At 40.4% G+C, this 72,089-nt stretch overlaps 1 protein-coding gene across 2 annotated transcripts; it reads left to right on the top strand.

Moving 5' to 3' along the window:
* The first annotated feature begins 12,219 nt into the window (after positions 1-12,219).
* On the top strand, positions 12,220-71,850 carry cplx2b (complexin 2b). Of its 2 annotated transcripts, none has more exons than XM_084952966.1 (4): positions 12,220-12,380; positions 50,580-50,736; positions 65,972-66,147; positions 66,836-71,850. In XM_084952966.1, exons 2-4 carry the CDS (start codon positions 50,706-50,708, stop codon positions 67,031-67,033), a joined length of 405 nt encoding a protein of 134 aa, XP_084809092.1. In that variant the 5' UTR covers positions 12,220-12,380; positions 50,580-50,705; the 3' UTR covers positions 67,034-71,850. The 2 variants fall into 2 exon arrangements, with proteins under 2 accessions (XP_084809092.1, XP_084809083.1); XM_084952957.1 differs by having other exon boundaries at positions 50,577-50,736.
* The last annotated feature ends 239 nt before the right edge of the window (positions 71,851-72,089 follow it).

Raw genomic sequence — 72,089 nt, 5'->3', positions numbered from 1 at the left:
ATATATATATATATATATATATATATATATATATATATATATATATATATATATATATATATATATATATATATATATATATTGCTCGGTGCACTTCGTTGGCTTTTTTCCCCTAACAGCTTCTCAGATAATTGAGAATTTAAGCCTATGAAGCTCAAACTAGATCTGAGCAGCCTCATTGTCAATCCACACAGGCTTTGTTCAGTAGCTAGTGCTCAAACATTTAATTGTTGTGTCCAGATTAAAGTTATCGATTCATTTGAGTTGGGATCTGTAGGAGATTACAGACATGTAGAAAGGCTTAATTTTAATTTGAGGTTCGATTTATCAGGAGGGTTTTTTGTCTTTTTTCAATGTCTTTCTTTTATTTCTAATCACATATTTGGATGAAAGCGAGCGGTGACGTTTGAAGATCAGATAGCCCAAACCCAGATGATCATGTTAACATGACTTATTTGTGCTTCCACAAAGTAGAGGGCAGGGCGAATGTGCCCCTCGTGTTTGAATGCACATCAGAATGAGCAGTATTCCTTATTCTCAGAAATATGTTTTAAGGATGTGAAAGTTTCCACCTGACAGACACAAAGCTTTATAATTTTTTCAGAATATGTGGTTCTTACAGAGCTCTATGAAGAATGTGAGGTAGAAGTGCTCTTATATATTGTGTGTGTCCTTGAATGAGGCTCTGGACACAAGCAGCAGGTCTGGCTCTGGTGAGCTGGGATGAATCTGGAGAGACTTCATGAATATAAACAAAGATGTGTATTTCTACATTATAGCTTCTAGCTCGGCCCACATAGTTTGCATTTTATACGAAAGGTGCTGAACCGCGTGGAGGGGGATGCCAAGCAATCACTGTATTTATTTTTTATGAAAAGCGGCAGGTGTGTTCAGCAAGCCCTGCTTGGACAAATAAAGGCTGAGTCTATCACAGACGACAATACGAGACATTTGGGTGTCTAATTTGTGATTTCAACCTCAGGGGACAAGGCGAGAATGACACAGATTACTGCTTTAACTGCATGTGCAGGAGTCAGGACTTTTCTTTCTGGGAAGGCAGTGAACTGCTGACAGCGGCAACCCTCGGCTGACTGAAGCAAATGCTCTGCGTAAAGACGAGAAGCACTGAGACACACAAGCACTCACCTCAGCAGAATTCATCCTAAAGAAAGTCATCTTTTTTTACATTTTATTTTTTCAATGCAGCTTTATTTGTTCTACAAAATGTTTGCACACCTGAATTTGAACGACGCATCAGGGGAAAAAACCTGAAGATAAATAATATTTCAGTCTGTCTGAAGGTCCTCATATATATCAGTTGCATGTTCTGTTTAAATCATTTCCAATAAAGAGCTCATTTACATATTTTTTTCACCTTCTGTTGTCGAAATAATGACTAAATAATGACAGGAGTGCAGACTGTTAAGACGAATGTCGTTTTAGACTTAATGTTGATTAACTGATTATCATAATTGTTGTAGTGCGACATTCTAGCACATGTAGTTAATGACCAAACTCTGTAGTTGATAAATATAAACTTCAGTATAAAAAATTTATGAGCTCGGTCATAAACAAGTGAATGCAGAAAAAAACTTGACGCTTATGTGAGGATTTGGACCTTAGCTGTAGCTGCACAGAGGTGAACTGTCAATGAACTCTTGGTTCTTGATTCGAGATGTTTCGAATAACTCTACCAGTCATCTTCTGCTGTGTATCCCCAAGTCTCTTCCTGGGTCTGTGCCGTGGTAAAGGGTGTTGTGCAACGTCAAGACATCTGCATCATCATTATCGCCATGCTGGATTATAATTCTGAGAAGGATTTGCTCTTCCATCAGTTTCCAGGTGGACTGCAGATTCAAGACTTTCAAGGTTTTCCCTGTGGATGTGGGCTTTATCAAGGAGTCCTGCCCTCTGGATTACTTCCATGAACACAAAGCACTGAGGTGGAACACATCTGTTCTGGGAGTCTCACCACCAACATCTCTCCCCTCAAAGATAAGAACAAAATCTGCATTAGCTCAGAGTGGGTTCATTTAATAAGTATAACTGATGTAATTTGATTATTGTTTTTATTTTTGCTTTTGCTTCACTACTGCCAAGCTGCTTTCATAAAACCCAATTGAAGTCTAAATTGTGGACATTCACTTGTTAACCCTGAAACAATAAAGGCATAAATCTGTGTATTAATCTATATTAGTCCAAATAGATCTAATAGGTTGCTCTAGCCTTCCAAGTAATACCTTCCCCTGGGGCGACCCAGGCTTCTAAGACCAACCCAGATTAACAAGTGCCACGATCAAGAGGGGAGCTGCCATGACAAGTCTGACTGATAAGATTTAACCTGCGAGGTTACTTGGGTTTCTTTGTATCAGGGCAACCAGTAGATGTCAAAGCAGTCGCGTTGGGCGAGTCCCCCCCCCCTCCCCAACCACATCGGCTCTAGAACCTTACTGCACCCTCTACTGCATAGGATCCAGCTCATACAAGCTGAACCAGACTTTTTCTAATGTGCTTTTGTGGGCCTACCGATTGGCAAAGCTTCACCAGTCCATTTACCATCTTTACCATGCACCTGTGCAATAGCTTTGGCCAGTGCAAATGAGACCACAAATACAAGCCCAGCTCCAAAGAAACTGGGATGCTGTGTAAAGTATTTTATTCATAGGAAACTCTTCCACTGCTGGCATAGATGCAGTATACGGTTCAGCATCATCCTACTGAACCACGAAGGACTTCGCAGAAAAAGACATCTGGATGGGCAGATATGTTGCTCTAACACCTGTATGGAACTTTCCACATGTGCCAGCTGCCAGTTCCAGTTGCTGCTAAGGGCCTGAAAATCACAGGCATCAAACACTGATTTTCAGCCTTGTCCTGTGCACACAGAGATTTCTCTGTATCTCTAAATACTGCAGATGATGAGATATTCAGTCTTCACAATGTTTTACTGAGTAAGTTTTGGCTCCAGACACGCTCAGTTGTTGATCAGTTTTGTTCTGTCATAAGCAATCCTTCCTCTTGGCTGATAACTGTCATGTTTCCTTTCATAAACAGCCTGATTTACAAACTGTTTACTGCAACCTTTATAGCAGTTGTGATGAAAGATGCAGCAGCAATTCATCTCATGTTTTCTTCTTTGAAGTATTTCCAACAATCGAGGCAAGTGATGGATCGTTTCCCGAAGCAGGAGCGATGGCTTGTTGGCTGATGATAAACTGAGCTCCCCTTGTGACTAATGGACTAATCAGTGCGGTAACGCCGCACAACAAAGGAAGAGGAGGAGGTAACCATCCAAAAACAGGGAAAACAAATATAGAAGCTGTTCCACTGAAGAAAGTTAAGCCGATACCAAGGTTTTACCATGCTCCGGTGACTCCACCGTCTTCACTTTCTTGTGAATTACTTCATTTCTTTTGCATTTTCTCCTCCTACATTACCCAGAATGCTGGTGAAAAAACACAAACGGCTTTTTAAGCTGAACAGGGTTGGCGAAATATGAATCACAATCTGGTGTGAAGCTCATGGAGTAAGATTCAGTCCACTGCTGTGTTTTCGCTTCAGTTTAAATGCTTTATGAAAGATTTTACTGCAGCAGGAGGAAGAACAAAGACCGGATTAATGAGGAGGAAAGGAGATAAAGGAGGGAGAGCGGGTGGGGAAGAGAGAATAGAGGAGGATGAATAAAGGAAGCTTAAATGTGGTCTGAAGAAAGGAAGCAGAGACAGCGCTATGGAAGGGGACAAGACTCAGGAGAAAGTTTATAGGCCATTTATAAACACAACACCACTTCCTCCCACTGTGAGTGAAGCCAGGTATGGTATATATGGCCCTTGTGCTAATGATGTCATTTGACCACTTATTTTTTACAGACATTATTTCATACTTTAAACATTTCTTTTCCTTTGTATTTTGCTTTTGGATGCTTCCGCACCTCCACATTCAAACTGTCTTGAGCCAAAAGCAATCTGGAGCAAAATATGTCGACCTTTGATCAGATTAAAGGAGGCAAACAGCTCCTGAACTGTGCTGATCATACAGCAGGCAGAAAAGCAGCTGGTCTTTTCTGGGATTGCACATTTATTTTGTAATGATTAAAGATTTGTGGTTGGATTTGTTTCTTGAGTTTCAGGGTGACGTCATCATATCACCTGTTTGTGAAGTAAGTGTAGAAAATTAGGAAATGAAAAAGAAAGCATCAAAGTAAATCCAGCTCCTTTTCCTACAGTGACCTTTTCACATCACTGGTATACGACTCTGATACACACACACACACACACATTTCTTCATTCAGTCCAGTCTCATTTCACGGCGTATATACAGAGGCGCATATTGCCTGTTCAGGAGATGGTGGATAATCACATTAACAATAAGAATCAAGGGAAATGTGTTCTTATTGAACAAAACCACTCTGAGGATAATTTTGAACACATTTATCAAACTTCTCTAAGCCTCTAAATGTACATTAGAGGCTCAGTTCACCTTTTGTATTCTCACTTTACACTAATGACTGTACTACCTCCCAGCCAAATCAATATGTTGTGAAATTTTCTGGTGACACTGTGATACTACAAACCCACAGCTGTGTAGTGGAGGAATGCTCATCAACTAGATATTAATACAAATAAGACAGTGGAGATGCTGGTGGATCCCAGGTCAGTTGGAGATCACCTTCCAGTGGCTGTAAACGGCCGAAACATCCAGCAAGTTAACTCCATCAAATACCTGGGAATTCATATTGTTGGCGATCTAAGCTTGGTTTGTCCTCAGATCCATCAGTGTTGACACTTTCTCCGTAGACTCGGGTTGTTTGGTGTTTGCAGGGATATAATGATGATTTTCTTTTATAGAGCAACAATTGAGTCAGTTTTAAGGTATGGTGTTGCTAATGGTTTGGTAATCTAACTGTCAAATCAAAAGCTTATATTTGAACTTTGATTACGACTGCAGGGAAAATCGTGGGCACAACAGCTCCTGTAAACCCTCAAGAATTACTAGAACTGACCATCCTCAGGCAGGCAGATGGCATCATAACATGTTCTCTCATTTTCTGCATTCTGAGTATGTTTTATTATACTCAAGGCAAAGGTACAGAGCTTTTCTATGTAAGCATAACTGGTACAAGCACTCATTCCTTCCCTTCCATCATTTAAGATGATTAATGAACACAGACCATGAGAGGAACAGGTCCAGAATAATAATTAAAAAAAAAACCCAGATAACTAATTTGGTTCTTTAATCACTTTTATCTCGTGGTTACAGATATATGTGGGTTTTGGGGGGAGGTTGGGGACTAGTGTATTTTTAATTGATTTATTTACTTATTTTAATAATAATTTCAGTAATCTTCTAATGTTTTCATTAATCTATGTCGAGTGCACTGGGTCTGTGCGATGTGACCCGTCTGCCCAAAGGGAGACAAATAAGGAGACTTTGACATTCAGCAGCCTACACCGTACACACCACAGTACTGCTTCTTCCACATCACAATTGTGTTTTTTCAGTCAAATCTGATTCTGTCGTTCACTACTAGATGCAAAGATTTTAGTAGTCATTTGATTTCTTCTCCTTTTTTATACAAGGGCGCTTTGTTGAAGGCAGCACATGTTTATCTGTGACTGCATTTTATAAAAGCTGTAAAGACACAAACTCGTGAAACTCGGATCAGTCATTTCTTCATTCGAAACATCTCAGCTGATGCCTTGAAGCGGGGGGAGCGGGGCGCTTCGTGTTAGCACTGCAATCGCAGCAGCATGACTAATCTGATGCCAGTGACTTCCCCCAGCGCCGTTTTGATGGACAGATTTTTAAAAGACCTTGTTGCGTTGTAGGAATGTTCCTGGACTTTAAAACAGCAGGTCAACTCTGAAAGTGTTGATTCTGTGAACCACTGTTGGATTTAAGCACTGATGGCTCTGCAGCATGAACACATGATAAAGTGTCTTGTGAGCTGTAAACAGATGGAGCATGATTCCAGAGCATATACAGTGTTTTCTTCATATGAATTATTCACTAATGGCTGAACCTTGTGTGTTTTAAAGTGACATCTGGTTAATGAAAATGCTGCTGCTGTTCTGTAGGAGGACTTTCATTTATGGCAAACACCGGCTGCAATTAAACAAGATTATTTTTATTTAATTTTTCTTATGTTCTGAATATTTTGAGGATCTACTCAGTTCCTAAAATAAGTTTACAAGGAAAACGAATAAAACTATAGGGATGTCCTGTGGAGACGGATTTAAGCCCCAGCACAAGATTATCAAACCTCTACAGACAAGCAGGCCTATTGTTTACTGCTGTAGTTTTTAACTGAAGCAATAAAAATAATTATATCTGCTAAACATGAAGGCTTTATATGCTTTTAAATAAAAAATATATATGCATCCACAAATATAACCACTCATTCTTACTTCATTTAGCTGTTAGCTCAAAGGGCTTTACATCGTGAGGTAAGAACCCTGTCACCTAAAGCTTCTGTTGTATACAGCACAGGTACAGATACTCTACAATATTATATATATTTTCTTAAAAACAACAAGGTCATTAAGGTAAGATGTGACTTGATTATTCAAGACCTTGTATGTGAGGAGCAGGATTTGGGATCAACTGATTTTAAAGGAGCTTTTATCACATTAATGTCATGGTCCCGAGTCTTGTGACTCAGTATTTATGGTTTTTAAGTATTTATATTCTTTATTTCTGTTTATTTCTGGTTATACTTTAGTGGTTTTGTACTGTGCCTCCTGTGTGCTGTCAGTGTATTCTGCTTTGTTTCCTGTGTCTCGTTATGTCAGATTAACTCCGGCTGTGCTTCCCTCCTGTTTTCCATCCCCTCGTTACTCCTGGTGTATTTAAGCCCTGTGTTTTCCTCTGTCCATTGTCATGTTGTACCCTTGTTGTGCTGTTCCTCCCTTTGTGGGCCTGAATTCAGTCCTTGGTTTGTTTTCCTAGTTTGTGTTTCTTATTTTCTGGTGTCCAGTTTAGTTTCTAGTTTTCATGGTTTTGATTTGTTTTTTTGTGAAGTTTATTTTTAATGGAAAGTCTTCCCAACAATAAGTTTCCGTGTACGAGTCCTGTGTTTGGGTCCTCCATCCTGCCTGCCACAACACACACCCTGACAATTAAACTTATAATAATGAATTATAACAGTCCCGCCTCATAAACAAGATGCAGTTAAATAATGTTTTTCATCACTACTTGGACTGTATTCTAGTATCAGTATTATGAACAGTAAAAATGGCAAAGCCAACTGGAGTTGGTTTGGTTTGTATTTGTTTATAGAGAAACCAGATAGCAACAAAGTCCATTTGGCTATAGTTTTATTTCACTTCACCATGTATTATTTAAATACATTAACTTTATTTTCCCAAAGACTCATTGCTGCAGCTTCTCTGTTTTTAAGTCCCACATGTGACGTATTTTTCCTCGGTTGGAGGCTAGCCTGCAGACGGTGTGGATGCAGAGCACATTAATTAGCTTTATTTTCTTCTGCTAGGACAGTGGTGTTTTAAAGGCATGGTGGGTTAATTCAATTACATGCTCATGTCTGTTTTTTCCACAGAGCTGTCTCAGGCCACAAATACACAGCACAAGGTTCACGTCACTCTTCTCTGAAGTGTTGTCTCAGCCAGCTGTTTGTGAGCAGGAATAAATCCTTAAATTCTTCAGACTATGATGACAATAAAAATCATATTTTATATATTATTTACTCTACTCTTTTCTAACAATGCAATTCTTTTATATACTACAGACATAAATGTGTTTGAACCTCAGAAAATGAAGTCACTGAAGAAGTGCCAAAACCGGCAGTTCCTCTAACGTCCAGCAGAGGCTCCAACAGGGAGTCAATCCCCACATGTTCACAGCCTGACACAAAAACTGTTTTGGAGCATTTTAATAACATTATGTGACCAATAAAATGGCTGCGGAGAGATTATACTAACAGAGCTCCAGTTTGAGCAAGCGAAATTGTAAACTGATTTTGTTTTGGATGTTAGCACTAATTGGCACAAATCTGTCTGTTGCAACCTGATAGTCTGTGCTTGTTCAAATATGGTCCTTCTTCCAATAAATGACAACCAAAAGTCAAAGTGTTATATCCAGTCTATCCGGTGATGATTCTTAAGAAGATAAGAAGAACAAAGTCTCATATATGCTGTTGTGTTTGAAGAAGTTGTACTCGTAGCTAATTTATTTGGAAAACTAAATTTAACATCCAGAACATTTCATCGTCGAGCCAAATTTTTGCCTTCTCTGTAGCAGCTGTGGTGTGATCGCCTTCCCGCCCCTGACAGTGTCATTTAATATGGAGCTAATCTAGCACTGCATTTATATTACAGATTCCATTTTCTGAAAATGTGCTGAGTTCATTCTCAGCAGCTTGGAAACTCATTTCATTTACACTCAGTTGTACTTAGTCCTGTTTTACAGCCTAAACTTCATTAAAGTAAATGGGAAGTGTTGAGTATTCAAGGGTGATGTGCAGAGTCGTCACTACAGGGGGATAAAACTGATGAGCCATACCACGAAGATATGAGAAAGAGTTCTCAAAGCTAGGCTAAGATGAGAGGAGATGATCAGTGAGTGGCAGTGTGGCTTCCTGCTGAGAAAGAGCTCCACAGATGTGATGTTTGCTTTGACAGCGCTGATGGAGAAGTTTAGAGAAGGTCAGAGGAGATTCACTGATGATAGGGTGCCAAAAGAGGAAGTGTGGTGAGGGTAGGAGTGACAGATGGGTTGAAGGTGGGGGGTGGGATTACATCAGGGTTCTGCTCTGAGCCCCTTTTTGTTTGCAGTGTTGATGGACAGACTGACAGATGAGATCAGGGAGGGGTCTCTGTGGACGCTGATGTTTGCAGACGACACTGTGGTCTGTAGTGAGAATAAAGAGGAGGTGGAGGAGAGGCTGGAGAGGTGGAGGCATGAGCTGGAAAGAAGAGGAATGACAGTCAGAAGAAGCAAGACAGAACACGTGTGGGAATGAGAAGGAGACAGGTGGACATGCAAGGAGCAGAGCTTTGGAGGAGAGAGAATGGATATATTAGACAAAGGATGTTGAAGATGGAGCTGCCAGTCAGGAGGAAAAGAGGAAAACCATACAGGAGGTTCATGGATGTACTAAAGGAGGACATGCAGTCGGTGTCCTCAGTCATGACAGAGGAAGATGCTGGGAAACAGAAGCAGATGATCCACCGTGGCAACGAAAGTTTAGTCTCCAAAAAAGATCCAAATTGTCCATTCGTTGTATTTTGTGTAGTGAGTAATCTCATGTAGACCAATAGTGTTTACACTGACAGGAGATGTGCTGTTTAACAGAAATGTGGTTATGTAATCGCAGCCCGGTCTTGTAACAAAATGTGTGATGGCATACTGTTTCACAGTTAAGAGTTTTTATGGAATATCAGTGGGGTGGGACTCTTGGTGCTGGAAACTGGAACTGTGTAAAATGCTGTACGTGTCTCTGCAGAATATAGAATGTAAAATAAACTACCCGTAATAGCTTGTCAATGTCTTTTAAAGTCAGGAATGAGGCAGGGGATCAGTTCTTGCTTGACCTGATTCATTTGCCTTCTCTTCGTGGGGCTTTAGTCTGCCTGGAAAACCCTTAAAGCCTTGTAGTACTGCAGACAACTCAAGCTGACATCTCCTTTGATGCACAATTTAAAACACACAGCCTGACATGATATGGGCCTTGATGGAAAGTCAGTTAATCATCAAATTGATGTTTGACTTTTTTTTCTCATGCTCACAGACATCTGTATGAAATTTCATAGAAATAAAATTTAAATATGTATGTGATACAAAGAGAGAAAGACGAAGAAAAGAGTAAATTATCAACGCAGTCTAAAGTTTCATGATCACATTTGTACACTGATGTTGTGCAACATGACAGAGTCTTCTTATCCAACCAATAATCACCTGCCAACATTTTTTTTTTAATCATTGATTTCTCCAGGGGAAGTGGGTGTGTAATGCTGTGTAAGCAGCCTTAGCAGCGCCAGCAGGATGTAGTGGCAGTAAATATGGGCAAATGTCACTAATGGCAGCATCCACGATTGGAGTTCCACATCATAACACGAGCACCACTGACTTTGCAGACTCAACTAAATCTTAATAGCTGATGACTGAATCCTCTGTTTTCAGAATCCTAGGGATGGTTTTGTTTGCTTGTGTCTAAGCCACTTATTTGTTCATTAACAAAAAAATGAGTGAAATGCGACCTTGCAAAAGTGGGAACCAGGAATCTTGACCATGCAAAGACAAACATCCGGTGACATTAACCCCGACAAGCAGCCTTTAAATGATTTTAAATTAGAGGATTAGTCAAAAATACACCTCTAACACATTAACCAGCTAGAACATCCAAAGATGGGATCTGCTTTGGAAAAAGAAAAAGGTCTAAATAAATGCGCACATGGTGCACACAGGAGTAACCTCCCCCTGAACCCACACGATAGATGTTTTGGAGAGGTGATGTGATTGCCATAACTAAGATTAGTATCCTCAGACGGCATAAAAGCCTGCAGACGTGGGGAAATGACTGCCTCTGGGCAAGAGCCTTCATTCTTTTGACATATTTAAGGTTGTTTTGCAGAAGGATTTTTTTTAAGTAAAAATATAGACATTTCATTATTTAACCCCAACACAAAATCTCTGCATAACTAAGTACAAATCATCTTTCAGTGTTCATGATGTAATTGTAGAGATTCAAACATATTCTTCATACGATTTTATATACATGAGAAAATGTATGTTTTTGGTTGTGTAATTAAAGGAAATGATATGAAAACTGATAACAGTGATTCACTTTAAATTTAGAAGGTTAATAAAGTGAAAATGTTTCTGAGTGAATCTCAGAAAGTTGATTTCCTTACCTGGATTATTGAACATGGAACAAGACAAACAAAAAACAAAAACTTTTTTGGGTCATTCACTGCTGCAGTATTTAATCTCTGCATTTCTTATGCTTGCTAATCCCTGACAGTACACCTAATGTTGTCACTTTCTGTAAGAAGTGTTTGAAGTGTAGAATAAAGACGCCAGTACAGCATCTGCGCTCATGATGCCCACATGCAAAGATGGGGTTTGATCTCAAAACGCATATTAATAAATAAACCTAAACTAACGCCTGGTGGTGCTTAATTGTGAGGACTGCGAGTTTGTTTCATTCGGCTGATTCAGCCGTGATGTTAGCGTGACACGCAGGAGGCAGCACCTGTCCTATCTGTTTGCACAGGATCTGTGTACATGCGTGTGTGTTTGCTCAGCGATAAAGGAGCTCGGTAATGACACGTTAACAATGAGTGCATTAGCGTTAGGCATCACGAGGCTTCGGATTGACGGCCTCCGGCTACGCAGGCTGCTCTGAGAGCTGCTGGCCCCGAATGCATCAGCGGCACCATTGTTTTGATTCATAAAGAAATAAAAGCCAGTATGTGGCCTTTGCATCTGTTCTCGGTCACATTGTGGGCATTTATTAAGTTATAAACTACCTACAGCTGCATGACAATAAAATCTGAACATCCTGTTATTTCATGTCACTGTTTCAACTCCCATGAGGGCTTGATGACTCAGGACCAGCTGTTTGACGACTCTAGGCTATTTTAAACTTCCAAACTTTCCCTTGAAGCCTGCATTGTTCAAAATTAAAGTGACACATGCAAGTCCCCCTGTCTGGTGCTTTCTTTCACTTCTACGTGTACAGCAGGCTAACTTTGAATTTACAAACAGCTGCTGCAGCTGGCTTCCTGTCGTGCGCCCACCTGGTCCACATGTATATTTCTATGAATGCTATTTTTTAAATGGCAGTGTCAGGCCTCTATGTGAAAGATGTAGCATTCGGTTATCAAAGTGTCCTCTGATCACATCTGACAAAATAAAATAGATGGCATACTGTAAACTGGAATATTCACGCCCGCAATAAAAATAAATGAATTCACCGACACCCCATTAAAACCTCTGAGGGTAAAATCCTATTTTGTGTTCTGGCCTCTTTTTAATTGTGCACCTTTGTCAGCTTAAACACTGTTCTCTTTGAATGAACTTTATGTGTATCCTAACAGGCTCACTTGTTGGTGGTCGCGTGCGCACTTTGGAGAATTTAAACAAAGCACAAAGCAGCGTCTCTACTTTTACACGGATTCGCGCTCCTGTTGAGAATCTGTCGCCATATGCTCTCTCTCTCTCTCTCTCTCTCTCTCTCGTCTTGGAGGAACAGAGTGGAGGCTGTGAGGTAATAGTGCGCAAGAGGGGGTGGTGGAGAGAAAGAGAGCGCGCGCGTGTGTGTGTGTGAGAGAGACTGGATATAGGACAGGCATCAAACGAAAGCTCTCCTGCAGACTGGTCGGGATCCCTTCGGCCCCTCGGTCCTTCAGACGCATCAGGTTAGTGAAAGCAAACGCAGCGCATGTTAGACGATGAGAGAGCCCGCGCTTCCGGGACGCCGCGGGGACCCCCGGTGCTCCGTGCTTGTTTGTGCATTAGTGCTGCAGCTCGGATGGATGGAGGGGGAGCTGGCACTCTCGGTGAGGCAGACGGTTTTAGGCGTGAGGCTGTTTTGGTCTCGGTGTGTTTGTGCACGCGGGCGGGCTGCAGGTACGCGCTTCACCTGCTGGCGCGATGTCTGTGCACAATCCGCGCGGCTGTGGGCTGAAAGAGCCACTTCTGGCACCGGGGCGCGGAACACAAAGGCATGCTGCGGATATCTCCCCCTCCCTCCTGCTCCTCCTCTCCCCTCTCGCCCTGTGCCTTCCGTTTTCTTCCAGGTAAAGGCGGATCTCCTCAATCCTCCGCCGCCATCACTCGCATTCAAAGGTGTGCGTTTTGTGACAGAGACGGGAGAGGAGGACGAGGCTGTAGGGGAGTCAGCCGAGGGAGGAGGAGGGCCTGGCTGGCTCCGGTTCTCCGCAGTGTTGGTGTCGGCGGGGCCGGCCGGCGGAGAGCCGGAATTATTTATAGCAGCCAGCGCGCTGATTAGCTTTATGAGCAGAGGGTGCCGTCACAGAGGAAGTCTCCGTTTGTGTTTGGCATCGTGAAAATCAAGTGTGTGTGCCTCCGTGCATGCGCACGCGCTTTTGATTAGCGTTTGATAGGCGGTGTGTGTGGAAATGAGTGAGGCACCCAGCCAATCACCTGTAGATACGTAAGAGCAGCGGATCATTTACTCAAGTTTCCACCGCATGGTTCTCACAGACACAGTTACTGCAACTCTCACAGCTCTGAGCACGATGTTTATTTCAGATAAAGATTTCACTGACAGTGTCAGAGCCTTCATTGGTGCCTGATCCTGGATGGGTTAGTTTACGATGTGTGCCACAGACAAACAGCTCAGCAGTAAAATGTCTCTCAGACGTTCCTGCATTAACTAAATGTTTGTATTGTTATGTTTTTATATTCCCTGTCACAGGGAAAGAAAGTAAATGTGTAAAAACGTAACTGTCTTTCAGCTCAACATAAAACTAATCTACATGACACATACATATCAGCTACCATCATAGATCAGTCTGAAATGAAAATGAACTTTGATATGCAGACTGGAGCAGCCAGTCGTAGATGACTTCCTGTGTATCCACCTTTTCTCAAGCAGCCAAACACTTGACCACATTTTGTAGTGTAGAATTTAGTATAATTGTAATTTTATACTCTCACTGTAAGTGTCATTAAAGTGTGAGATTGCATGCATATCTGAATTCTTATGGTCAGCCCACCTGAGATAAAGGTGGCAGTCATGTCTCACCCAGCGCTCCCACAGACTGCTGTGACTCCAGACACGTGTGTGGTTGTTCTGATTGTGGTTGTGTTGACTGCAATGCTGAGATGACACTTGGGTCTCTGCTACTGTATGTAACGCTGTTGAGTAATAGCACATATTATGATAAAAGCTTTGCCATTTGAAATCCCATGTGGTTTCATATCATATCAGACATATTCATATCAGTCCAGATTCAAACACAACCGTAGATGGAGCAGTAATCTCTGCTGCCACAGTGCCACCTTCACATCCGAGTAACTGACAGCAAATTTATTTACATGTTAAGCATCACATCATCTCGCCTTTCTGCTGTATCTGCAAAGAGCTTCCCTAAACCCATATAGTTCCTGGACAAAAAAAAATCCCACAACCACCTTTGGAGAGAACATTTAATCTGAGTTAAATCCAGATGTATTGTTCAAAAACAATGTTTCCACCTTAATCCTTCAGGAGCTGCAATAATTAACTTATCAGACAAGAGTCAGGCTTGTTATTCACCAACACGAACAGCCTTTTTTATACACCCTCCAGTATTTCTGGCACCTCATTTTGATGTTTTTATTCCTATTTTTTCATCCATTCACATAAACTGTATGATTGAATAGCAGTGGGGATTACTCTTGTTTTAAAAGTTTAGCTGCTGCTAACCAGAGCACCCCAGCGCTTCCTGTCTCATGTGTCGGTGTTCTAGTCAGTGTGGCAGTTATCATTATCATTCAGCTTCTTCTCCAGCTGCACAGAGCAGACCTTATACTTATGCTTATACTTCCAGAGAACACCTTGTATCTCATTTATTTATTTTAAAAGTATTTATTGAAGTTAGAGTCACATTTTTACAGAAAAATACATATATTGCATGCGTGCATGCAATATATGTATGCACTCATGCAATATATGGGGGGTGGAAGTGCCCTTGTTTTCAGTATCTTGATAGTTTTTTGCTATCAGGAAAAAACTTGTGCCACTAGACAGATCCCGTGAAACAGAGAGACGCTGGCATCGGAAAACTACTTTTTACAGGATTTACTTTTGAAATAATATCTTTACACGTGTCCTGTATCATTATGCATTTCATGTAACCCCCGAGAGCCTGTAACTGTTCATGCGAGCCATTTGCTCAGTTGGAAAGCTGATTTCTGATAACCTGTAATTTTATTCATATATTGGATATAATGTGGATACTTAGGTTTGTATGATTTAACTTAACTTACTACTTATCTTAATTTACTTTAACTGATTCTTGAAAATTCAGTTTTCTTATTATATGTAAATACCAAAAATCTTACATGCTAAAGGACTTAAAAGTTACAGCCCCTCCAGTAAACGGTATGCTAGCAGTAACATTTATTTTTCCTACTTTAATCATTTATTTTTTTACTTAAAAACACAACAAAGAGTAAAAATGTATTTCATTGTATTTTCGGGATTGATGAGATACATGAACTACCTGATCTATCTGAACCAATGCAAAGGAGGCTGGAGGTCAAGTTATGGCCTTGGCTTGCACTGGTGCCTCTACAGCTCGCTCTCTTTTATTGACGATGATCACTCGGCAGTCCCGGAGTCAGAACGCAATCTTAAAAACACACATCACAGACAGTCAAGGTGAGGAGAATGATCTGCTGTCTATTCTGCATTGATCCCGTAAGTGTGCGTAGAAAAGAATGCATTTCCATGATCAGCACTGCATTGTTTTTCTGTTCTCACAAAAGAAAATCAGCCAGTGTTCAACAGTTGAATAAAACCGAGCATCGCTGGCTTTGTGCTCCTGAGCTGTGAGACGTTTGAGTGACAGCTGCACAGAAAAAATTTGCCCGGCGTGTTGGCATTCTCGCTCTGTCTGTCACCCCACTGTTGCCACAAACAGACCTCTATCACTGCGCTGATAGGCCATTATCTTGTGTTAGTCACTCTGGATGCATGATCACTATAAAAGCTGTTTGTGTGAATTTTGTTCAGTTTTTCGACAAATAAAATGTTACTGAAAATAATGTAAAGGACATCACACTTTATGTCACTTGTTTTACATGTCTGCATTCCTCTGTAATCACACTTTCAGTGCTCTTTGGCAGTGATGTTACTATGCTGCCCTGTTAAGGATCTCATGTAGTTCAGATATTTGGATTTTAAAGGTTTAACAAATCAGTTAAGATGAAATAAATATAACACGAAAAAGAACGACTGAGCTCTGAAAATAGGAAGATGGCAGCTGCCTGCACCGGCAAAACACCGCCCTGCTGTGCTAACATTAGCATTATCAGGGATCCTTTCTTCCTGAAACACTATCTTCATGGTCACAGGGTGGGTGGGGATATGTCAGCTGAGGCACGGTGCACACTGGACAGGCTGCCAGTCCACCACATGAGGCAGCCAGAGTCAGTCACAGCCCATTAAATATGATGTTTCATGTCATGGCAGAAATCTGTGCACAAATAAAAATATTGCATTTATATTTATTAGCATGTTTACCCAACATGTTGCATGATAGACAATCTCTGTTATTGAGGTCTGTGTTGAGGCTGTGATTGCTAGAGTGAGGTAAATCACATTTACACAAGGTTCATCAGCTGAAGATCGTCTAAATTCTTCAAAATGACTTATTATTGTCTAAAATCCAGTATGACTAACAGAAGTTCTAACAACTAACAAAAATATTTGGCATATGCACTCTACATTTCACCAAAAGTCAAAATAATTATGGTCGTGGTTAATCACTACTGGTAGAAACCTTCATCTGTGACGCCCTGATTATTTGTATAAAGAACAATTCAGTTTGTGTGTGAGAGAGTGTGTGTGTGTGCTTTTTGTTGTGCTGTCACTCTACAGGAGCTTCTCTGCAGGAGTGACTGCATGCCCAAGAGTCTTCATAAAAGATGCAATATTTGTAGCCAGCTGTGCACTGCAATACCTTCACTCAGAGTTCTTTATTTAGAGAGAATCTCACAGATTTCACGCCGTGAGATCTCTCACTTTTCCTTCGCTCTCTAGTACAAATAAGTGACTACTCAAAAAGTTTAAGTGCTGAAAACATTGTGTCTGTGTTTGTGGCTCAATTTACCACTGTATTCATTCATTGCCTTTTTGCCTTATGTGTGGATGGCAGCATACGAAAAATAACACCAGGACACCAGCTGTGATGAAGGGAACACTGGAAGAGAATAGGACAGAATCTGAGAGTAAGTCATATATGTAAATAAATTCAGTCGATCAATTAATGGTCACCACATCTGAGAGTATTATTATTGCACTGCCAAGAATCTAAATTAACATTTTCATCAGAATAGCTGATAGCATGATGCTGCCGCCGCCGTGCTTCACCGTATATTTCTCCTGATGAGTTTTTCTTTTCTTCATGTCTCGACAAACAGCTGTCTGATCTGACTGCACTGCTGAGAAGTGCAGTTTCACCATAAAGGGTGCTAAATGTGTTTTCTATAATGCTTTCACACAGCATGTTTGTAGTGAAGTCCACAATCATCATCAGAGGGTGATGACAGCAGCATGTTATGGGTGTTTATAGGCCAGAGTTTGATAGCGTTTGCTTTATAGTGTAAGTAAAGTCTTCACTGCCAGTAGATTTCCATGCACACAGCATGCAGTATTCCCACTTTGTTTTTGTAAGTTGTTTGGACCAGTAAACTCAAAAGCTGAAGGCTATAATCAGCGATTTTTAAACAGGAATGTCAGAATTATCAAAGTGATATTCAGGACAGTGAACTGTTTTTGTCTATCCTGCATCCCATGATTAAGCAGGTTTAATAAGTACTTTTATACCTTTTGAAACATTTATCCTTGGGTGGGGCAGAGGTGCAGTGGTTGGCAATGTGACCTCATAACAAGAATGTTCTGTGGTCCAGTCTCTCTGGGGCCTTTCTGCATGTGTTTGCACAGGTTTTCTCTGACAGTCTAAAAGACTGAGGAGTGACCAGCAGAAAAGGATTAGCTTCTTTGTAGTGACCAGAGAACATGGAATATATGTGACATTCAGCAGCTTGTAGTGACAACAGAAACAGAAACTTTAGTGGATCAAAGTTAAACTTCTCTCAGCTCTGAGGTGAGGAGCTGTGAGGACTGGGGATTTGAAATTGGCCGTAGGTGTGAGAATGATAAAGCACTAAAAGTACTAATAAACATGTGCACAAACATGTCTCACTGAGACTAGGAAAGTGCTGTTTTTCATTTCCATTGCCTCAGATCTTCACATTTTTGATGAAATTCCAGTTTCCTTCACTGTGTGTCAGCAAAAGGACTCTTGGGCAATGTTCCCTCTAATTTTTCATGTGTCTGAGCGAACACACAAACTCCCTGAGCGGTCCCTTGGACCACTGTGAGCGACATTAGACATGTGCGCTGTGGTAACGCCAGCATTGAATCCATCCAAGTTACATGGTTTATTAGAATAATTAAATTACAGCATTTACATTTGTGTTAGACTACTTTTAATTAACTGCTTTAGCCCACTTACAATGAAAATTAAAAAAAAATCTTGTTCATGACCTGTGTAGTATGTTAACACTATTGGAAGTAAAAATAACTTGAAGTCCAATTTTGAAAAAACAACTTCTTTTTTTTTTTTTATAAAGCTCTGACTTGTATTATGAGTATGAGTCTGTGGTCTGGGAGAGAGTCCTGTAACTCTGTGTCTGCAAAATACAGTATATAAAGACCAATGTTGGGCAATTATATAGTACTTCTTCAAAAAAGTAACTGAGTTATGCAAACAACAACGTTTTTTTGCAGCTGTTTACCTAAAAATGCAGCCAAGGCGTTTTTTTTAAATAAACATTTCAAACTATTTACAGAACAATCAGGTGTTCTGCATCAAATTTGATGCCACACAAATTATTTGTGCCACTCCAAAAAATAATTTCTGTCCACTATGAGATAAAGGAGAACAACAGCCTGATACCTGCAGGTCTGACAACAGGAGATGTATCACTCCTGTAACACCTGTAACATTCAGCAGTCGCCTCATTGTTCTGACACACACAACAAAACTATTGACTATTGACTCTGGTTTTAAGGTGGCCTATCAACACAATTTAAAAACAGGTATAAAGTCCACACTTCTGCTATTGTGTCCCGTCAATTGTTCCGTCTGTCTTGCTCACATCTCCAATGGTTGTACACGTTGTCATTAACGTGGCTTCACTCCACATCAGCCACGCCACTTTGCTAGCTAAAACACTGTTGTCGACACATAAGGACGCTGTCATAGCCTGTCAACGACGTTGATTAGCTGCGTATATACGAATGTGAATCGCATCATTGGCTGGACTATGGGATAAGGTGGCATCGTTCTAATCCCATATGGGAGCAGCCAGTCACTTACTGACTAACACTGCAAAACAGAATTGTTAAAGTATTAATTTTAATTTCAATTCAGGTTAGATTTTTTTTGTGCGCAACGCAGATTTTCTGTGCGCAGAGACCGTGCCAGCAGTGCGCAGTTGCGCACGCGCGCAGCTTAGAGGGAACATTGCTCTTGGGTTATTTTGATTGTAAGCTAGAAAAATACGCCTTTTGAAGCAGCTAAGCTGTGATCATATCTGTGGACATGATTTACTGTGGTAATTAGGAAAATAATTAATGAAAACTAATGCTTTGTAGCAGGAGTAACCCTGCTGAGATCAGGCATGCAAAAGCTGTCCAAGTTTGTGAGAAAGGACACTCGGAGGCCTTCCTCGTGCCAACACTGGCTGCGCCAAAGCTTCAGATATGCTGAAAATTCAGCTCAGTGGTATGAAAGTAACTTTATTTAATTTAAAGTGAATTTCACACACACAGCATACTCTGACGTGGACACTTAATCCATCTGTTTTCAGGGGCTGATAGTGGCTGGATGGAGTGTTTTTAATCTTTCTGAAATGTTATGCAGATAACTGATGCTTCATGCTGAGCTCTGATGAGGCTCAGTCTGCGCCTGGCTCGACTGAGCCTGAACTACTGCGAGAGGGTTGGATACTAGTTTAACACCACCCGGGGGACAGTTAGGGATGCTGTCACATGGAAATAATAAGCATAGATACGAGTGCCAGGGTAGACGTTCAGCTCACAATTGACCTTGTTGTTCTCCTGTGATGATTTTCAGGGTAGTCAACTTTTTGCCGTTTCATTTGGCTTCATTCATGTCTCAGTGGTCTGAAACCAGGTGACCTTTTCAGAGGCAGCACCGTGGCATTAATGGAACATAAGTTTGGAGCTTGTTTCTGCTTTCTGTCCCGATCCAGTCTGTCTTCACATTTTTGCAGTTTTTTAAATTATGTACGATTTTGTTAGCTTGTTTGGCATAAGGTTTCATTTAGCCTCAAAATGTTCTTTTCTTCTATATATCATGCTGGCTGGACATGATGGAGCATTATAGAAACTTAAAAAAATAAAAACAAGTCCTTGAAATAAAAATTTTAGAACAAGTAGCCCTATTCAACTAACGTACCTTTATCAGCGGGACTGTTTTTGTTTAGTCAATATAAATTTGTTTTGATTTGATGAGATGAAGAAAGGATAGGTGTGCAAACCTAAAACACTTTATTTGACATTTTGCCCCTTTTTTCATAGTTTTATTGATGTTTTTGGGGGTCACTACCCAAAAGAGTTGGCAGTTCAAATTGTTTTGCTTGAACAGTATAAAGTTTCGAACGAGCACATACTACTACTACTACTGTCAGCTGCTTCTTTGTCACAAGGGGGCACCACAGCAGGCAGCTCCACACGTTTGATTTGGCATTTTTAGTTTCAGTGACACATCTTCCTTTTCTTTTTCTAATTCTGATGTTTTTAACAAATGTACAGCCCATTGTGGATGTTTCTTATTTATAGTCACACTGTAAATGTGTTTCTTGCTCTTGATGGCCTTAGCCAGAATCTGAGTGCTAAATGTAGTTTCACATCGAGTGAATTCATGTGCTGAAATTACAATAAAACCCCTGAATCCTTACAAATGTAGAGCACGCAAACACCCGAGACCTTACAAACAGCAGGCACAGTCAGACACGAGAGGCTCGCTCCTACATTGTGGAGACAACGGCCTCAAAACTCTTGGTTACTGTTTACTGAGTGACTGAACACCTTATTCAGACTAGAGGCCCCACACACATACACACACAAGCCCGTTCAGCCATCTTAGTGAGGACCTTCATTAACATAATGGTTTCCCTAGCCCCTTACCCTAACCATAACCATTGAAAATGAATGCCTAACCCTAGGACTGGGCGATATGACCCAAAATTCATATCTCGATATTTTTTAGCTGGATGACGATATACGATATCTTGATATATATATTTTTTAAAGCCATAAGGTAAGAACAAAAAGAGAGTTCTTAGTCAAAGCTGTGTCCCAGATGTCACACAGGCACTTTTATTAACATACAGCGTAGATGTACATGAAGAAATTACTCAAAAAAATAATATCATCATTTATTAAATAATAATTCGCCATAAATAAAAGAAAACAATGTTGTTTTTGTGCATAACAAAAAGCTCACAACTGTGCAGTCAAAATGTAAACTAACAGACGCTGAGCATAATAACAAAGACAGATTTCCAGCTGCTATATTCCCAAATTCTACTGCGTGACTGACAGCCTTGAGTTTGAAATCTGCTTCGTAACCACGTCTCTTACAGGTGCCATTTATGGTCCTTATACACACACAATACAGTAATATTACGTTGATGCACTGTACGTATTACTCCGTGAGGTGATTACTCCGTATTACTAAGCGTATTACTCCGCGACTACGGTAGCTGTAGTCTGAAGCCATCAAGCGGTGCAGCTGCAAAGTTGTACTAAAACATTTTTGACAGATTGCGGAGCACCGTGTACCACATAAAATCGGTTCGCGGTCAGTAAGCACAACCAGAATTCATATATAAGGCGCGCTGTCAAATTTTGAGAAAATGAAAGGGTTTTAGGCCATGCAGCCCATGGCCTAAAATCCCCACAGGGGCTGCATATTGTTAGCTCGTTAGCGCAATTAGCTCGCTAACACGTTGACGCCGTCCAGCCCCACGCACGGGGCAATCCGCGGTAACTCGTTAGCGGAGATTTGCCGTGTCCATCTTGTCGTTGCCTGCAGGTGAAGCGATGGGGGAGGGGGAGTTGTGTTCAGTGAAGGAGAGGCGAGGCCGAGTAATGTTGCGTAGAGACAAAAGTGGACGAAAGAGAGGCAAACTTGCGGCTCCACAAGTATAATTATAACGTAACATTATATCGATTATATCGATTAACATTATAAATTGGACTTCAATACTATATCGATATAAACGATATTGTCACACCTTTATATCTCGTATAAAAATATATCGATAATTTAAAAAAACTCGATATATCGTCCAGTCCTACCTAACCCTTACCCTAAACCTAACCATAACCTAATTGTAACCCTGACACTAAAACCACATTTTGAGCCTCAAACAGGCCTTCAAACTTGTGAGGACCGGTGAGTATGTCCTCACAAGTGACTGTTGGTTCTCACAAGTATAGTAGAATGCAGATTTCGGTCCTCACAAAGATAGCTAGACAGGAACACACACACACACACACACACAGAGTTACACTTATGGTTGTTGTGGATGAAGCTCCAGTGTAATGACAGAAGGTTTGCCCATCGAAGACTTTCAACATATTTAGTAGAAGACCGTCAGCATGTGGTAAAGTTGGTTATTTCTGTCCATCATATTGATAGAGGTTAATTTCTGCTTCATCTGAGCACTGCTATCTCCACTCTGCTATTGTGTCTCACTGCAGTTTGTGTCAGGGTCTGGCTGTGTGGCAAGCAGAGGCTGGACCCAAATGCAGGACTCCAAAGATGAAACATGAACTTAATCAGCTTTATTGCTGAGAACTACAAACTCAAAGCACAAAACAATAAACTCCTGGCGTGGTAACTAGGCTGCAAAACATGAAGCACACAGCAGGAGGACATGAAGACTGCTGACGTGACGAGGAACAGTGATAAACTAGAGACTTAAATACACGGGATAACAAGAGGATGGGACACAAGTGGAAACACAGCAGAAACAAATCTGACTGATGGAACAGGGGAAGCAAAACTGAACATACACCTGAGACAAGGTAGCTTCAAAATAAATCTTATCAATAGGAGAGACAGAGGAGGAGAGAGAGAGACGTTAAGGAGTGTGCTAAAGACAGAACACAGAGACGAAGACTATAATGGACAGGACATGACAACAAGACTGGCAAGCACAGGAAACACTGCAGACAAAACCAGAACCACTAGGGATAAACAACAAGAAAAACTAAACTAGGAAATATGAGTGACTCTAGAAACACCATAATGATTAGTCCATAAACACACAGCACTGGATCAGCAACCCAGGACCATGACAGTCTGTATCTTCATTTTGGATCTGACTAGTCCTCAGAAGTTTACCAACATCCCTTTATGGCTTCACTGACTTTCTTAAGGCACTTTCCTCACACTGTCTTTGTGCTCATCGCGTAATATATTTCGACAATTAGTAATAAATTGTGCTTTTGTATGTTGGCGTTCAGTTAAATCCAATAACTAAACTTTTATCAGATTTTTTTAAACCGCTCTTGCACACATTAGTCTCAAGGAAATCTAGACGACAGAATAATAAGACATTTTGCTTCACATCAGCATTTCTGGGTGCTTTGTTTGAGTTTCTTTTTTTTTTTTGGCAACGTGCTCCTTAAACAGTCATCATTTTCCCATCTGGCTGTACTTGATCCCTTGTTCCCTGTCAATACCTAATTATCTGTATATCAGTGTGACTGCCTGTCAGCTGCTTCGGCTGATATTCATTCAACGTATCAGTTTGCTAAGCGACACATCGTCTGGTCCGTTTGTCCCTCGACACATCTGCCTGCTTTTCTGATTATCCCAGTCTACCTGCCTGTCTCTTTGTACCCAGACAGATGCGCTGTGCAGCGGCTCTAAATTGATGACTCATTCTAAAACCTGTATGAGTCATCGATGCCTCCCTGGCTCATTACGAGTCTCACACCTGTGATAGATTTCACTTTGTTTCCCATTAGGTGACTCACTGTAAAACATTTTCACATTTATTGCTTTTTAATGACCACTCAGACATTTAATGGACTTGTAGTGGGCTCGGGGTCAGTGTGATGTGACGTCACTTTGACCCCCTTACTTTCTGCTTAAAAATGCAAACTCATAGTTTTGATTATCTAACAGCAGTTTTATTATGCTTTTCCTCATTTGCTTTAATATACTGTTACAGTTATGCTAAACACGGCCAAGGTTTTCAATAATGCAAGTAATCCTTGTGCTAAACACACAAACTTCTGGCTGACCTTGATAATTTAGGTTCAGATACTTTTTCCATATTTAAAAAAAAAAAAAAAAAAAAAAAAAAAAAATATATATATATATATATATATATATATATATATATATATATATATATATATATATATATATGTATATATATATATATATATATATATATATATATATATATATATGTATATGTATATATATATGTATATGTATATATATATGTATATGTATATATATATATATATATATGTATATGTATATATATATATATGTATATGTATATATATATATGTATATATATATATATATGTATATATATATATGTATATGTATATATATATATATATATATATATATATGTGTATATATATATATATATATATATGTGTGTGTGTGTAAATTCCCCACTCGGCCCTGTGGGCGGTCAATCCTTCAAGCTCGGGTCCTCTACCAGAGGCCTGGGAGCTTGAGGGTCCTGCGCAGTATCTTAGCTGTTCCTAGGACTGCGTTCTTCTGGACAGAGATCTCCGCTGTTGTTCCCGGGATCTGCTGGAGCCACTCGCCTAGCTTGGGAGTCACTGCACCTAGTGCTCCGATTACCACTGGGACCACCGTCAACTTCACCCTCCACATCCTCTCGAGCTCTTCTCTGAGTCCTTGGTATTTCTCGAGCTTCTCGTGTTCCTTCTTCCTGATGTTGCTGTCATTCGGAACCGCTACATCGATCACTACGGCCGTCTTCTTGTGTTTCTCTACCACCACTACAGGGAGTGCAGAATTATTAGGCAAATGAGTATTTTGTCCACACCATCCTCTGCATGCATGTTGTCTTACTCCAAGCTGTATAGGCTCGAAAGCCTACTACCAATTAAGCATATTAGGTGATGTGCATCTCTGTAATGAGAAGGGGTGTGGTCTAATGACATCAACACCGTATATCAGGTGTGCATAATTATTAGGCAACGTCCTTTCCTTTGGCAAAATGGGTCAAAAGAAGGACTTGACAGGCTCAGAAAAGTCAAAAATAGTGAGATATCTTGCAGAGGGATGCAGCAATCTCAAAATTGCAAAGCTTCTGAAGCGTGATCATCAAACAATCAAGCGTTTCATTCAAAATAGTCAACAGGGTCGCAAGAAGCGTGTGGAAAAACCAAGGCGCAAAATAACTGCCCATGAACTGAGAAAAGTCAAGCGTGCAGCTGCCAAGATGCCACTTGCCACCAGTTTGGCCATATTTCAGAGCTGCAACATCACTGGAGTGCCCAAAAGCACAAGGTGTGCAATACTCAGAGACATGGCCAAGGTAAGAAAGGCTGAAAGACGACCACCACTGAACAAGACACACAAGCTGAAACGTCAAGACTGGGCCAAGAAATATCTCAAGACTGATTTTTCTAAGGTTTTATGGACTGATGAAATGAGAGTGAGTCTTGATGGGCCAGATGGATGGGCCCGTGGCTGGATTGGTAAAGGGCAGAGAGCTCCAGTCCGACTCAGACGCCAGCAAGGTGGAGGTGGAGTACTGGTTTGGGCTGGTATCATCAAAGATGAGCTTGTGGGGCCTTTTCGGGTTGAGGATGGAGTCAAGCTCAACTCCCAGTCCTACTGCCAGTTTCTGGAAGACACCTTCTTCAAGCAGTGGTACAGGAAGAAGTCTGCATCCTTCAAGAAAAACATGATTTTCATGCAGGACAATGCTCCATCACACGCGTCCAAGTACTCCACAGCGTGGCTGGCAAGAAAGGGTATAAAAGAAGAAAAACTAATGACATGGCCTCCTTGTTCACCTGATCTGAACCCCATTGAGAACCTGTGGTCCATCATCAAATGTGAGATTTACAAGGAGGGAAAACAGTACACCTCTCTGAACAGTGTCTGGGAGGATGTGGTTACTGCTGCACGCAATGTTGATGGTGAACAGATCAAAACACTGACAGAATCCATGGATGGCAGGCTTTTGAGTGTCCTTGCAAAGAAAGGTGGCTATATTGGTCGCTGATTTGTTTTTGTTTTGTTTTTGAATGTCAGAAATGTATATTTGTGAATGTGGAGATGTTATATTTGTTTCATAGGTAAAAATAAATCATTGAAATGGGTATATATTTGTTTTTTGTTAAGTTGCCTAATAATTATGCACAGTAATAGTCACCTGCACACACAGATATCCCCCTAAAATAGCTAAAACTAAAAACAAACTAAAAACTACTTCCAAAAACATTCAGCTTTGATATTAATGAGTTTTGTGGGTTCATTGAGAACATGGTTGTTGTTCAATAATAAAATTATTCCTCAAAAATACAACTTGCCTAATAATTCTGCACTCCCTGTATGTCCGGTTGGTTAGCCACTGCCATTTTGTCCGTCTGTATCTGGAAGTCCCACAGGATCTTAGCTCGGTCATTCTCCATCACCCTTGGGGGCGTCTCCCATTTTGACCTCGGAACTTCCAGGTTTATACTCGGCACAGATGTTCCTGTATACTATGCCGGCCACTTGGTTATGGCGTTCCATGTATGCCTTGCCTGCTAGCATCTTACACCCTGCTGTTATGTGCTGGATTGTCTCTGGAGCATCTTTACACAGCCGGTACCTGGGGTCTTGCCTGGTGTGATAGACCCCAGCCTCAATGGATCTTGTGCTTAGTGCTTGTTCCTGTGCTGCCATGATTAGTGCTTCCGTGCTGTCTTTCAGTCCAGCTTTGTCCAGCCACAGGTAGGATTTCTGGATATCAGCCACCTTCTCTATCTGCCGGTGGTACATACCGTGCAGGGGCCTGTCCTTCCATGATGGTTCCTCGCATTCCTCCACTTTCTTGGGTTTCTGCTGCCTGAGGTATTCACTGAGCACGCTGTCAGTTGGGGCCATCTTCATGATGTATTTGTGGATGTTCCTTGTCTCATCCTGGACTGTGGTGCTGACACTCACCAGTCCCCGGCCCCCTTCCTTCCGCTTAGCGTACAGCCTCAGGGTGCTGGACTTGGGGTGAAACCCTACATGCTTTCTTGTCTTGATGTCAGTGGCTTCTATCTCCTTTGGCCAGCCTATTACCCCAGCAGGGTATCTGATCATGGGCAGGGTGTAGGTGTTGATAGCCCGGATCTTGTTCTTACCGTTCAGCTGACTCCTCAGGACTTGCCTGACCCTCTGCAGGTACTTGGTGGTTGCAGCTTTCCTAGCGGCCTCTTCATGGTTCCCATTCGCCTGCGGGATCCCCAGGTACTTGTAACTGTCCTCTATGTCTGCAATATTGCCTTCTGGTAGTTTGAGCCCCTCAGTTCTGACTACCTTCCCTCTCTTTGTTACCATCCGACTACACTTCTCCAGCCCGCACGACATTCCGATGTCATTGCTGTATATCCTGGTGGTGTGGATCAGTGAATCGATGTCTCGTTCACTCTTGGCATACAGCTTGATATCATCCATGTACAGGAGGTGGCTGACAACTGCTCCATTCCGTAGTCGGTATCCGTAGCCAGTCTTGTCAATTATCTCACTGAGGGGGTTAAGGCCTATGCAGAACAGCAGTGGGGACAGAGCATCTCCTTGGTAGATCCCGCACTTGATGGTGACTTGTGCTATGGGCTTGAGGTTGGCCTCCGTGGGGATATATATATATATATATATATGGGGATATCTATCTATCTATCTATCTATCTATCTATCTATCTATCTATCTATCTATCTATCTAAGAAGTTTTTGTTTCTACTTTGGGCTGATTATGATGTAAAGAGTGAATATCCTTATATGATCATCACAGATCATCACACAAGCCCTAACAGCCGGCTGTTCAAGCCTTCTGTTTATGAGGGGCAGCCAGTCAGTATGGCACCACAGCTCAGTGTAAGATAAATAAGGATTGTTGTGACCCATGTGAAGCCACACTTACAGTGTAGAAGAATCAAAATATGACACTGGAAATGAGCACTTCTCCTCTATACATATTAGGATCAAATGAAATGACATTCACATGTCAGGGCTGTGGTGGACGGTGGAGCTGTCACATAAATGTTATGTAGCCCTGCATGCATCAGCTAATCACATTCGTCCTGGTGTTGTCTGAGGCCCACAAGTGGCAGCAGATGCAGTTTGCTTCTTAAACTTAGCCTGCATGTCTTCCTTCCTTTAACGCTTATCTACTGGCTGATGCAAATTGCCTCTGTTGCCCTGGCAACGACCCTTTGGCACCTGTTGCCGTGGTTCACCGTGTCAGCGTTTGCCAATGGGCGACAGTTCTGGCTGACTTGGGAGAAAAAGCAGCTTGTGCACCAGGAGGGAGGGTGAAGAGACGGAGCGCTCTCAGTGCATTTTACTGCTTCACTCTGACGTGGTGTCTTCACCTTGATGTCTTCTTTGCTGCTGTGGTGGAGTCAAAGGCTGAAAATCATCTGGATGACTTTCTTTTATTATTATCCATTTTAATCTGTAAGACTGGGTCTTAAAGGGAAAAAAATGTTGACTGTGTGTATAGGTGTTGAATTCAGTTGTATTTTAAAAAAAAAACTACATTATTTGACTCAGTGCATGTTTTCTCCTGTGTTTTTGCATGTATTGTATTATCAAATGACAGAAATGGACAAACATGAGAATGTGCATGGCATGATTGCAATCTGCTCCACACACAGAAGAAACCTTCAAAACCAAAGACTTACAGGAAAATTAAATCCTGCAGAGAGGTCGGGACTTGTCAGAAAGGTTGAGCTTTATATGAAACGGAATCAGCTGGTTTGTGTGGCTGACTTGAAGTAGTATGAATGGTAGAAGACAAGTTCAGAATTCAGATTTTTAATGTAGTTTAAAATGAGTGGGATATGACTAGAATTAAAATGGTCCAATGAACTGAAAAGACATTTTCATGTAAAAATGACAAAATTTCTTTCTAATTCACAAATTCCTATTTTTTCTTTTCTCTTACAAAACTGGCTCAATAAAGAAACGGCAGGGAAAAGTAATTTTTCAACTCATTATTTTTGTTTTTTCTCAGAACCACATCAGTTTTAGGGTTTCTCCGTCTCTTTGGTCTCCGCTCTTAGACCTCGGCTTCACAGAGCCCCTCATCTCACCCCTCAGAAAACACGGCGATTTATTGTTCAATCAGCCATGTAATGAATCACTGTCCACAATCCCAACTTAATTAACTGCACTCGCATCACTCAGTCCACACTGTGTCCACGCCAAAGCAAAGCCATTTTGCTCAATTCCAGCTGACCGCCTTCAGTATATTCAGACCAAAGTCCTGCTGAAACGGTATGCTGGGTTTTTCAGTTGCACGTTTCATTGTCCTCTCTTTGTGTTTTGCACAGGAAGTCTTCATGTATGTGGGCATTAGCCTGCTCTGGTGAGCTGCCGCTGCTCTGAGGCCTCTAAAGTCGTGTTTAACACACAGCTGTCACTGTGCTTATCATGGTGCTCTTCACACTGCAAGTCTGTAACAGGAAATGGGGCAAAACTTGGCCCCGCTACACTGTTCAGCACAATGTTGGCAGCGTGACTGTAGTGTCTCGTTTCACCGTACGAGGCCTAGAACAGAAATAGGTCATGAATTAGAATTAGATCTCTGTACATGGACTGGACAATGGAGTGGATGCATATGGAGAACACTGGAGACGCTCTTGTTGTTTTTATTGATACATAATCGAGAAGATTTGAAAAACTTTTTCAAGTCTTAAAACAGTTTCAGGATGCTCTAATTGCACCTCCCGTCCACAGCAGCTCTTAAATGATCTGATTAATCTCTGCACCTGCGAGAAAAACAAAAAAAAATGAACATGCAGGTGTTTGTGTTGAGATGCCATGAGTTGTCCCAGATGGAGTATCTGCTTTCATCAATTATGAACCAACTCAACGTGATGCTCTACAGTTGAGGCTGGTGTAGACTTCACCTCCAGTCATGATGAGAAGTGTGCCAGTTAATATCTGGACAAACTGAAGCCACTTGTACGCACTGCTATCCATTTCACCATCTTTCTAAACTCTGCTGCTGTAGTTTTCTCTCCATGAATAATTTATTTGGGGTCAAATCTCCTGCATCTCACTGTACTGTGGTCTCTGTGGACTTTTAGCGTTCTTCCTTCTGACGGCTTTTAGATATATGCAGCACATCTGGGCGTGAAAAGAATGTTACGGTATTTGGGCTCAGCACAAACCACATACACACTGCACTGACCACGCACCCTGGAGCCCTGTGTAGCCCTCTGTATAAGACTGTACCTCATTCACCTCATTCAAAGATCAACAACGATTACACACAAAGAGAGTTTCTTTGTGATGTTGTTGTCACTGCCAACATCTCTGGACAGCTCTGTCTGTCCATCTGTGGTCAGAATCCTCCAGGGCTAATGAAGTCTGATAGAGAAAGACCAGCAATATCATAACATATTTGGGGTCTAAAGGTAAAAGTGGAAGGTTCTGACATGTAAAAGGAAGATATATTCCAGGTTAAGCTGTTGGTAGGTCAGCTGTGTTACCTCGTTTTTGTTGAGCACTGGTGTTTCTAATAGGTGCAAATAAATTGTATGAAGCCAGCCTCGATGTCTGTCTCAACGCTTTAATCACTGATTTTAATTGAAATGCATAAAGTATCGTTCTAGACTTCAGTTTATAACTATGTTGCAGTTGACCAGTATTGGCACGCATGCACATTTAAACAAAATGCTTCAGTGTTGGATTCAATACAGTTTCCCAAGACTTCCTGCTGTGTGCAGTAAGCTCTGCAATTATCTGATATACACTCTAAAAACAATGCGACTGTATGCGGGGCCTCTGTCAGACCGCAGCCTTTGCTCTTTGTGTTTTTAAGCTCTGTGTTTAATGCTAATCACCCGCTGGAAGAGCTAACAGGGCGTAACTTGATTACACCCCTCCCACACAAAGCAAAATGTATTAATCAATAAGGCCGCTGTCAGTAAATCATGGATGATCATGATTTCAGGTTAATTTTTTATCCCAAATTGCTAAATAACAAATATCAGCAACAAAATATTTGAAGATGATGCCGCAAAGAAAATGTGATTCCACAGGAAAAACTGGAAAACAGTAAAAATATAGTTGAAATCCTCCTGACAGTAAAGTAAATGTAAGCGTCCAGTATTTTTTTAATTTCCTTTTTCCAGCACAGCTCTCCCTCTCTCAGCAGCATTCATCACTCGAGCAGTTGGCAGGCGTAACAAACCTCCCACCCACACAGCATCGCCACCCACCCTCCCAGCATGCTGCCGGCCACTTACCACAGCCCTCTTAACCCCAATGGAGTGAAACGGGAGGGAGGAGGATAGAGTGAACGCTCTGACAGGAAAAATAGCTGAAGGAAGAAACAAACAGCATTTATATTCAGCAGTAATCTGTCACACGTTCATACCAACGAACGCATCTCATTATCTCTTACATTCTGGTCATATACTCGTTTGGAATCCAACATGAGAAAACAGCCATGGCTGGCTTTATTTCCTGCATTTCTAACAGGGTTTCATAACCAATGGAGAGGAGTTTGGTTCTTTGACAGAACATTTTGTGTGCATGTGTAATCAGTGGAGGATGGTGTGTAAAAGTTGAAATAAATGGAACAAGAAAGAAAATGAAACCCAAAAAAGGAAAAGAGTCATTTCAACTCTGAGAGATGTGAAAGATGTGGAGCGGTTTGCCAAATATAGACTTTGACAAACTTCAGATGTCTAAATTTATCTGTTACCTAACTATTTGAAGTAGGACACGTTTTCTTTGCACTGTGTGTAAGTTAAGGCTCAAACAGCCACATCAACATCAATCAGTCAATCAATACTTTATTTATATAGCACACACCAGAGGTACACCAAAGTGCTTTTCAATAGTAAAATATGAAATAAAAGTAATTACATATCGGTGCAATAGTAGAGTACAAATACATTTCCAGACGAAACAAAGCACTAATTAACCCGGGAGTACTATGTTAAAAGAAATATTTCACTCCTAGTATAAAAGTTAGGTAAAATCAACACAGAAATATCAACTGGAAAAACCCAGTAACACAATAGGTGAAAATTACATACAAATGCAATAAAAGTACAAAGTGTACATCTGATAAATCACTAACTAATCGAAAATGCAAGATCAAATAAATAAGTTTTCAGTCGTGTTTTAAATATTGAATAGATTCTGAAGCGCGAATATCAGCTGGAAGGCTGTTCCAGAGGTTAAGTGCAGCAATGGCAAAGGCACGATCACCTCTGGTTTTCAGCCGGGACCTAGGTTGCACCAAGAGCGTTTGACTCGATGATTGAAGTGCTCTCCTAGGAGTATACAGGCGGAGAAGTTCAGTTAAATAGCACGGCGCAATATTATTTACGATTTCGAATGTAAGCAATAAAATCTTAAAATCAATCCGATATTTGATGGGCAGCCAATGTAGGTGAGCAAGGTTTGGAGTAATAGAATCAAATCTTCTAGTACCAGTTAAAAGGCGTGCTGCTGTATTTTGGACAAGTTGCAGTTTATGAAGAAGGGCAGATTGGAGGCCCAGGTAAAGGGAGTTGCCCTAGTCTAATCTTGAAGTAACAAAGGCATGGATACGTTTTTCAAGATCCATGTAATGGATCCATGTATGTAATGCTTAGCCTTAGAGATTTGTCGTAGTTGGTAAAAGCTAGACTGTACTACAGAGGACACTTGTTTATCAAGTTTAAAGGAGCTGTCCAAAAGAACACCTAAGTTAAGTACTGTATCAGAGTACATCAACGCAAATCTCCTTCTTCCTTTGAGGAATGAGAAAATAAAAATGGTTCAGTAAACCCGATCGGCATCCAAGCATCAGATCGATGCGAATCAGAACGCTTTGATCAGAGCTTAAGCTGCAGGTCTGCTTTTAGATTTTTAAAAATGTATTTTGAAGTATTCTTGGTCAAAAGATGAATCCTGCTCACTTTGGAGGCCTTCTTGACTTTTGATTTTCATGTACCAACCAGAAGGTGCGGACACTGACTCCATTGGACACCTTGCTGTGCAGAAAACACAGTTCTTTATCTGTGGATGTGTTTCCGTGCATCTTTGGAGAAGCAGCGCCTTTAACCCAGATCTGTCCTGCACAGCGGAGCAGACAGTCAAACCACTTATCTGTCCATGCATAATGAAGCATCCACCCCTCTCAGGACATCTGTCCCGTACAAACAGCGGCAGAGGAACACGCACTGCATTTTGGTGCATCATCGTCATCATTCTTCTCCTTGTTTTTGGACACATTCATCTCAGGAAGTGTACGGTTACTGCGCGAAAGAAAGGTTTGCAGCTATTTTCTGTTCTCGTGGAGCTCAACCTCAGCCTTTTTTCTCCTGTGTACAAATGGTTTTTGTTTTTTTTCCTTGCTGCAAGGTTTTTGTTGTGTGAATTTTTTCCTACTGCTTTCAGTGTGCGTTGAACACGTTTCACAGCTTTAGAGTCTTCTCAGAGGAACCCTCTACACTATTACTGTTTAAAACCTTCAGTTATGGAGAGATGGTAAAATAGCCGGATTTTTACAAATCATTTCAAGGCAAAACTTGTGTTTTTGCTGTATGAATTAGTGACACACATCAAATAATAGTTAACATGTTCACAGCTGTAACATTTTGTTATAGCAACCTTATAAATAAAAACATGAATGAAACTGGTGCAGTTCAGACTGCACATACTGTCTTTACTCGTTAACATAAATGAGCACCTTCAGTACTTGTTCAGTCGTGACACATGAGAATTTATTATTGTAGTAATATTCAAGCATCAAGCGGCAGTGATCTGTGCACTGCTCAGAGTCAGTGCTGAGGAGCATGGGAACAGATGTTTGGCCCTGGGGGGGGGGTTTCACATGCTGACCAGGACAGTGGCGTTTGCAGCTGTTAGCAGGTGGCTCGTGTCTGCATCTTGAATTAGCACCTGTGGGGGCATCAAACTGTTAGCACTCTCTGAATCGAGTCAACAGACTGAAAGAAAGAGGGTGTACATGTTTACTGTGCATCATGTGGTGCAACATTAAGTTTAATCATTGTAATTGCATGTATAAATGTTTAGATCATGGAGCAGCAGTGCTGCATTTTCGCCTGTATCCACTACAGCAGGATGGGGAGAAAAGTGCTCAGATGCGTCCACTGTTTAGGATTCTACATGATCATTATTGTCAAAAATGGTATTATTTTAATAATATCAGAACTAACACGTACCTGTGGTTATGATCTGATGATTTTAGGCCGTGGCCATGATGTCCTCTGCTGTCAGTGGCCAATATTTTGGGATTTCTGTTGCATCAAAGGTAGTGCAAGTAAATAATCTAAGTTATAGCTCTCCACACAGACTGTTTACCTGAATGCAACCAGAACACTCTCAAGTCTGATTGGTCAGGACTACCTCAACTACAAAGGCCAGTCACTACGTTTTTGTTACCAAGAATTGTCCTTTGCCTACATATTCAACATTCGACATCAACTTGTTTTTTTCTTTTTTAATGCCTGTTTTTTGTGATGAAGCATTTCATCACAAAAAAAACATATGAACATATGAAACCTTGTCTTAAAGGTTTTGCACAGTCTGTACTGTTGTATCATTTACTTCATATACCTTTGTCATTTCATTTAGTCTACTTTCTTCTCTTCTTTCCCATCTAGTCTTCTGCCCTCCATATACTTTCTGGCAAGTCATGTTCTTCTTCCCATCCTCCCTTGCTACCTCCTCCTCTTTCCAGTCCCTCCCTCTGTCCTCATTTCTTTTCATTCTATTCATTTGTCTCTTGCTTCACCCACACAACGGGAAGACAAATGGACAAATGCCACGATGGTAATATATAGCCCGCTTCCTCCCCCTATAGCCTCCAGTACCGGAGGGGAGGAGGCATATCAAGCTATATCAAGAAAAGCAGCCAGAATCACCTGAGGTATGTGTTATATCATGGGCTCCATTGTATGCATCACTACTAGGATTTCAAGCAAAAGCAAATTCTGCTGTCTTATACTTTAGCCCTTCCCTGGATTCACTGTGCTTCTTCTTCCTCTGTAGAACCACCTTTAGCAGCAATAACCTGAAATCATCACTTTGTACATGACTTCATCAGTCTCTGATGAAGTCATGCACAACTTTGGCCCACTCTTCTTTGCAATGTTGCTATAGTTCATTAAGGTTAGCAAGTGTTTAAGGTCCATTTCAGTCAGGCTGAGGTCTTTAATTCATCACTTTAATTCAGATTAAGTCTGTCTTGTGTTTTATTATCATCTTTTTATTACTTTTACTATCCCGTCATAAAAAAATATTATTTAAACTGCCATTAATTTCAGTATTAATATATCCACTTCTTCTCCTTTATAAGCCTTTTATTATGTAAATCCACAGTTCAATTAATTTATATTTCTATGTACAACAAAAAGAAATCCTAAAAATAGTGAGTTGATTATGGAAAGTAGTGATATTTCAAACGAGTGATCAGGTTTTGGAGAACTTTCAGACATCCACTGAGTGGATGGACAGATGGAGAAACGACTGAATGATGTTCCGGATCGATGCAAACAGTAAAATATCAGGAGATGATTAAATGTCAGCACGTGAATAGTGTTTCTGTCTGTCAGAGGTGAACGTGTCAGCAGCGTCTGAGGGTCTTTTGTTTTTTGGGGTCTTTTGTCTTCAGGCTGAATGAGTTCACTCTGAAAATGTCACCAGCTGTTTGGTTGCACTTCATCACCAGCTGCCTTTTCTCTCAGTCTTTTTGTTCACTCAGTGTCTGTTTGTCTATTGTGTTAAGCTTTGTAGTTTCATGCTAATTGCACTTTGTTGTGGAGTTGTTCACTCATCTGCTGGAAAACACCTCAGAGGTTATTTATTTGGCAGTTGGCTGGAGTTTTTTCCTGCTCAGTTCCACTCAGTCATTTTCAAACCTACCGAGATGCAAATGCAGATGTGCATGGTCCAAATGTCCAAGGCTATATATAAACGATCCTTTCACAGGCATCTGTGAGGCATCCTGCATCTGTATTGAAGTTTGATGTTGGATGTGTTGATGCTCCAAAGATGTGTTTACATTTGCTTTGCTTGAGCTTGATTAATACAGCTGACAATAACTGTGGTCGTGGTCATTTTCAGACCGTGTCAGGAGTTTAAGATGAGTGTCTCGTCGTGTGCCTGCTGCTATCATCTACACCAACTAGCCAACCAGCAGGACTGCAGCATGAAATGGACACTTGTTAACGAGAAGAAAATCAAACAGAAAAGGTGGAATGTGTAGTTTGTAGAAGCTGCCTGCTGAGTTTAGTCAAATGTCCACCAAGGGAACCTCATTTAGAGCTGTTAATTTAATAAAAACCTTAAAAATGTCAGACAAGTACCTTTCAAATGACCCCCACTGATTTCGTGACCACAAGGAGTCAGATGCCAGGAAATGGTTTCATTATTGTGACACTGCTAAATCTTAACTTTAGCTTTTTTTAAGGTAACCAGTCCAGGAGCATTAAAAAGTAGACCAAAGTCAGAAGTTGTATTTACTCTAGGCCGATCCTTTAACTAAAATGAGCAGGTTAACATGACACACACATTACCTGAGCATGGTTAAAAAGCAGCTTTTAATTGTAATGTTTTTATTTTGGTGTGGATGAGGCACCTGTCTTATATTTGACTGCCTGCAAAGCGCCTCGAAGATCAAATGACAGAACTAAGCTGCAGGTTTAGTGCTCACTGAAGATGCAGCATTTGACTTGCTCTCTGTCTTTCCTTTTTTTTAAAGCCATGATTATATATGCTTTGCACCCACACATGTATTTTATTTGATTCTTATCTATCCCCTTATTTATCGTATCCAGGCTGTGATTTATTGTGATTTATTAATAAAGTGGAACTGAATTGAGTTGAGACTAAAAATATGTTATTTTGGTTCAGTTTAGAAACATTTATTTACTCATGTCTGCAGACTTTAAAGAAAATCTGAACCTATATGCATAAATTTAACACTATTTTTAAAACCCAAATGTGTACTGTTAGAGCTTGGTATAATCCCAAGGCCTTCATCAATATTAGCATCAGCAACATAAAGGCTGTCTTAATGTTTGAAAATGAATTGAACTGCAATAATAGTATTATTATATTATAAGTCATCACTGCTCAAAATCACATTTATCATATTTATTAGTGCAATTCCTTATAATCATTCCTTGAAATTTTAAGTAAATACCATCGACAATTTCCTGGAATATTACAAACAATTTTATATTATTTAAAAATATTTTTTTATGGAGGAAAAACAAAGAACTGAGCTTCAGCTTAAACAGCGCTGGGTAAATTTCCAAATTAGGCAGGAAATGAAAAAGTGGAGGAAATATAAAGTAAGCTTGATAAAACAGAGAGGCAGAGGGTGAGAGAGAGTAACAGCAGGGTGAAAATGTAGTAGGCAGAGTGAGACAAAGACACAGAGGCACAAACAGACGGAGAGACGACTAGAACAAAGAGAGTGTGAAAATACAGTCGTCCTCTCTCCGTGGGGTTGCCAGCGTGGAGTGGCTATCAAAGTTTAAACCTGCAGAAACAAAGTCGAACCTCTTTGACATCAGGTGGATTCAGCATTTACTCACCAGGAAAAAAATCTGAGCACAGGATGTTAATGGCGTGGTGTCCTTTGGTGCTAGGCACAAACTGCCGAGGCTGAAGGGGTCCGTCTCAGTCTGCACTGCTGACAACATTCACCAAGTTCATTGACATATATTCAATTCAATTCAGTTTTATTTGTACAGGACCAAATCACAACAAGAGTCGCCTCAAGGCACTTTATATTGTAAGGTAGACCCTAGAGTAATAAATACAGAGAAAACCCCAACAATCATATGACCCCCTATGAGGAAGCACTTTGGCGACAGTGGGAAGGAAAAACTCCCTTGTAACAGGAAGTACCAGGCTCAGGGAGGAGCGGCCATCTGCTGCGACCGGTTGGGGTGAGAGAAGGAAGGCAGGATAAAAGACATGCTGTGGAAGAGAGACAGAGGTTAAAAACAAGTATGATTCAGTGCAGAGAGGTCTCTTAATACATCATGAGTGAAGAAGAAACACCCAGTGCATCATGGGAATCCCCCAGCAGCCTACACCTATAGCAGCATAACTAAGGGAGGATTCAGGGTCATCTGATCCAGCCCTAACTATATGCTTTAGCAAAAAGGAAAGTTTGAAGCCTAATCTTAAAAGTAGAGATAGTGTCTGTCTCCTGAATCCAAACTGGAAGCTGTTTCTATAAAAGAGGGGCCTGAAAACTGAAGGCTCCCATGCTACTTCTAAATACTCTAGTGAACTCATGACTTCAGTCCAGTAGCACCTTATCCCGCTCCCGGATCCATCCGATTGGTGAATCACTTACAGGTTCCACAGTACAGGCTTAAAACAGTGGACATTATGGTTTTGCTCATTCAGGCCCAATGATGTGGAACGAACTTCTATTCAATATTATATGAGCTTCATAAGCTTTAGTATAATATTCTAATCTAATAAATAAGTTAATATAATAATAATCTATACTTGTACTGTATAGGTGGACTAGATAGCCATCTTTATCACTGCCTTTTGTTTTTCCCTTTCATCTTACATATGTAGAAATAATAGAGGTGCTACTTGTAAATCAGTTTTAGAAAGGCGCCACAGTTTCCTCAGTGATACTATTATTGTTTCCTCATGTGGACAAAGGATCGTTGTCCTTCAGTATCAACTGCTTTAGCCATCATTGCAGAATAAACACTGAGTGTCCGGGAACCTAACAGCCACCTCACTAATTGTTAAAAAAAAAAACCCTGCCATGATAACCATCCATTCTCTGAACAGAAAAGTACTGTGTGCATTTTCCTCTGTGGCCCTCTGTTGTAACTTTTGTCCTCAGTTGGCTCTCAGTCAATAAAACTTGGAACCTGCCTGCTCTGTTTCCTGTACATGGACTTGTTAATCCTGGAACTTCCTGACTGAAGGTAACATTCCTCACTGTTGCATCCAAATTACCCGATAATGTTTTGTTTCACAGTGTTAATTAATGTAAAATGTAAAACATTTTAATCTTAAATGTTGAGTTTTAGCTTTCTTTGATATTAGTGGCAAGTATGAACAGAAAGATCCAGAATTTAATTTAGCAACCATCCGTAACTAAAATGTGGATCTGTCATTCTCAAGACAGGCTTGCATTAAATATTAAAAAAGAAGGAATAGTGTCATATTTAATCCATCATATCAGTCCTTCATGAAGCTAGTGCTAAAATTAACCCTATTAACTATTATTAAAATGTAAAATATGCAAGTTAAAATTAGCCCTGTCTCTGTGACGCGGTCTTTCTGAAGCTCCTTTACCACAGTGGGTCAGTGACTCGAGAAGAATAATGAGAAGAATAATCAAATGCAGTCCTGTAGACCTTCTTTGCCTTCTAGCCTCTGTTGAGGAAATCATTTTTCACTGCAGACTCACATGAATAAATAATGTCTGGAGTGCTAAAGTTTCTGCCCAGCAAATCTGAGAGAGCGGAACAGTGTTAGCAGTTCGTAATTAATTCATTTACTGGCGTCTGTGACATTTATTTTCTGTCTTTGGTGACTTTTGCATCATCAATGTATTATTTGTAGAGCGGGCAGCAGCGTTTTACTCTGATAAACAAAGTGAAACATATTTGCAGTCTGTGCATGGAGAGACTCAAAATATGAGCCTGAGTGCAGAATCTATGAAGGAACAAATAATCGTGTTAGGTTCAGGGGTGATCGGACTTTGGTGTTTATTTGGTCTCAGGACTAAAGATATAAGATTCAGATTTGATGAAAGTCATCCTACTTTATAATGCAACACAGGCCTGAAACAGTGGGCTTGCAGAAACAATGGTTTCAGCTGGAGGCATACAGCATGGTTAGAAGTTGTTTTTACACATCATTGCTGGAATTTTAAGTTCAGTTGTATTTATATAGCTCCGAATCACAACAACAGTTGCCTACAGGTGCTTTTTGACCTCTGTAGTCTTCACATTATCCAGACACCTTCAAAATGACAAAGCCCAACATAATTCAGAGGTTGATGATGTTTTTGTGGTTTGATAAATATGGGGAACACACTTAATGTTTTCCCCATACACAGATGATCCACCCCACTCATCACCCATCACCCTAACCCCTAACCCTAACAAAGAAAATCTAGCTTATTTAAATGGAATATCACTCAAACTGAATGAAGCAAACATCAATTTTGCTGTACCATAGAAATTCTGTTTATTTTAGTCACCAGGTGAAGTTTGGGGATTCTCTGGGGTACCTGAATATCAGCATAAATGAACAAGTCAAGTCAAATCAAGTGACTTTATTGTCACTGTGCAGTGGTACAGTACACAGTGAAATGAGACAACATTCCTCCAAGACCATGGTGCTACATATAACAGACAATCAACACAGAACTACATAAAGTGCAGGGTGCAAAAATTCCAAAAAAACAAAACAAAGACAGTGCAACACCAGACAGAAGAGAACGATACAGACACAACAGTGCAATAGAAATGTGCAAAAGCCTGAGCACTGTGCAAAGAGTAACTTGGTGTATGAAGGAGTGTGTGTCTGTGTGTCTCTGTGTGTGTATGAGATTGTGCAGATTGGGGCAATGATTGACCAACATTTCAATATTTCATTTTGTTTTAATTCTGTTAAAAAAGATCAGTCAGTAACAGCTCTGCAATAAATACAGAATTAGCAAGCTTGGTCTAGAGCAAACCTCCTTATCCCCGTCACCAGGCCGCAGCAAACATGCAAAATATGAACTTCTGCTTATCCAAACCCCTGAAGAGTAAACCAGCCTTTTACTTAACATTATTTATTATTCAGCATGCTCTAAAATTTCTCAGAAGTACCTTGGCAATCTGATGCAACATGAATGAAGCACAACAAATGATGCAGCCATTTTACTTGTTAACCCTCTCAAGGCAGGCTTTGCAGATTTGCAACAGGTAAAAGCTAACAACCTGATTACCCCACATACATATTTTATGAGTTTTTTTTACTCAGAAGTACCACTGCAGGTATTCTTTTGTGCATTAGCAACAAAAACTTAATTTGAGCCTGAGAGGGTTAATACCAGGAAAGCTTCAGAGAACTGATGGCGCCGCCTTACAAGCTTCTCAGACTGTGTTGTAATCGGGGGAACAGCCCGGTCCCATTGGCACCAGATGGAATGGCAGGTTGGACGTATGAAGGGTAAAATGAATATACTTTTGCACTAGGATGCTACAGTACATTGAGATTTTTGTGCTCCCACATCCTTCCTGGACAGATGAAGATGGAGTGTTGTGGTGGAGTCTTGCTAACCTGCTGTGAAAAATGGCTCCTGTCAGTAATCCATCTCGGTCCACTCGTCCAGTATTGATTTCCCTTCCAGGTTTGCCCACGTGTCCCCAGGGTCAGCTCATCAAGCACAGGGTGAAAGGCTAGCTGGATGTGTGTGTCTGTTTGTGCGAGTGCATGTGCGCTAAGCACTACAAATTGTAAGTTCCTGGAACTGGTTAAAAAGGACAGGAGCAATTCTGGTGTGACTGATGTGCTGAAACTTGCTTAGTCGAGAGGGGAACTTCCCTCAGAGGTTCGGTTCCTACTTGCTGAAGCTTTATTTTCCATCTTTGAAATGGTTGTGTTTGGAAAGGAGATGACTTGAACTTTATAGCTATACTAGCGGCTCAGGGAATTCTAGGGTCTGAAGTCTGGGGACTTTATATTAACGCTGATGTGGTCTGCAGGATTTTTCTTGTACACAGTTTATGCAAACTGACTTTCATTACTCATGTAATTCATTACTGTGACATTAAGTGCTGCAGTAGGCAGAAATACAGAGAAGGAAACCAGACAGCCCTCCTCCTGCAGCTGCCCTGCTGTGTGCTGAGTTCTAGGCCTCAAAACCTGCTCTCTCCAGTGAAAATCCTCTTCTTAATCCACCATGCTGCCATATACTTCTCTGTGTCCTTTTCCATGGTTACACTATTCACTGGTCCTAACAGAACCACAGTTGGCCAAAGTCCTCTATTAGAGTACAGGCAGGATTTTCCAAAGCCTGTGAACCAGAGGAGGTGCAGGAGCTGGGTTCCCTCTCAAACCACTTGAACTACAACATAGTGAAAAAAACTTATTATAGATTATAGAGCCACCTTTCAAAATTTAAGCCAAAGGTTCAAAGGTGGTAATGAAGTAAGGATCAAACGTGTTAAAAATAGAGGTGTTAAAGGGTGGTTCTGTCCAAGGTTATTATAGTTAACTAAAACTAAACTAAAACCTACAACACCTACAACATAGTTACCAAAAATGCAGAACTTATTTATTTGATAATTGTTCGCGTGTGGTTAATAATAATATGGATGCCTAAACAGTGATTATTAATGACAGTTAAAACAGGGTTTTTCCCTTCTTGCATAAATTTCTGATTTATTTCTTCAGTATATATCTGTCTATTTGGAAAAAACACAGTGTGTTTTTAGTGTTTTTGGTGTTTGCATGTATTTGATGACACACAGAAACACAGAATAGCCTGTAGCCAGCATTATCCTTTAAAGCTCATTCATGTGTACTTTTTGTCTGCTCATGCACACATTTAAAGCTTTTCCTCCTTTTTCTTGCCTCCCCTCCCCTGAAACACGCTCCCTTTGCCTGTCATCAACATGTTCCAGTGACAGCCTCATGCTTGTCTTCACCAGTCGCTCCCATCCACATCTCCTTCCACGAAACTTGGAAACAACTTCCAATTAACTGGATAGGATCAGCAAGCCGTCCTGCCTGGCCCTGATAACATTATCCCATGTCACGCACTGCTGCCAGCGCCCGGATTATGAAATTAAAAAAAGAAGCTGAAGAAGAAGAAGAAAGGATGGTTGAGGATGGAGGGAAAGTGGTTGGGTGCTGGGGAATGGGAGCTGAGGTGGGAGGGAGGCTTGCCCCTGGGGGCTGTCATCAGTGATTGTATAGTATATTTGGCCCTGTGTGAAAGGGAGGGTTATGTAAGGTTTTAAAGCCCCTCCACTATCACCAGAACAGAGAAGTTCAATATGCCGGAGAGCTGCTTCAGCTTCCAGTCCAGTGCTAACCGCCCACTGATAAGCGCTTACATAACGAGCTGCGGTTGAGGTCTCTGGTGTCTGATGAGTATGTAAATGGAGGCAAGTAGAGGAGCGCTCCTCCGTTTCGCACGATAACACCGTGATGAATTGCTTCAGTCTTTTCTCACATGAATTATTTTTGAAGATTGCATTTCTGTTGTGTCGAGATGAAGAAGCAGAGACTGTTTGGGTTGCAGTGATTTGAAAATGTCAGACCCATCTCTTCTTTTTTTTAAACGGAGGACTAAATGTCTTCAGTGAGCTTAGACGTGCCTCTGATTGCTAACAGCGGATTGTAGGAAACACCAGATGGCATTGGCAGGTTAGGTTTTGGTTTAATGTACTGTGTATTATGAGCTTTCCTCAGCTTTGGAAAGGTCTTCCTGAGGAGAATCATTGACTTCCTGAGCCTGGTTCCTCCTATTAAAACGGAGTTCTTCCTTTCCACAGTTGCCAGGTGCTGCTTTATTATCACCCTTTTGATTGGCCTTTATCTTGTGCCCACTTTCTCTTTTGAATCGACATGTTTTATTTAAGTATTAGTAATTAAATCGTGACACTTTAAAGAGTCATCATTTTTAATAGTTTTCAAACAATTCCTTTTAAAAACCAAACTTCTTTTATTATATAAAAACTAATCAAACATTCAAACATACAGTCAGACATTTTTATATGTCAAAGTTAGGAAGAGAATGCCCCGTGTGTGTGTGTGTGTGTGTGTGTGTGTGTGTGTGTGTGTGTGTGTGTGTGTGTGTGTGCGCGCACGCGCGTGTGTCCTCTTCCAGATGTCCTTGTCTGACAGCCGCATCTTTCCTTTATTCCATTAGTGAGTCCTTGAGTCTGTTTCTGTAATGATAAGAGAAATGTTCTGCTTCCAAATGCGTGCACACACACAGACACACACGCAGACCCCTCGTCCAGTTCGTGAGATGCGTCCCTGCTTCTGCTATGCTGCTGCACGTTTTGTTCAGGTGAAATACCAGGAAAAAAAAACAACATACATCCAGTCTTCAATTTTTTTCCAGCTCAGGGTTGGAAGCTTCAAATAATAATACTGGAAGCCATTTTGAAGTCTCATAAAATAAAAGAAAGGATATTCAGAGGGAAATGTTAAATTGTAGAATTTATCATCATAATTGTGACCTTCTTATCTTTGCCTTTGTTACAAACAGTAAAAAAACATTATTATGAAAAAACCCACATTCACTGTATCACAGAAACATGCCACACCTGACCAGCTGGGATCGTATTAAACACGGACACATGGCCCGCCCTGTTAGGGATGCGTGGGCTCAGATGGGTTCCTGTGTCTTTATACATTACGACAATGAATGTCAGCAGCCGATTACGCTACGCACAAACACACAGCAGCCACACACCCACCGTCTTCCCCCCGATAGCAGATACATAAAGTGTTGTGGAACTTCTTTTCATCCTTGTTATGAAAATACATAACAAAAAAATACAAAATACAATAAAATACACAAAATCTAACATAAAAAAAACTGCAATATGACAACAAAAACTTCTTAGCGTTTATTATTTCCCATCGGCGCTCCTGTGTGCTAGTTTTGTAGTAACTTTACACCTTACATCACTGCTGATCGTTAATATTCACTTATTGTTGTGTATAATAAAGCCCAAGGCACCAGTTATGTGACATTTAGCTAAGTGTGGACCTGTTCTGCTCATTTCCAGCACTAGATTTTTATTCTTGGACTCCACTACAGTAGCTTTGGATGATTCACAGTTCAAAATAACCCAAATTACGTACTGCAGGACTACATGCTGTGTTATTCATGCACCAGAAAGTTGGCCACATTGGTATTAGAAAAGCACATGCACACATATAGCCATATATAGAAGTTTCAGGAAAGCAGCATAATAAGAAAGAATCCTTTCCTCGTTGTGTGGCGTCTGTTTCCAGTGTTCACTGTTCTGTTGAAGGACACAGAGGCTCGCTCGCTATCAGAAGCCCATAAACTGTGCGTGATAGTTAAATTGTATATTTATTGCTATAATAAAAGTGTGTGTGTGAGTAAATGTGGTTGTAGTATAAAGCACTTTGAGTGGTTTGGAAGACTAGAGCTGTGCAGCTGTATGAATGCAGTCCATTCATCCAAAAGGCCACAGGTATATATTTGTTTCTCTTCCTCAGTGGTTAAAAGAATGAGTTTAATATCTAATAGTTGAACTGCAGGTGACTGTAAGGACTGTAACCTCTGACCTTCTTAAAGCAGCCGGGACATTTACCACGACAGCTGCCGTCTTGTTGAGACAGTGACCAAAAAAGTACTCAAGATAGAAGGAAAAAAAAAACATTTTCACCTCCAACTGAACCAAAGTGATCTGTTTGATTTAGCTAGTCAGGTCTGTAAGAAGTCAGCTTGGACGGCACCAGACGCTGAGGCAACACCTACACAGCCAGCTTAGAATGACTAATTATCACAAAGTGCAGTTTGTGGTGCATTTGTGATGGATTTTAAGAATGCAACACGCACGTGGTGTGGTTGAAAAGTGGGCTTCAATTCAATTCAATTCAATTCAATTCAATTTTATTTATATAGCGCCAAATCACAACAAAAGTCGCCTCAAGGCGCTTCATAGATACAGAGAAAAACCCAACAATCATATGACCCCCTATGAGCAAGCACTTTGGCGACAGTGGGAAGGAAAAACTCCCTTTTACCAGGAAGAAACCTCCGGCAGAACCAGGCTCAGGGAGGGGCGGCCATCTGCTGCGACCGGTTGGGGTGAGAGAAGGAAGACAGGATAAAAGACATGCTGTGGAAGAGAGACAGAGGTTAATAACAGATATGATTCAATGCAGAGAGGTCTATTAATACATAGTGAGTGAGAAAGGTGACTGGAAAGGAAAAACTCAATGCATCTTGGGAATCCCCCGGCAGCCTACGTCTATTGCAGCATAACTAAGGGAGGATTCAGGGTCACCTGGTCCAGCCCTAACTATATGCTTTAGCAAAAAGGAAAGTTTTAAGCCTAATCTTAAAAGTAGAGATAGTTTCTGTCTCCCGAATCCAAACTGGAAGCTGGTTCCACAGAAGAGGGGCCTGAAAACTGAAGGCTCTGCCTCCCATTCTACTTTTAAATACTCTAGGAACAACAAGTAGGCCTGCAGAGCGAGAGCGAAGTGCTCTAATAGGGTGATATGGTACTACAAGGTCATTAAGATAAGATGGGGCCTGATTATTTAAGACCTTGTATGTGAGGAGCAGGATTTTGAATTCAATTCTGGATTTAACAGGAAGCCAATGAAGGGAAGCCAAAACAGGAGAAATATGCTCTCTCCTTCTAGTCCCTGTCAGTACTCTTGCTGCAGCATTTTGGATTAGCTGAAGGCTTTTCAGTGAGTTTTTTGGACATCCTAATAATAATGAATTACAGTAGTCCAGCCTGGAAGTAATAAATGCATGAACTAGTTTTTCAGCGTCACTCTGAGACAGGATATTTCTAATTCTCGAGATGTTGCGCAAATGGAAGAAAGCAGTCTTACATATTTGTTTAATATGTGCGTTGAAGGACATGTCCTGGTCAAAAATGACTCCAAGGTTCCTCACAGCGTTACTGGAGGCCAAGGTAATGCCATCCAGAGTATGAATCTGGTTAGATACCATATTTCTAAGATTTTCAGGGCCGAGTACAATAACCTCAGTTTTATCTGAATTAAGAAGCAGAAAGTTAGCGGCCATCCAGGTCTTTATGTCTTTAAGACATTCCTGCAGTTTAACTAATTGGTGTGTGTTATCTGGCTTCATGGACAGATAGAGCTGGGTGTCATCTGCATAGCAGTGAAAATGTATGCTATGTCTTCTAATGATGCTGCCTAAAGGAAGCATGTATAATGTAAACAGAATTGGTCCTAGCACTGAACCCTGTGGAACTCCATAATTGACCTCAGTGTGTGAAGAGGACTCTCCATTTACATGCACAAATTGGAGTCTATTAGATAGATATGATACAAACCACCTTCAATAGAGAAGGAGCAACTGCAGCATTTAGGAGCAGAAAGAAGCACAAAAATAAATTAAAGATCAAAAAAATGTGATTACAAGCCCAAGTGGGCTGCAATGGCGTGTTTTCTTTGTTTATAATGTTCACGTTCAGTTCGCTAAAACACTCATTCTTCCTCTTTTACGACTTTGGTCATACCTGTAGGAGCGGCTAAGCTAAAGGTCTGACAACAGCACAAACATGAGCCAGACCAGACCAGCTGGTCAGCGTATTTCTGACACTGCCCCCTGGTGTCAGTACACAGCTACAACATGTAAACAACAGGCTGCAAAGGTCCAGCCAGTTACATGTCACTGGACTGAGGCTGGAAACTGGAAAAGCCAACAGCTTATGACTAAAGAGACTTTACTCACACATACACAGCTGTTCAGAGTTCTTTGACATGTGATTCGAGTTAAACTCAAATGATAGTCACATATTTCTGCATGCACCTCTCCGTAAGCACGCACACATTCATGCAGAAACACTTACTCTCCTCACCAGGTTAACAGTCTGACATTTCTTCTATTATCTATCAGCATACATTTGCAGTCTTTTTAATCAAATCTTGCGTGTGGGTGAGCATGCCGATTTTGAATTTCTGAATGTGTGTGTATTGAAATGAGGTACTTCACCCCTCGAGGCGCTCGGTCACAGTTACAAATGGATTGCCATCCCACTCGGCCTCGTCTCCCGTGTCGCCTCCCAGAATAAGCTGTGCAGCTCAATCTGCCGTCCCTTCCTATTTCATCCCGGCACCATTCAGCCCTGGCAAATACTGGCGTATCAAAATGATGCCACGAGTGTTCAGCGAGGAGAGCAGGAGAGATCTGCTTCAAAATGGAAATGCTGTTCTGGTTCGCCAGGTGCAATAAATGTGGAGGATTTCATCTTGGCTGCCACTTGCACAGTTAATCAAATAGATACAAGTGAGTTTATACAGCAGCACAGGAGGGGACACTGTATTCAGAATGGGCCAATGAACATTCAGGCTGCAATTTGTCTAATGACCAAGAAGCCAACAAAGAAAAAAGAAAACTTAAAATCCAAACTTTGCACAGCACATATTGTGCATGTTTTCTTCAGATGGGAAGAAAATCTGCACTGCTAGCGTTGTCAATGCTAACAAACTGTTACCATAGTTTTATCACTCATCTCCTTAGTGTCAACTATTTGAAGAACATGCACGGTGAGTGTCATGTTGGCCAGTTTAATGTCACCATAATAAATTAGATGTTTTACTTTTAAAAAATATAGTAGATTTGGCATTCGACTGTGTCCCTCGGAGTGTCCTGTGGGAGGTGCTTCGGGAATATCGCTACCGGCCATTCGATCCTTATACAACCATTGCAAGAGCTTGGTCTGCAAAGCCAACAATAAGTCAGACTCGTTCCCGGTGGGTGAGGGACTCTGCCAGGACTGCCCTTTGTCACAGATTTTGTTCGTAATTTATATGGACAGAATTTCTAGGTGTAGCCAATTTGGCTTTCACTTGGGTGGTCTCAGAATCTCATCTCTGCTTTACGCAGATGATGTGGTTCTGTTGGCTTCATCGGGTCATGGCCTCCAGCTTGCACTGGAATGGTTCACAGCTGAGTGTGAGAATCAGCATCTCCAAATCTGAAGCCATGGTCCTCAGCTGGAAAAGGGTGGACTGCCCACTCCGGGTCAGGGATGAGTTCCTGCCCCAAGTGGAAGAGTTTAAGTACCCGGACACGCTGGAGATATTATATCTCTCAGGTGGTCTGGGAACGCATTGGGGTTCCCACGGAAAAGCTGGAGCAGGTGGCCGGGGAGAGGGAGGTCTGGGCTTCTCTGCTTAGGCTGCTGCCCCCACAACCCGGCCCCTGATAAGCGGAAGAAGATGGATGGATGGAAAATATAGTAGTTGGTACTAGGGCTGCCACAAACGATTATTTTGATAGTCGACTAGTCACCGATTATTTTTGCGATTAGTCGACTAATCAGATCATGCATCCATTGGACGTAAAACGTACAGCTTATTGCACCAGCACGCATCTGCTCTTATATAACTATCATTAGCTTACAGCTTTAAGTGTTTAAGGTATGTGCTAACTAAAAATAAAGACAAGATGATAGTTTGTTAAACTTTAATGAAATTAGCAGATTGTTTCGGTGAAGTTTAATAAACTCCTTGCTATCTAAAATATAACAGGACACCGGAGTATATTCTCGAGCATCTCACATTTCTGATAATCAGTTGTCTGCTTGACGTTTATTCAGCTGTGTAAAAACTATAACTTTAAATCAGTCGTCGACTATTTTGATAGTCGACGTAATCGTGACTAGTCGACTAATCTTGGCAGCCCTAGTTGGTACCAATGTCATCCAAATTCCTGGATTTGATATTACAGCTAGCTAAATTTTTCTGAGCTTCTTCTTCGAGATGCATATTCACTCTTGCATTATTTACATTCTGGATTTTTATTTTTTTGCACCGGTTAAATCCATACATTACCTCTTTAATAGGACCTGTACATGCAGCCATATTTTCAGCATTTTATCTTCAAGTATCAGATCTTATGACAGTTTGTTCCATCAGTACTCCAGAAAAGCAGCAATAATCATTACATGCTCACATTTTTCATCTGCAGTCTCTGTACAGATGATACGACACAGTTTTTTACTGCACAGTCGATGTCTCAGCTGGTAATTCCACCTGATCGATTTATTCTGAGAATCAGTTTAAATAATAATTCTGATTACAGACACAAAAGTGTGCACTGCAGTCACTGAATCACAGTCAAACCTGCAGCTTTACTGAAGCTGAGTAAATCAGATTTAGCTAAAGATGAAATTTATGCAAAAGTGATTTTATTACCAGCTGGGTTGAAATACACGAAGTCGCTTCTGAAAGTGAGACAGTGAGATTAGCATAGTGTATGAAATATTAATTAGATATAGACTTTTGATGTAGACAGGATTTTTCATTCTCATGAATCTAGTGTGTGTTTTTATGTTGATGCTGTATGAGTGAGCACAGCCTGATTTTCTCATACATGTTTAGTATAGTTCATATGTTTCAGGTCAATCTAAATAGAAAACAACTGCATTTATTTCACTTTTCCATTAAATATGTATGACCACTTATTGACTGCTCTGGTATTCAGTTACAGTCGGATAAGTGACTCAGAGCAAAAGGGCTCAGTATTGATCTACGATCTTCCCAGGAAGGGATATCTGTCAGGGGGTAAAGAGTGTTAAAAAGATCCCATTATGTGTTGTTTTAAACTCAGAAGGAAATGCTGTCTCATGCTGCCTGATGCCAGGCGTGTTGCGGATCTTTCACTGTGTTTGGAGATGTAATCATGCACTTTCTACAAAGGAGGAAATATGATTGTTTACAGCTGCAAAAGCTTAAATTTAAATCAAATCACTGGTGTGTTTTTCTATGTGAGGAAAACAGTTTACTGTTTTACAGCTGTATGGTTTGTTTAATTGCTTCTTTTTTCCATCTCTTGTGTCCAGCAGAGAGTTGCTGAAGACGCTCGGCATCACAGAGGAAGAACTGAGACACTCACAGATCCCGGGCTTGGTGGCTGCATGCTCAGTTGTCTCCAGCTTGAAGAAGAACATCTGTACTAATCAGCAGGAATCATGGATTTTGTAATGAAGCAAGCTCTAGGTGGTAAGTACTGCAGTCCTAAATGCTTTTCCTGAGAATACATTAGAGTTGGAGATATTTTCTGTTTAAGATGCTGTACAAACACATATGTGCATATAAACATGAAGGCTTTCTGGTTTCTCTTTGAATCGGCCTGTAGTTTGACCAGTTATGTTCGATCACATGGCTGCATGTAGATAGTCCATGTAGAAAGTAAAGGAGAGATCTTTTGTCCCTAGCTGGCAGTCAGCAGGAGAGGTCGTGCATGAACCCAATATATTGCCGTGGGTGTTGTAGGGTTTCCATCTTGGTCAACGATGCACTTCCAGGCCTTGTGATCTGTGGCCTTGACCTTTGCTTACTCAAGGGTTAGACGTCGTCATTTAAGATCGTCTTCAACTTGCTCAAGCTAAGTCTTCTTGGGGCGTCACGCTTGATTCTCCACTGGGTGGGATGCCGCTGCAGCAGAAGTAGGGCTGTTCAATAGGACAATATATATTGGATGCCAATATGAAAACATCTATCGTTTTCTTATTACGCTATTGTTTGTCTCGTGGTGTCGCAAAATAAACTGTTTATGGCAATATTTTTTCATCGTTTTGATGGTCACTGTAGTGGCTATATTAATTTCTTAAAGTTCTCTCTTGCTCTTATATTTAAAATAACCACACTATGGACAGACAGGTGACTGTTTCTATGCGTACTTTCGTTAGCAAAAACAATCGTGTGACTCCGCCATCTGCTTATTCTGTTTATTTTCCCACATAAACCTTTCATATTAAAGCTCAAGATCCTGTTGAGACTTTTCAAAATAAACTGAAATTATATACATCATTCTCAAACATCAAATTTCAGAATATGCATCAAACAAATTACCTCAAATAAAAACATGAAGTAGCTATAAATGGTGCTTACAGTCACCACATGGATGCATGCACAGAGAATACCAGCATGGCCAGTGAAGATGAGGCAGAAACAGGTAGCTCCAAACAGAAGGACCAGTCAAAACAAATCCAGGACCTTATTCCTAAAGGAGGGGCTACTGCTGTAGCATGGACAGGGTTTGGTTATGAAAATGTCTGACACGGACCAGAAAACTGTACTATGCAAATTATGCCGCAAACAGGTCTCTACCACAGACTCAAACACGACAAACCTCTTCAACCACCTACGCAAGAATCACATGAAAGAGTATGGAGAGAGTTTACAGATGAGAAGCAAAAAAGAGTCGTCAGGTGCTAAAAAATAGACTCAAACATTAGAACAGGCTTTTCCCCGCAGCACGCAATGCAATAAATACTCACAAAGAAAATGGCGGCCGTTACAAATTACATCTAAAAATGTATGGCTGTGATTACTATAGCTATCACCTGACAACCATATAGGCTTCTAGTAGCATTTAAAAAAATGTATCTGGCTTCATAAAAATTAATGTGTGAACTGGAAACCTGACCTGACTGCACCAGAAGCTCTCAAAAATTGGTCCTCCCCCCTGAGGCTAATTCAATGGACTAGCAAATGGGTCAAGTTCCAGTGCTTTGAGCTCTCAAATCTAGGGCTGCCACGATTGGTCGACTAGTCACGATTACGTCGACTATCAAAATCGTCGATGACTGATTTAATAGTCGACGTGTCGTTTGAAGCTTTGTAAGATCCCAAAAGACGCAGGAATAAGTAGTAGAATTTAAGAGTGTAATAACGGACTGAAACAGAAGATGGCAGCACTGCATGTACAAGGATGCCAGCTGCCGTTAAACCCCGAAGAAGAAGAAGTAGCTCTGTCCCAGAATTCATAGCGCAGCCCTTCTCAGTTTCCAACAATGGCAGCAGCTAGTTAGTTTTAATATTACTCTTATTATACTTTCTGGGTCACAAAATAAACGTTTAACATATTTTCAGGCGAGAATGTAGCTGTGTAAACCTCAAATATCTGCTCAGTTTATCAAGACACCACATATTTTCAAAAGCGCTCCTACGTTTTCGGCGAAGTCTGTTACCCACTAGCTCGATAGCTAGCCGGGGGTAGGCTCACTAGAGCCCGCGAGAACACCGGACTCCCGGCAAATCGTTTTCAAACCCACCGTCGTCTTTCGCTACTCAGGTTAAACACATATAAGTCACTTAGATAACTTAAAAATGTTATTGTTTGGCTTTTTTTTAGTATTTTATTTGTTCCTGAGTAAATCGGTTTGGCTGAGATTAAAGTTGTAGTTTTTACACAGCTGAATAAACGTCAAGCAGACAACTGATTATCAGAACTGTGAGATGCTCAAGAATATACTCCGGTGTCCCGTTATATTTTAGATAGCAAGGAGTTTATTAAACTTCACCGAAACAATCTGCAAATTTCATTAAAATTTAATAAACTATCATCTTGTCTTTATTTTTAGTTAGCACATACCTTAAACACTTAAAGCTGTAAGCTAATGATAGTTATATAAGAGCAGATGCATGCTGGTGCAATAAGCTGTACGCTGTACATCCAATGGATCCATGATCTGATTAGTCGACTAATCGCAAAAATAATCTGTGACTAGTCGACTATCAAAATAATCGTTTGTGGCAGCCCTACTCAAATCTATACTTTAAGTGAAATTTGTTGAAGGCATAAAGAAAGTTTAGGTGTTTGGTGTGGGTACTGTGGTGGAGAAGCCTGTAGATGTTTCCCACAGAGCACTGTCCTCACTTTAAAACCTGTCGTGTATGTGTGCATATTTATGCAAAGGCACGTCCAACCTCAGCAGCAGCACTTTAGTTCTCTCGTTTCTTATTTTTTGGTTTTAAAAAACATATTTAGTTTATTTCACTGACAAACTGTAACAGGAAAGGAGATTTATCACAATAATGGTGATAATAAGTTTTATCCTCTTATATTTCCTTTGCAATTCCGTATTTTTGACCCAGCCTGTCATTTACACCCCATGTGGCTTTTATGCTAGCTGAGATTGGGCTCATTCACGAAGAGCAAACTAAAACAGATCTAAGTGAATGTTCTTGTAAGTGAAGGTCCCCCAAGGGTACTGAGGTCATGCCTCCTTAAATCAGCCCTCTCATCTAGTTCAGTCAGCTCGGTGACCACCGGCCAGAATGAAATGAGATTTATTCCTTTAAAGCTCAGCCTTCCCACTTTGTCACAGGACTAATTTATATCTGCTCCTCTCCTTTGACTCCTTCTTCCTTTCTTCTTCTCAGTTTTCCTGCAATCGATTCTTCTATGCTTATTCCTTGTGTGTGTTCTCTTCTATCGCTCTTTCTCATAAGAGAGCTAGTGTTGCTGCCTTCAACAGTTGCTTCTGGTGTACAGTAATCTTTCGACAGTTTCACATGTTGCTGCAGACAAGCTGGCTCAATAAGATCAACAAATAATAATAATAATAATAATAAACTTTATATATAAAGCACACTTAAAAACCAAGGGTATGCCAAGTTGCTTAACAAGTAACATAGACAATAGGAGGAGGATAATAGAAATAGGACCAAAGCAAGTACTAAGTATGCAAGCAGGTAGCTGTCACTGATACATAGGAAAGCAACAGGTACAGAGCAAACAAGAATTTAAATGAGCATAAAAGTGCATGATATAAAATCATAAAAGAAATATTAACTAGAGGGAAAGGCAAGATTGAATAAGTGGGTTTTTAGTCGTGATTTGAACAGTGCAATGGAATCAGATGCGCGGAGGTCGAGAGGAAGGGTATTCCACAGTACCGGGGCAGCCAGAGCAAACGCACGGTCACCCCGGGACTTCAGCCGAGATCTGGGTTGGGTCAGAAGTAGTTGAGTGAACAAATGAAAATTAGAGCTTCCAGTGATGCCCCAACAGGGAAAGATGCCACCTGCATTTGATGATTCATAGAATCTGGTTTATGGGTCATGTGACCTAAGTGCCGATGCCCATTTATCAGGTGATCTGGTGATATTTTAATGATCCACATTGGTTCAGTCACATGCATAAATGCACAGGTAGGCCTTAACGCCTGTCACAGTCTGGCTGAGGTGACATTACGTGAGTATGTATTGTAAAAAGGACTCAATTGCAGTCCAAAACAGAATGTGAAACGTGGCGTGAACAAAAACAAGCCGTTTATTAAGGCTGGCAAAAATGGATACAAACAAAGGGCATGGGTGAAACTAAACAAAAACCTAAACTGGGTGAACTAAAAGTAAAACATGAAAAAAAAAAAAACTTAAACATGAAGACTGGTGTTGATACCTGGAGTCACAACGTGGATTAGCAGACGACCTGACAAGGAATGACTGAAAACACACGGACTAAATACACACAGGAGGATAATGAGGGAAGTGGAAACACATAGGGAAACAGCTGAAACAAATGAACATAACAAAGTCACAAGGGGAGAGTACAACTAAACACATTTGACCTAAGAACACAGGACCTCTTCAAAATAAAACAGGAAACATAATGAAACACAGACATGACTACATGAACTTGACAACAAAAGACATGCAGACATGAAACACATAAAGGACAAGGAAGACTTAACACAGGCGTTGAAAACACAAGGGAATCTGATAAACAAACGAACTTAGATAACCTAATGAACTTAAACATAAACCATAAACATTTAAAAAAACAAAACTAAAACTCGAAACGCTGGGTCAAAAGACCCAGGATCGTGACAACGCCAAGTCATGTCAACCCTGATTCACAGCACATAATATTTTTGTAAATAATGCTGCTAACGTGTGGCATATTAGAGTAAATAAGATTAAATAATTTCATTACTGACAGCAAACTGTTGCCTCCTTGCATCTGAACACATTCTTTATCACACAAATATGGGATTAAAGTAACCGTGATCCTCTTTCCTCTCTCAAGCTTTAAAGTTGTCACATTCATCAGAATCATCAGAATCAGAATACTTTCATAATCCCTAAAAAAATTGTGTTAATTTATTGTTAAGTACTGGCACCTGTCTGCTAATAGTGTGAGTGTTAGTTTTGTCAGTTAATAATATTAAATGAGCTGTTTTTGAACAAGTAAAACAGCATCAACCATTTTCTTATAACATCCATTCACCCATTCATCCATTCCTTTATCATCCATCCATCCACCTGTCCATCCATCCCCAATGTTTGTGTTTGTTGTAATTGAGCTCCTGTAGAGGTGTGCTTGAATGCAGTGACCTTTTCCCTTGGAACAGGGTGGCATTTATTTCACCAAGACACAGCTGGCTGTTCATGAATATATACAAGCAAACAAACCCACACACACACACACACACACACACACACACACACACACACACACACACACACACACACACACACACACACAAAACAAAACAAAAAACAAAACACAGTTTCAGTCCTGAGGTGGAACATGACCATTCTGATATGAAGTGGGAGTGTGTTGAGGTGGTCGTGTAAGGACATCAGTCTAAAAATAAAAACCCTGCAGAATATGAGGCTTAGAAACTCTGATGTTTGAACCAAGTTTTGTGTTTGTTATTTATAATAATAATATAATAATAATAATAAAAATACTACATTTTATTTATAGACGCCTTTAAGACCCTCAAGCTCACCTTACAATAACACAAGAACAATAGCAGCAATAAAATATAATATACATGGCAAAATAAAATTTAGACATAAGGTAAAAAAACAACAAAACACAAGCATAAAAGTATAAAAGCAAGTATAAAAGCTGAGCAAGGTAAAAATTGACTAAGACAGATCAGGTGTATGCAATTCTGAATAGATGGGTTTTGAGGCGTGATTTAAAAGTGGTGAGAGAATTTGTGGTCCGGAGATCTGGTGGAAGTGCATTCCAAAGTCTAGGGGCAGAACAACTAAAGGCTCTGAGTCCCATGGTAGTCAGGCGAGCAGGTGGAACAGACAGAAGGGAAGCTGAAGAAGAGCGGAGTGTACGATGGGGTGAGTATGTATGGAGAAGATCGGATAAATATGGAGGAGCGAGGTTATGAAGCGCTTTGAAAGTGAGAAGTAGGATCTTGAAATTAACACTGAGGTGAATTGGAAGCCTATGGAGCTGTTTAAGAACAGGTGTTATATGTTCAGTGGATCTAGTTATGGAAATAATACGAGCAGCTGTATTTTGAACTAATTGCAATTTATGGAGGGATTTATGAGGTTGACCATAGAGAAGAGAATTACAGTAATCTAAACGAGATGTGACAAGAGCATTGACAAGTATGGTAGTACTGTTTGGAGTGAGTGAGGGACGAAGGCGGTTAATATTACGGAGATGAAAGTAGGAAGACCGTGTGATATTATTTATATGTGCTGTGAAGGACAGAGTGCTATCGAGGATGACACCAAGACTCTTAACCTGAGGGGATGGTGTGACAACAGAGTTATCAATGGATAATGAAAGACTTGTGGTTGGGACTATAGTCAGTTTTGATCTGGTGCCTATTAAAATGAATTCTGTTTTATTGCCATTAAGTTTAAGAAAGTTGTGAGTAAACCAGACCTTGATTTCACTTAAACAGTCAGAAATGGATCTGGGTGGGAGAGTAGCTGTGTGTTTGGGGGACAGGTAGAGCTCGGTGTCATCTGCGTAGCAGTGAAACTGGATGCTATGCTTCCTGAAAATATTACCTAGGGGTAGTAGATAGATGATAAAAAGTTAAGGACCCAGGACAGAGCCTTGGGGTACACCGGAATTAACTGGAGTAGATCATGATCTGTGAGTGAGTAATTAAACAAACTGTGAGCGGCCAAAGAGATAAGAGGTAAACCAGGCGAGTACTGTACCATTGATACCAATAGATGCTAATCTGTGAAAAAGGATGCGGTGGGAGATAGTGTCAAAAGCTGCTGTGAGGTCGAGGAGAATGAGGATGGAGATGAGTCCAGAGTCAGCTGCAAGCAGAAGATCATTGGTGATTTTTACTAGGGCTGTTTCTGTACTGTGACTTGAACGGAAGCCGGACTGAAACTGTTCGCACAAGTTATTTCCAGTGAGATGACGATGAACCTGTGCAGCCACTATCTTTTCCAGAATTTTTGCTAAGAAAGGGAGATTTGAAATTGGCCTGAAATTATTTAGATTGGAGGGATCTGAACCATTCTTTTTCAGTATGGGTGTTATTATTGCAGTATTAAGAGAATAAGGAACAGAACCAGATATAAGAGAGGAGTGTACGATATTAGTAATCAGTGGGGCAAGAGACGGGAATGAGAGTTTGACAAGATTAGTCGGCAGTGGATCAAGTTTACACGATGATGACTTTAACTTAGTAATTATGGAAGTTAGCTGAATTATTGTGGGAAGTTCAAAATTGGATAGAGAGGATGACAGTTGAGAAGGGCAAAAAATGCAGATAGAACAATTGACCATATCACAGGACGAGGGCAATTGTTGATAAAGATTCTCAATCTTGGTGTAAAAAAAGTCCATAAATTTGTTGCAAACTGCAGCAGAGTGTGTATGTATGGCAAAGGTATCTGGGGGTTTAACAATATTATGTAATGTAGAAAACAAAGTGCGTGTTCCCTTTAGCGGATTCAATAACAGAGGGGTAGTAGGCAGATTTAGGTTGATAAGTTCATTGTTATAGTGAGATAGCAGGTCGTCTATGGAAGCTGAGGCATCAATGGTAGATAAATTATTAATGCCATGGCAAAGAGCTGATAAAGCAATGCCCCTAATATATTTTTTTTATAGTGGGAGACTAACGCTGAATAAAACTATTTGAAACATTTTTGTTTTTATTTTATTTTAATAAGAAAAGACTCTCTGCTACATTTAAATATTAACACTTCATCATTTTTGGCATTTGGAACATCAGTGAGCACAGTGTTTATTTCATATGTTTTGTATGGAGTTTTGGTCTTTAGGGTGAAGCACACAGAAGCAAAACATAATCTCCATGACACTAGCTGGCAGCAGTAACCTATTAACTACACGCTGGCTTTAAATGAGGTGAGGAACTCTCGTGCCATTAACATACAAACACAGAAATATGGAAATAAACAGGAGAAAGGGAATAAAAAAGTAAAAAGAAATGTACATTTTTTTTTACTAAAGTCATATTTGTCTTTCCTACTGTGGATCAGGCACGTTTTAGCTAGTTGATATTGTGAAGAACCCCCACTTTATTACACCAAAGCACCAAGACCAAGTTATATTGCCTGAAAAGTTTCCCAGTGAACGTTCCTCCATCAATTAAACTTTTTACTCTCAGATATTCATCGGGACTAAAATATGAGAACATGAACGCATACGTGTATGGCTGCAGATTTTAGAGTGAAAATCATCCATAGAGGCCAAAACCATATTTATTTCTACTGTAAAGCTGGAAATGGGGGGCACTGTGGGGACTGGCCCTCTTAATGGAGCCAGCTTCAGTTCAGATACTGATGTCCACAGAACAGGTGCCTTCAGCAGTGGACATTGTGGACAGTCTGACCACGGTCTACACAATATGTCTACCAGCATCTTTCTATCATAAGGCTTTCAGAGGTTTGTTCTACTGAAGCTCTTCTGTGGGCTCAGGCTGCATGGATTGGACTTCTTTCCTGCTGTGGGTAAGTGAGTTACTTGACCCTGTCTACGACAAGGTTTCCATCACTGCAGTCACTGCAGTTTTGTCTATTTAACATTTGCTCAGATTCTTACACTTCCTAGTTTTTCCTGTTTCTGATGCGTCAGCTTCCAGAACCTTTTTTTTTCCAAGTCTTCAGTGAAGATTTATCCCATAAATTCAAAGAAAAAAATCCTGAAACTTCAACATTAAAAAACTAAACTAAAAAGAAACACAATGAAACAGATGTGACACTCTTATAACTTAATTCTTAAACAATTTTAAATAGTAGTTTCCAAGCTTGGTGGAAACATTTTTTGTAAAAAGACTTATTTTTCCTTTGAAAAGAAAACCATCAACACGTAGACGACAGTGCACATTTATTCTGTGATGCATTTTCTGAGCCTTTGGAAAGCTTTGTGAATTCTCCACATGTGGACATGATTGAGGCCTGGTTCTGGTTTATGCTGTATCTGCACAAACACAGAGAAAAATGTCATTTAATTTAGGTGTGTGCAGTAAAACACAACACATGGAAGCAAACTTTGTCTAATCCAGCCTGACACACTCTCAGGCTGAGCCTCACTAATGTCATTACTTGTAGGAGACCTCCTGAACGTTTCATTGGTGCAGACTGAGGTATAGATTTCAGCTGCAGGCCTCAGTTTGTATTTACTGGTTATTTAATTACAAATCACATTCATCAGAGTTTCCATGTGTTGGATTAATCAGTCCAGGGCAGCGTGATCGATCCACACACAGGCTGGGAACGAAACTGTGCACAAACACATGAGCGAGAGAGATGCTCTGCATTTTTAACTCAAATATCATGAAATAGTACATGCATCAAATTTTAATCCTCAGATTAAATGATTGCACGCATGTCCAACACTTACTGTACCCCTCAAAACAAAGAGCTTGGATCTGAGCAGGACTATTTTTTATCAGAAATCTGGGTTCTTTGGACTGGCAAAAATATCAAGCAAGTTTTCACAGAACAATATGTGACTTTTCATTTTAAGGTGGAACGTTATTAGCCATGTGGATATTTGAAATTTGTCATTAACCCCAGTGATAAGATGTGATCTCTGAGTCTCTCTGTTGCCCACGTTTTGTCTCTGCCATCAGTTCGTTCATTTTATTCCTAATATGGACTCCGTGCCTTTTTTGTGTTCTGGAGGTTATCAAACATGCGAATGTCTCGCCGTTTCTCATAAAGAAGCTCAAATAAAAGATGTTCAGATATTCTCTGAGAGATCAGCGTGAACCGGTCCTGACCACGCAGGTCGAGCTTCTCCTCTCATTTCCTGTGCAGGCGTGATGAAGATAAGGATACAGTAATGACAGGAAGCCAGCGGGCATGGTGATCGGTCGATTAGACTCTGCAAAAAGAAGCTCCCAGTTGGAAATGTGGGATTCTGACAAAGGGTTAAACAACTACCCTGTCATGCTGCCTGAATATCTGATCGATGTGGCAAATCCAGACACTCATGTGAATTATGAAGGCCTAATTTGGTAACGAGGGTAATCCATTATTAAAATGAGCTTCATTTTTCAAATCTCCCCACCCCTGACAAATTAACCAACAGCACTGCCATCCATCTGACTGGCCGGAGGAGGAGTCAGTGGGGCATAGCTTGTCTTTTATTTATTAATTAATTAATTTTATCATCTGTTCTCTTTTAAATGGAAAAGTTTGGTCAGAGTTTCCATTACAGTGAAGTTCAGTGAGTAAACAATGACCTGATAACTGAGCAGGAGAACTTTGTGTTTCTATATTTCATGGTTTTAAAACAATAAAAACTGAAAAATCAGCTTGTCAGTGTATCATCAAAACACATTTGAATGGCATATTTGAGTCTTTAAAATGTCTTTAATCATTCTACGTACAAACCCTTCTGCTTCTCAGAGCAGGTTGATGTCTAACCATACTTTTTCAGGCTGTGGCTGCGATGGCTCTTTGTCTCTAATTGCTGCTGGTACCAAGACTGTCTTAGTACCCATTGCATTGGGCATTGCATTTAAATGCACTGGAGAAGCATTTTTTCAACATGGAGTCAACATAATAAATGAGTGAAATGAAATTAAACAAGTGAAAACAAAGCGAATGAAAGTCTGAAACACAGACGTCGACTGTCCTGCGAACTGGCTTCTTATAATTCTACCAAATGCATACAGAACTACAATGCAACACACAAAACAAACAAAATTATTTTAACATGATTTTTATATAACAAATTAAATGACTAAAGCTCTGCCGTGCTTTTAGGTTAACCCATAATCTTTTCTGCAAAAGGTGTATTATCCATCATAAATTTGATAGTGTGTGTTGCAAGTGACCACCATATCTGGACGCTGCTGGTTGTCCAAATTTAGATCTCTGATGTTGTATCATTCAGTTTCTATTCATTTTTTATGTATTTAAATAATTACTCTATAAATAATTGGATGTATTCTTTCCTCTAACGATGAAATGGTTTTTTTTGTGCTACTAGGTGTAACACAAACCCAGACCAGGATCAGTTTCCTTCCAAAGACTCTTCAGTGAAAGTCGTAGTTGCTCACCAAGTATTCCAGAGTCTGACGAATCTTTTTAAAAGGCTTTTTCAGTCAGATTTACCTGATTTGCAAATGGGTCTCTTTGAAATTCTTTTTTTCCCGGCTTCAACCTGAAAATGTTGCAGAATGATGGTTATTGAAAATGCCTTGCTCTTCGTTTTTTAGGATTTCATATTTTTTATTTTTCAGGATTAAGGCCAGGTGCTTAAAAGAGGGTTCGATTATCAGGACAGAATTTGAGGAATCAGAGTATTTTGTAAAGTTTAGCACTTAGTTTGACATGACGGTTCCTAATGATTATTAAGTAGAGCTGCTTGATGATGATTTTTAGGTCTACTGATCTATTTAGAGAAACATATATTTTCAGTAGAGCAGGTTTTCATATGTTTCCTGCAGACAAAAAGGGAATTGTGTTATTTCCACCAAAAAAAATAAGTTTCACTGGAGTTGCTTTATGGAAAAATGTCTTTTACTCTAATTTTAGCTTGCCGTCAACATTAGTTATTCTCCAGATAGCCTCAAAAACCCTTTATATTTATTTATTTAATAAAGACCAAAAAAAGATATTGATCTATTTACAGCAAAACAAAAGAAAATCTGTCAACCATTTCTGTACAGGACAAGTTATTGTTGTTCATTCTCACATCCTTGAGTGTGTGTGATGCCCAGTTATTTTCACCAGGAGCGATAATTTTGGTTTTTCTTTTGCTCTTAGTTAATTTATGGTTAATTTTTATGCCTTATAAAATTCTCCCACCACACAGAACAAATCATTGTTCCAGTTGGGCAGAGGGCTGCAGAGGCACTTAAAGATAAAAATGACAAATACTGCAGAAAATACAACAAAGACATCTACTCTCCATTTCATTTCAGTTTCCATTTCAGCCTCTTCTGAGGTTTTCATTCCCAGCTGCTAATTACTCCTTGTAAAAGCTCTCTTCTTGTAATGACGAGCATCTCTCTCTCTGCTGTTATCTGTCCACATACAGCTGAGACATTTATCCATTTCATTCCTTAATCAGCTTCAGCCAAATCTATTAAATCAATCAAATCGTATCTGCAGAGACTCTCTGCTGTCCAGTGTTTGCCTTTTGGGCATCTAGTTTATGCTGATGAAGCCGTGCTGCAACCATCACGCTCCATATCTCTGCCCCTTCCAACCCAGAGCTTTTGTATGTTACAGCTCCTGTGGCACAAAGACTTGAGTCTGGGAAATAGTGAAGTAATGAGTGATTGAATGCACATTGCAAGGACTGAGGGTGTTAGAGCACTTAGCCTCAAACTACCTATCTTTGTCTGCAGAGGAAATCTGTGAGCTTGCCTCTAATGGATTGTTGGAGGTGGTGAAGGTGGAGCAGGGAGATGGATGAGAAGCAAAGGAAAGGAAACGACTGCAGTGATGGTAATGGAACGACAGACTGAAACGCAGAGAGAGAAATGAGCAAAATACAAGAGTCAGGCTAAATGCATTCTTTGAAGTGGTTAAAAGGGCAAAGGGAAATGCTCTGCCTCTCAGGGAAATTATTTTAACGATCCCGCGAGGCTGCGGAGATGATGATGAGGAAGACGAAGAGAGCATCCTTGACACAGATTATATTCACCATGCACAGTCTTATCAAAACACCTTAAACTTTTAATCGTGCTAATGGGGGCAGGTGGAAACATCACTTGGCTGTTCCTGCATTTGATCCAGAAAGGTAGTCATAGTTAGTTTGACTTGAAAGACTGTGATTAAGAAACTATAACCATAAAACATCATTATTAGACTCAGCTGTACTTTGTGTTTATTGACACTTACCATTGAGTTGGTGAACATATTTTCTGGTAAACAGCTTCAAGTTAGTGTTGTAACCCATGTTGCATGGATACAGATAACTGTCAGCGAACGAGCCTACTGAACACATTGGGAGCAAAAAACAGTAAAAGAACTTCACTCTGTTCCATCAGTACTGTAAAAAATCACAATGAGACATGAAATGTCCGGTGCTTGGACATCACCTCAAAAATAATCTGAAGGGAGAATACAGCTGCATACTGTTTTTTTTTTTTAAATAACTGGAGCTCATCTGCTGCATAACAGATTGTCCTTTTGCAAATGAACAAAGAAGCAAACCTCATGCGATAAATACTCTGTTTAAAGGATCTAAAAACTACTGAGCTCTTTCTAAGGTGAAGGCAAAAACCAAGGTCGCCTGATTCATGAGCTGTACATGCTCACACATGGTGTAACTGAGTGTTTTATCACAATGAAGGCTCCACAGCACACACTCTGACCTTAACCCACCTCCTCAGCAAGTTACAGGGAATATTTCACAGCCTGCCCCTCCCACCAGCTGAGCGCTAATTTGTCATCTGCAGGTTTGCTGCCACCACACAGCGCTGCAGGGCAATTAGGGCCACTGCATGAGTCTGCTGAGGAGCGACAGGAGCAGCTGCCCCTAGGCTCACAAACCCAGGAGAGAACCACAGAGTCTTTAAAGCCACGTTTCTTCTGAGTAATTTACTCAGAATTGGTCTCTTTACACTCTTGTGCGAGAGAGGGACTAACTCGGGTTTTTACTGCAATATAACAATAAATAACTGCAATATATCTGTGATAGTTTATAGAGTTTGTAATTGATGGGGATGGATAAAATCAATATTTAATGACCCCATCTGCTTCCAAACAGGCCACTTACAGACCTTGCAGATTGTATTTGTATTTATAAACATATCGAGGACCCCAAGAAGACTATGCTCCAATGATCAGCCTGAGCAGTAAGACATATTCAGCTTGTGAGGCTTAAGAAAGGCATTAGGCTGGAAAACCAGGCTGCCAGCCAGACTGTCCTCTCACCAGTCCCTGAGAGGCAGATCAATACTCAGATGAAGTTTTCTCTCTGCTGGACAATCCATAATTTGTACACTCTCAGGTGGTCCTGTATTTACTATCGATCAGACGGAGGTAACAACAGCAATATCGATAGGCCGGAGGGAGTGGCTTTCACATCTGAAAGGCAACTCCAGTGACAAATGTAAGTAAGAGTGAGTGTGTTCCAGGAGCAGATGCTGGGAAATGTATCCAAGAATGTGGAGGAGGCAGATTAAAGACTTCCTTCAGTGGTTTAAGTTTTAATCTCTTTATGATATAAACCAAAAAATGTATTTGTAACACAGAAAATGCCAATGAATGAATCTGAATGAATCAACGTTTTCAGAAAAAATTTGTTTACTGTTCTGAGAACTTCTCAGCTTGCTTTAGTTTTTTAGATTTCTGAGAATTGATCGTATCTGACTGTAACCCTCACCGATAACACCGCTCTACTATTGTAAGTGTTAACCTTAGACTTTTAATGAAAAGCATGCAAGGTTCCGACCCTGTACTGGGATGTGTACCTAATTATTCTGTAATCAGAGGTTGTTAGCATTTTTGTTTGATAAATGATGTTAAATATTTAATTTGATTTCATTCAGATTTTTTTCTAATTTACCAATATTTTCATTTGTAAGTATAAAAAGGCCCAAAGTCTATCTCCTTCATAATAATAAAGTCTCATTTTTTCACCACACGCTGTGCCCAGAAACTTTGAAAACTTACGTTCAGTCTGAATTATGTTTAGTAGCAGAATGCGGAGGTACAGGTAGAGATAACAGATGGCCACAGCAGATGGAAGAATGTGTCTTCCTCTGTCTCAGTGTTTCTTTGAAGCTCTTCCAGCTGGCTGTTCTTCTTCCGTCTTGTTTCCAACGGACCTTGAAGCTCCTGGGTGAACCTGTTCACCACCTAATCCTCAGAAATGCAAACACACAGTATTTTAATAGTTGACTAAAAAAAAAAAGTATTGTTTTTACTATATTTATTATTTTATTGTATTTATTATTATTACTGTATCTCTTATATTTCTATTGTTCAGCACTTTGGTCAGCCTTGTGTGTTTTTAAAGTGCTATGTAAATAAACTATGATGATGATGATGATGATGATGATGACTATGACAGAAGCAGGTGTCAGGTACATGTTATCTTTTGAATCGGTCTGCGTCATAGCAGCCACAAATGTATTATTAGACTTCTTCTTAAGTGAAATTATTGCTGCAACTTATTTTTATTTTTCTTATTTGTTCGGTTTTGGAAACATTTAACATCTGGATTTAAAAAAATAATAACGATGAAGGAACTTACAGTATTTCTATGTTTTCTGTCCAGGGGCCACCAAAGACATGGGTAAGATGTTAGGTGGGGAGGAGGAGAAGGACCCGGATGCAGCCAAGAAGGAGGAGGAGCGACAGGAGGCGCTGAGGCAGCAGGAGGAGGAGAGGAAGGCAAAACACGCCCGCATGGAGGCAGAGAGGGAAAAAGTACGGCAGACCATCAGGGACAAGGTTAGTGTTGGGGTCGTTACACATTACTTGTTACTTTTCTCAAAAGTAATGCACAAGCTGGAGAAACTACTACACTACTGTACGCTACTTGACCTGCAACACACAGAAATTACTTGGTTACCAGCTAACAATATAAACCTGAGGCTACAGTCCAGCACGCCAACACACCCGAGCCTAACGAGGACGCACATGCAATTTTTGTGTTAGAGTTTAAATGTGAACACAACAACACAAAGAAAAGTTCAAAAAGATGATTCCACTTTAGAAACACAGACATGTTTGATACTTTTCTTTCTGTCACAGTCAGCTTCCGACTGCTTGGACAGAGGGGGAGGACCCAAACGCAGACACGCAAAATGAAAACTTGATTCTTAACCAAAAGTGAGCTGTTTATTGTGGTGGCTGAAGTACGAAACAAAAGGCAAAACCAATTCAATGCTAAACAAAAACCTAAACTGGGAAGACTGGAAAGAAAAGAAGAAATTTTGTATCGCTACGTGTTACTTTACTGCGTTCCTGAAGAACGTAATATGATTACAGTAGTGCATTACTTTGTAACATGTTACACCCCAGACTGGCACTGACGCTGCATGTCATTTTAGGTCTGATTACAGAGGTGGGTCTCACTTGTCATTTAATTACCCTTTATTTTTTCCCTGCACGTCACCGGTGTTCCTCCTTCGTCCAGTATGGGTTAAAAAAGAAGGAAGAGAAGGAGGCAGAGGAAAAAGCGGCCATGGAGCAAGCCTGCGAGGGATCGCTGACACGCCCGAAGAAAGCGATCCCGCGAGGCTGCGGAGATGATGATGAGGAAGACGAAGAGAGCATCCTTGACACCGTCCTCAAGTTTCTGCCTGGACCTCTACAGGACATGTTCAAGAAGTAAAACTAAAAAACACAAAACAAATCAAATGAACCCTAAAATCAGGGTCCGGTCTGGCATGGGTGAGGCTGCGGGGCAGCGGGAGGAAGGGTTCTTTGGGTTAATTGAAAAGAGACTGAGGAAATTATTTGTTGGGGTTTGAGTGTAGATTTGGGGCATGTTGAGGTTCTTGGGATCACAATGAATTTGGGGGAGGGGGGGGGGTCCTCGTCAAACTGTTAGAGGCTACACACTGCCTTTGTAGAGAACCTTTACTTTGCTTTTTCTACTCTTTGATGACAGTGTCATTCTTCCTCTTTTCTTTACCGCAGTAGTTGTAAAACTTTCACATTTCTTACACCTGAGTTGTTTTGCTCTTGTTCATGCCCATTAAGAACAGATGGAGCATGGCCATCGTGGAGAACAGCATTGGACGACAGTGGATTCGTGTCTGCTTACTTTTGTGTTTAAATGGCACTTCCACCGCGTTTTCCAGTTGATGGAGCATGTTCTGTTTAAATCAATGGGTGTTTTCGACTTTTACAAACCTCGTGTAGACCTTTATAGTACAAGAAATCAACATTTAAGTTTTTAGGACACGTGCCTTCATATCATCTCCTCTAGCAGAGGAATTGTAAATGAGGGTTTCATTTTGAGTCAACGCTGTTGGTAGCATGTAGGCACTCGTTCAAAGATACAAGACTGGACAATTTTGGAATAATGTATTTGATATTAGGATTTCTAGTGGGCATATATGGTTGATGATGGTGCCAATGTTCAAAGCATCAAAACTTGTGGAAATGCCGGAATAATTGCAAAACATTAAAATATGATTTGTAATTCCTTTTAAGATCAAAAGCTTCCAAAAAAAAAAAACGGTCTGCGAAAAATAGGACAAAAAAAGAGATCCCTTCTGCTTCCACCTCTAGTTTTACAAGAGCTTTTCTAATCTGGTCAGCTGATTAGACTGCCACTACGTTTTGAAAGAAGAGAAACTTTACAGCTTAAACATTTTAAAAACTTATGTCAACGTGTGAATTTTCATTCATCATAAGCTAACAGACCAAGTTGTCATCATTTAGGTGGTGTGGGTGCCATAGACAATCAGAGCATTGACCAATGGGATACTGGGGGTTGCTGGTACATGCTTTCATCTCCACTAGCAACGGGTTGATTTGGTTACTAAGCACTTGATTAACTTATTGGTGTTTTTCACACTTTCATTAACGTGCTGAAATTGAAATTGACTTCACATCCCACCTGAGCTAACCTTTTCCTTCATCTTTTAATGTACAAATCTACCTTGACTGTCACTCATCGACATCCAGACCAAAGAAATGCTGGTAAGACCTTATTTCTTTCGTCACAAACAAAGACATGCATGTGTAACTTTTATTTTCAATCATATGTGCCAGGCCTGCAGAAGACACACAGCAAGCTCGTTCAGCACGTGCATGTGTCCTAGGGACCGCCGCTAAGCTAAAACTGATGCTCTGTTTCTTCCTCAAAGGTATTCCATAATTAATAGGTAATGTTACCGTAGACTGAGCCTGGGATAACTGGTCTGTGAGTTGTTGTGTCTCACTGCCTAAAGAGCCTGCTAATATTCTGCATCCTGCATCTGTTAATCCAACTAATATCATAGTGATTTGTCATGTTCAAATAGGTGTACTGTAGATGAAAACAAAATCTATTTACTATGTGGACATTAATCAATAAAACAAAGCATGTTGGTTATTCTTAAAAGACCCAATGACGTTTCAGTAGTTAGTGATGGAACAATGTACGGACGGTACATTGTTCCATGAGTCTGTGACTTAGAACAACTTTAGGGATTATTAGGACCATTGATAAAGTTGGCATAAACACCATAAAACACCTTTTTCAGTTTTTTTTATTATTATTATTTTTCTAGCTCAGATAGGAATTTTCACTAGACAAAGCCATACTGTTTAGATTGCAATAAAAATTATATAAAGAGAATATTTCAAGTTACATGTCTCATGTTTGTTTCCCGTAAAAAAAAGAAAAGAAAAGAAGAAGCGAAAAAAAGGGATAAATTTGTTTGTAAATCCTTACCATTCTTGTATCTTTAAACATGTAGACAAAAAAATGTATGTAGAAAAAAAGCCATTGTTCTGTCTCAGTGTGCAACACGTGTACTGTAAGTGTGTGTGTGTTTATATGTGTGCGTCTTTCTATGTGTCTGTGATGTGAGATCATGTTGTTGATCCATATAGTCCTGGTTTATACCGTGTAAGTGTGTCTTTGAGCTATTTTTGTGCCATGTCTAAAAAGAAGAATACTTAACACATTCCTTTCAGATGTTGAGCATGCAATGTTTGGTAGAGAATACACCAAATGAACCGAAATATGAAAAAATACACAACTCCCTGTTTCTGTAGGAGTCTCCAGGCAACAGAATCTGTGCATTGTATCCAGAGAGATTGAACTGGAGAGTGTTGGAGATTATTAGCTGTCAGTAAAGACGTGGTCAAAGAAAAACACACAAAAAATAAAAACTGTATTTTATTTTAAGAAAATGTACCACAGGGGCATTGAAACAACATTTATGTATAAAATAGGATTCTTTGAGTCTCCTATTTAAAAACTGCTCTAAAACTAAACTTTCACAGCCCATTACACAGCCATGCCATAACATGTTTAAGTGGGATGAAGTTCAGAGTTTATTCCCAGCTGTTCATCGGCTGGACAGCCGATGAACAGCTGGTTTAAGCTGGTTTAAGCTGTCCTGCAAATACACTGGATTTGTCAGATATGTGTTCGCCTCTTTGTCAGCCCGTAACTGGGGACGTGTTTAGGCATGCCAAAAATGCCACTGTCATATTACTACAAATCAAGCTTACAGGACAAATTGGCACGTGGCATATCTTCTACTACTGTGGGTCATGCATTCAGCTGGTGTTTTCCAGAAAACACAAAGTAGGGCAAATCATTTGCCTGGTTAAGTAATTTAAACTTGTGCCAGCAAGAGTGAAAAAAAAAATCTTTCACCTTAGCTTGAAGATAAATTTAAGTGGAATTGCAATGACCTCAAAAGAAAATCTTGGACTGGGGATCATTCTAGAGGATGGTTGGTAGTGCAGTGGGCTTCAGTTAGGTGGCATGAGGAACATCATCTTGATAGTTTTGATTATTTACATTAAAAAATTATTCCCATATCACCCAAAGCCAGGCCACGTGCACCTCTGCGAGAACAGAGTAAGCCCCCCACCATAGCGGGTAGAATTATGGACATGGCTTTGGTTACTGGCCCTTCATGGAAACTACAGCCATACATCCTCTGTATGTAAAATAGTCTCTCAGCGGGACTCGTTTCAAGGCATCACAGCATGTGAATTGCCTTTGAAAAGGGCTATTGCCATGTCATCTTTACGTCAGGTAAGCTGTAACTCATCTGTCGCACCTGTGCGTGTCCGTGCGTAATGTGCTGCTGTTTGAACTCATTCTGGTTGCATGATATACACTTGTTTGTGGAGCTGTTCAGTTTAACAAAATCCTTGGTTTCATAGATGAAAGTGTAAAAGCAAGGAGTTTTTTTTTCTTTATTATACACAGAATAATCCAGAGTGATTTTTTTTTACAGGGAATACTTAAAAAGTTATGGTAAAATAGAAATAAATGTAGGTGAATGAGAGCAATGAAAATTATACATGAAAGGTCTCAAATGCTTTAAAAAGTCCATCAAGTCCTGGCTGATATTTCTCTGAAACATCTTAACTCAGAAAGATGGAACCGTTTTTATTGGAGACTGCGTCTGAAAACCTGGATGATCAAATTCTGTTGTCAGGAGCCCAGAAACATTAGATATACATAATAGGCTTGGAACTGCCATTCAAAACCACAGTCTACCGCCCCTACACCCCCCAAAAAAGGACAAAAAAAATGTTCATCGGGTTTGGTGATTTCTCGTGACTATTAGAAAATGACAGCACAAAGAATCCATACCGGCAGAGTCCAAAAGACATGCCATAGATGTTTACATCCTAAATATAACGTTATTAAGTGTAATGAATGATAGAGATGGAGAGAATATCTTAGAATTAACCTAAACTTTATTGTTCAATCAACTCCGAGGCTGGACTTTGTGAAAGATGTCATAACATTTGTCTTGTTTGTAACATTTTTACATAAGCTTATGCATATGAACTGCCCTGCTGAATCCTGCCAGTGACTGTAGAAATGAAAGTGAATGTGCTGTACTTAATACTTAGTCACCGAGTTTACTTGTGACTGGTGAACTCTCATTAGCTGTAACTGTGAACAGAAATACATTCCTGACTTTTTTGGCATTTGCACTAGGATAAGTTGAAATGTTATACTGGCAACTGCTATGGCATCTACTTTCCATGACAGTTTACTTTACCTGCCTGCCAGCCTTCTGAATGCTACATTAGAAGGGCTCTAGTGATATTCGCCAGGTTATTGATTATGTGACCTTGTTCTGGTCACCACTCATGCTGTCTTTACTGTCTGAGAAGCAGACTCCATCTGGGGAGAGAATGGCGTGATGATCACCGGAAACTGCTGATAAGAAAATTTGTAAGGAAGTGAAAAAAACCCTTTTTAAAAAAATCTCCAAAAGTCTAAACGAGAGGGTCTTTATTTTTAATTCAGGTTGAATAATGACTCATTTCAGGGGGCAGAGGTTAAGAATGTAAAATATGAGTTCTTATGTTGTTGTTTTTTTTCTTTAATTGCATGTCATATACTCTTACGTGGAGCCCGATCACTGTAAAACTGTCATCTATGGAACGGAAACATCCTTTTTGGAAATTTAATGCATAAGACTAATAAAAACAAAGGTTTATTAAAAAAAACTTGTCTTTAGTCCTGTCTTGCTTGTGACCATTTCAGTAACTTATTAAATCTGTTGTTTTTTCATTTTGTTTTCTAATATTGATGACCATAAAGAACTGTGTGCAGTGACCATACAAATAAGACTGAGTAGAAATGCAGTGAATTGGGCTCGGCACACACACACACATATATAGTAGGGGTGCAACGATACTCGTATCGATATTGAACCGTTCGATACAGTGCTTTCGGTTCGGTACGC

The sequence above is a fragment of the Perissodus microlepis genome, chromosome 2 (assembly GCF_051167445.1).
Source record: "Perissodus microlepis isolate ML-2025 ecotype Zambia chromosome 2, ASM5116744v1, whole genome shotgun sequence".
In the NCBI taxonomy this organism is placed as follows: Eukaryota; Metazoa; Chordata; class Actinopteri; order Cichliformes; family Cichlidae; genus Perissodus; species Perissodus microlepis.
Note: the sequence above shows the minus strand (reverse complement) of the source record. Positions and strands in the feature narration are given on the sequence as shown.

Coding starts and splice junctions, on each gene's coding strand:
- cplx2b (XM_084952966.1), top strand. CDS start 50,706: ATGGATTTTGTAATGAAGCAAGCTCTAGGTG. Junction 50,737..65,971: donor AATGAAGCAAGCTCTAGGTG/GTAAGTACTGCA, acceptor TTTTCTGTCCAG/GGGCCACCAAAGACATGGGT. Junction 66,148..66,835: donor GGCAGACCATCAGGGACAAG/GTTAGTGTTGGG, acceptor TCCTTCGTCCAG/TATGGGTTAAAAAAGAAGGA.